This window comes from Lampetra planeri, chromosome 31, assembly GCF_965212315.1.
Source record: "Lampetra planeri chromosome 31, kcLamPlan1.2.h2, whole genome shotgun sequence".
Classification (NCBI taxonomy): Eukaryota; Metazoa; Chordata; class Hyperoartia; order Petromyzontiformes; family Petromyzontidae; genus Lampetra; species Lampetra planeri.
This window is the reverse complement of record NC_136137.1, coordinates 4,264,478-4,328,379: the sequence shown is the minus strand read 5'-3', so window position 1 is coordinate 4,328,379 and position 63,902 is coordinate 4,264,478. Positions and strand designations below refer to the sequence as shown.

General features: G+C 46.1%; 3 protein-coding genes across 10 annotated transcripts; 1 reads left to right on the top strand and 2 right to left on the bottom strand.

The window, feature by feature from the left end:
- Positions 1–3,683: 3,683 nt before the first annotated feature.
- LOC144729109 (chromobox protein homolog 1-like) lies at positions 3,684–13,837 on the bottom strand. 6 transcript variants are annotated; one of them, XM_078609053.1, is made up of 6 exons: positions 13,763–13,837; positions 9,247–9,449; positions 7,985–8,177; positions 6,884–6,981; positions 6,475–6,535; positions 3,684–5,897 (listed from the first exon to the last, which is right to left on the bottom strand). In XM_078609053.1, exons 2-6 carry the CDS (start codon positions 9,444–9,446, stop codon positions 5,796–5,798), a joined length of 654 nt encoding a protein of 217 aa, XP_078465179.1. In that variant the 5' UTR covers positions 9,447–9,449; positions 13,763–13,837; the 3' UTR covers positions 3,684–5,795. The 6 variants fall into 6 exon arrangements, with proteins under 6 accessions (XP_078465179.1, XP_078465175.1, XP_078465177.1 ...); XM_078609049.1 differs by having other exon boundaries at positions 7,985–8,321; positions 13,763–13,836; XM_078609051.1 differs by having other exon boundaries at positions 7,985–8,300; positions 13,763–13,836.
- Positions 13,838–18,220: 4,383 nt separating this feature from the next.
- LOC144729114 (heterogeneous nuclear ribonucleoproteins A2/B1-like) lies at positions 18,221–30,350 on the top strand. 3 transcript variants are annotated; one of them, XM_078609071.1, is made up of 11 exons: positions 18,221–18,349; positions 20,582–20,689; positions 21,435–21,581; positions 22,082–22,289; positions 22,945–23,049; positions 23,570–23,662; positions 24,695–24,757; positions 25,028–25,144; positions 25,717–25,839; positions 26,490–26,579; positions 30,203–30,350. In XM_078609071.1, the coding sequence occupies exons 1-10, from the start codon at positions 18,344–18,346 to the stop codon at positions 26,552–26,554; spliced, it is 1,035 nt and encodes a 344-aa protein (XP_078465197.1). In that variant the 5' UTR covers positions 18,221–18,343; the 3' UTR covers positions 26,555–26,579; positions 30,203–30,350. The 3 variants fall into 3 exon arrangements, with proteins under 3 accessions (XP_078465197.1, XP_078465196.1, XP_078465198.1); XM_078609070.1 differs by lacking the exon at positions 30,203–30,350 and adding an exon at positions 26,793–27,317; XM_078609072.1 differs by lacking the exon at positions 30,203–30,350 and adding an exon at positions 26,793–27,317 and having other exon boundaries at positions 18,259–18,346.
- A 2,689-nt stretch (positions 30,351–33,039) lies between these two features.
- LOC144729113 (endoplasmic reticulum membrane sensor NFE2L1-like) lies at positions 33,040–55,529 on the bottom strand. The gene is given in 6 exon segments (XM_078609069.1): positions 33,040–35,628; positions 35,630–37,342; positions 37,740–37,898; positions 40,770–40,856; positions 43,347–43,556; positions 53,945–55,529. Coding segments are annotated over 6 exon segments (2,961 nt in total). The 5' UTR covers positions 54,593–55,529; the 3' UTR covers positions 33,040–35,484.
- Positions 55,530–63,902: the final 8,373 nt, after the last annotated feature.

Sequence of the window (63,902 nt, the reverse complement as noted above, 5' to 3'; positions counted from 1 at the left end):
AGTGTGAGTAGTACTTTTTTATTTCTAACGTACTGTTTTGTTTCCAGTGTTGTCATCACACACGACAAAGTTTCCCTATAGCCTGGTGAAAGTGTTATATGGCGACAATCTGTTATGGCGGTATCGCACACAAGGGGTGATGTGGCCAGACCACACGTGCGTACATGCACATACACGGAAGTTACACTTATGGGTTTTATTTCCCATTTCATCGGAATTTCGAATTTCATGTGGGCTATTACAGATGTAAAGGTAAATAGTGATAACACAAAAACACTTTCAAAAGGTCAGATTCGACGTGAACATTTGCACAGTATCTTGGAAGTCACATAACTAGTGAGGTACAACACTCCTCTACACATCAACTCATGAACTTTGAAGACCTGAAGGTCTTTACACAATCAAACTCGACCATCTTCTTTACAATTTGTTTAAACACCCATAAATGCTAATTTTGGAATCAACAATTGGTGTACTAGTTGACTGCGGCTGACCTGGTCTGAGCGGTGAAGTTGTCGGGGGTGTTTTTTGGAAAAGATTTGGGAAATAGGATGGAGCTGAGGGAGTGGTGATGGAGACAGAAGATAAGTGCTGGAAAGGCGGCGAGGACCGCCGAGTGCCGTTTCCAACGTCACGGATGGTGGCACGTAGTGACAGCTTGCCCCTTCCCTTTTCGAGTGGAGCAGCGGCCTCTAGCCGGAGTCTGGCCCAGGGACAAAGCCAGCCATCGGACCGCCAAGCGGCCAGCCGCTGGCATCGTCGACAACAGAGTAACGTCGACCAACGCCCATGGCTGCCCTGGCATGGGAGTTGCCAGCCTGCGGTCTATATCACTGACAGCAGAGCAGCACCGGTCAATGCTCCCAGCTGCCCTGCTGAAGCCGCCAGCCACGTGTTTCGCCACGCCAGCCTGGGACCTACAGCATTGACAGTGGAGCAGCGCTGGAAAACATCCATGGCTGTGGAGTCGTCAGCCATGCAGGCCGGCAGCCTGCGGCCTACATGAGAGAGGGCAGCTATGGGCTCCGTTGCTCATCGTTGCCCAGCTGATGCCTCGGCCAGTCAGATCTCGACCAGTTCACATGCCAGCTGACGAGCCGCTAAGCGGGCGACCATCAGCAGCACCGACAGATTAGTTGTTTTTGGGGCCATGTACGCAGCCCGCCATACACCCGATGGCAAACCGCTGGCGTGAATTGAAGCTCATATTTTAAAGGGATTCTGGGTCTGGAACCCACATGGGGGAGGAGCTGATGTAGTGGCCGAGGTATGGGGGGGGGGAAGATCTAGAAGAGGGGTTGGATCTGAGGGAGTGGTCATGGAGACAGGTGATGTTAGGTGCTGGAAAGCAGATGGGTTAATGATCTAAAACGATGGGTCGATGGGGTTGTGGGGTTCTGGTGGGAACGGGGCGAGGTTACAGAGCCTAAAACCATAATCACACTCGGTCCCATCTGCAAGTTTCACAGATTTTTCTGAATGGCCTCAACATTTGTGCCTCGTAATAGAGGTTAATGTTCCCTATGTTCTGCCGAAAGGACTGAAGCTGTATGTCTTGTAGCGCAAAGTACCCAAAACGTACAAGTTCTGCCCATGAGGTCCCATGATGGGAAAGAATATGGTGATTTCATTGTGCGATTATAGCATCGACATCTCCTTTTGCAGAGCATTCAAAAAGTTTACATCACGTCCTAGTTTTGTACAACAATAACAAAACACTGACAACTACGACATATCGACATATATAAACAAATTTCCATTGTTGAAATAGAGCACATTTCTAAAGGGCTACGTTCATATTTAGATTTTTATGCCAAATCGCAGATATCAATTTCGTCACGTATGCCACGATTGCAGCCTATCATCAAAGACGGTCACTACATCACATGCTTTCAGATGCGCTTCTGCGACCATCTGGAACGCTCTTCCCTTACGATATTACAAAGCCACTGGAGCTATGCACTTCTAAATCTAAATTTAAAACTAATTACTTTAGAACTGCTTGTTTAGTTTGTCCTTCCCCCGCACTGTATGTCTACATACGGTGCGAAAGAAGTTAACCATACATACGGTGCAGATATTACCTTTAATGTCCAAAAAATAGTTACTTTTTATACTGAAACGGTGAGACAAAGCCACATATCCACGTAAGGCGTAGGCTCTCACACGACCATAATCTTCTAGCTACACGAGTTCCTAATCACTGCGAGCGTAATTATGCCCCATTAATGTGTTAGCTTTCCCTGTATGCATGAGCAAACACACATGTAGTGAGCATATATAGGTAAAATACGTTCATCATTAAGCCAATTGGAACACTATCCTGAGCTGACAATTTTGTGCACAAGTCTTGCATGCCAATTCTTTATAAGTTTTTCCAATAGGAGGGGTGGCCAAACTTTCCGATCCCGAGCTGCATCTAAAATCTTCATATGGCCGAGAACCACAAGACACACGTCACAGGGAATGGTCACACGGCAAGTTCACTCGCCCCGTTTGGCTGTGGCGTTTTAAACTCAGAAAATCTGTGGCAGCATCGCAACGCAGGATTCGTGTCTGGCTCTGCTACCAGATGTGTCCTGTTTGAAATGAACAAAAAAATCAAAATTGTCCGCGAATCTATTGTGATGGGACTTGAATTGCCCAGGAGCCACGTCGCTTGCAAGCCGCAGTTTGGCCGTGCCTATCCTCTACATTATACATGCATTGGACACATTGTCAATAGCATTAAATCACTTTGTATGCATAACTAAATCACCCATACATATAAGTTGTTGTAATTGGTATGGTTTAAGAGGGCAAAAGGAAATTACATGCAATTAAACAGCATCTGAAAGTTTAAATTTTTCATTAAATATAATAACGTATCAGCCTTTGTCAATTCACTGTTGATGAAGGCCTCCCCCGTGCTGTTAGTCATAGGACTCGTTCAGATATAACTTGCGAACGATGTTAGCTATGGGCGAGAATCACTCAGGTCGTCAAGTCCACAGCAGTGCGCCAACCACTGTGCCACCATTTCACTCTTAAGAAAATAATTATTATTACGCGGTGAAGATATTGGTGGCATGTATATTACCAGAAAACATTTTCATGGTAAACACGTATGTGCACAGGGATGGTAATGCCTTCACAATTTAGGCATAACCTGGGCAGAATTCTTTAGCCACCAAATTTGGCTATTATAGATTTAAACATCCAAAATGTGTTGCAAGGACATGCGCTTTACATGATCACCAAAGGCGAAAAGGAATGTTTTAAATGTACAAATGACTGCCATCAATAGCATAACTTTATCAAGAGCTTTAGGTAACAAATTGCCCAGATAAGATAAGAACAAAAACAGTCTTCCCCCATATACAAACCCACTAAGTGCTTATAAAACATAGCTTCTTTTAAATTGCCATTCCTTGACCTTCCCGTGTCAAGGAATGGTAAACGAACATTGCATGGGGGACTCTCCCGTCATGGGATCAACACAAAGGGGATATTTCTAAATTTACAGTCAGTTACATCCAAATGCTCGGAGATTTGCAATAAATTCGTGCTCAAAAGGAACGTGTCGTCAAATTATATAATTGTGTAGGGCGAACAGAAAACGGACCCTAATAATAATATTAAACGTACTCGCAGGAATCTGCGGAACTATGTACGTTCATCGTTTAGCAGTTACGTTTTCGACATTTGAATATTTTAGGATCTTTATTCTTTCAAAAGAAATTCTATTCATGCTTAATTGTATATTGTTTTAGCCATTTAAAAAAGAAAATTACTATTCCTTTGTGACAAGTTTAAGCCTACCTCCAAGAGCTTGCAGCACACAACAAGAGACAAAGCTGAAGTGACTTGGCCAAGGCAAGCAGGCCCATTATTTGTCACCCCGACTTTGAACTGCACGTCTCGACATTGGCTTCCTCTCCGTTCAAATCCAACAGCCCTTTCTCACTCGGTGGCACCATTCTCTCCATCCCCCCCCCCCTCTTTCTTTTCAGCTCTCGTGCGGCGTCAAGCCATTTCATCGGCTTACTTTCGCTCGGTGGTGCCGGTGCCTCTCTCCGTTGCCCGCTCTCACGGCGTCAAGCTTTTCCTCCAAAATGAATTTCGGCGCTGCTGATGCCGTTGTCTGTCCTCCGTTCTTCTTGCCTGCCGCTGTTCCCGGCTGAGGCGCGCGTGCGGTACCACTGCACGTGCTGCCTAGTCGCTGCGAGGACAGCCTCGGGTTCTTCGTCTGTCCCGACACGCTGCCCACGCTGACGTTGTTCTCGCAGGTCTGACTGCGCTTTGTTGTGGTTGGGTGTTACCCTCTGCGCTTATGTTGCGGGTATTCCACTGTTAAAACAATGGCGGTAAATTAGTCCAACAGGAGTAAAAGCAGTGAGGAAATGTGTTTTCAAGCTACGTCTCAGAGCCAAAGAAAATTGTCATAAAACCGCAAATGTGCGATGCTAGACTGTAAAGATGGTATCTACTAAGTTGTTTGCAGGAAACACCAGGAAAAAGCACGATACAGACACACGAACAAGACGTGTACAGCTGGATGAAACTAAACTTCAGGAAACAAAGGCTGCACATTAAATCCATTGCGATTGTGACTGAGCTGAATGGATGCACTTCCTTTCTTTCTGTTTGGCGGAACAGGAGAAATCCTGTTAAAATAGTTTTCGGTTTTCTGCAGTGGTCCCACGGCACGACGCACGAGTTTTGTTTTGTTGCAAAGAATAGGACAGAACCTGTCCAAACTTGTTTTTCTTTCCTTTCCACCCGCGAATGAGTGAAGCACAAGCGCAGAAGCTTTTTCTTCCTCTCCGCTAAAAAAGATAGGACTCCCTCCCTCCCTCTCACCCTTGCGTGTGTGAGAGGAAAGGAGTGAAGCACGTCTAGTTTTGTATGTCCCATTGCATAAGATGGAAACACACAAGCGTATTTTCGAGATAAAAATATTCCGTAGACAATGGTATATCACTGCTAGGATAAAAAATGTCTCAAAGCTGTGGATTCTGCAGTGCTCACCACACATTCAACACCTATCGATTGCAATGTTTCCATCGAAATTCCTAAGAGACATAACTATTATGCCCACATAGAATGCAACAAAATATATGTGGGTGCTTGAATGCAATCGCCAAGTTCAAAAACAATTGTGCACATGGAGACTAAATTAATTACAATGTGTCGCAAGATCTAGTGCGTTTTGGAGATTGGCATGATTGAAAAATGGATTCGAATTATAAATTATTTCTTTGTGCATGTCAAACCTTTTAGTTTATCGGATAAAAGAGATGGTTAAAAAAATAACTCATGTTCTGGTAAAATTGTAGTCAAAATAACGTGATTCAGGCCACATTTTTTCCACTACTGCAAAAAACCGTAACATATGCAAGACACCCCCAACACCTTCTCTGTAGCCAAATTGCTGCCAAATGTGTACAGTGCAACACCTGGCAGGCTTTATAACCACACCGCACGGTATGCGTCGCTTCTCTAGGGAAACAGACTGGACATATGCTAATTTATCGCACGACATTGGCGGCTTCGTGCGCTGCAGATTCCAGAGAACTGAAAAAGCGGATTTTTTTTGGTGCAGCTAGAGCAATCGTAGCATCAATTTCCTTTTTTTTTGTGTGTAGAGAACAAGAGCGTCGCTTAAAACAAGAAAACGGCCTTGGGGTCGTCGACTCGGGACAAACGCAGCTGAAATGAATCCCTGGCAATGGCGGTGTGGAAGAGACGGGGGGGCTGTGATCAGGACGGGGTTGGAGGGGTGGTCTCTGGCTTTTCAGGAGTGACCACTTGGCTCACAAAGCCACCTCGGCGGTCTCTTCCCTGCGATCCCTGTCCTCCTCGTCGCCGGGGTAGGAGTGCCACGTGAGGCGCTCCTCGTAAAATGAAATCACCACCTGAGGGGGGAGGGGTGCACAGTTCAAGCAGGTAATTGCAGGGCAGCACCTTTACCTTTTTATATCCTACCATTAACGACGAAGTCAAGTTGAACCTGGAACTAGGTTTGCTTCATTCGTCAAGTAAATAAATACCTTTCAGCTTTTGCAGATTAACTGGTTATGATCACATTCAAATCAGATAAGCATATGACACGATGGAGAGATGGTAACTCCCTTGCCAAGTAGACAGGAGGTCATGGGTTTGAAATTGACCCTGACGCTTGTATATTTGTAATTTGCATGGTCTCCCCGGTATTGCATGGATTTTCCTCCGGATCCTCCAGTTTTTCCCTCCAAATTCATAAACATGCATTTAGAGTATTTGGCTGCTATAAATTTCCACATGATAATCCACTTCGTTGAGCTATTATTTGTGGGCAGGTCGCTTCTGAAAAAGAGCTATATAACTTAGTGGGCCTTACCTGTTAAAATATAAATAGTTTACGTTAAACCAAGTACAAATATTGTTGACGTTCTGCGAGTTAAGAAGTCCAGTAAATGTGTGAAAGTCGTGAATTTGAAAATCCATGTATACCTGAGGGCATTTAAGGTTGGCCTCCTTCGCTGGTACCAGATCCGCCTCGTCAGAATCTCTCCTGTCGATAAAAAAAGCATTCAGGAAAATTTACCAAACTTCCCCACAATGCACTATATGGTCATATTCGCTCGGTATTGCAGATGGAATTCTCCTGCAAGAATATAGGATGGATTCAGCCTTCACATCGCACCCATCGTTAGTACCAAACTGTAAGTGAAGTGCATGTACAAAATACATATGCAGAGGACCAAAATGCCCTGTTTCAGGAAAGTTTTTTTAATATTTGAAGAATGTAAAAATTCCGTGTGTGAACAAATACTAAATAGTATGACAAACTACCTTTTAAAAAAGGCGATTTTAAGAGTTCAATAACATTGGGTCAAACGAATACAATCTCAGCTCTTACCACTTCATGAGAAACATGAGCTCTCCACTGGAATCTGTAGCGCCGATGATTCTCTCCGGCTCCAGGCCCCGAGTGAAGCCTCGGATTCTGTCGTCAGCCTTGGAGATACAGAAGTGAATCACACACATCTTTTAGAAAAAAACACCAGGAACCAATGCAATGGTTTCAATGGGACTACTACAGTGCTCACTTCCTCACCTAAAAAGCAATACAAATCATGCGTATCCATGGATTCTATCACACTTTCCAACCTGTTTGTCCTCAGAAATATTAACATTCAATTTATATTTCTCTTAGTTATTTTGGTTATACACCCTCTAAATATTCCCCACTACAATTACCAGAAATGAAACTATCGCCCACCTGCAAACTGGCACATTATTGACTGCCCCTTGTTGCTCAGCAACTACATTACTAACAACAGCCAAGTAGAATGCCTTCACACCTCTAGCATCACACTCCCGAGTGTGAACTTTTAGTGAGGCCCATGACAATATGTTGACTGCAGTTGGCATTTGGCAGCAACCCCCACCCTAGCCTTCTCGGGTCTAATGCAATCACTGGACATGGCTGCATAATAACAATTATAAATACTAAGCTGCAGAACCCTGACAATTGCAGGCGATTCCTTAATTACCCACTTATAGGGATGTATATTTTTACGAAGCGCACTGGTTGCAAATTGCATCTCGAAAATTTGTAATGCACAGTTTTCGCATGGTCAGGAAATCAATGTGGAAATGTAGCCATAACCCGTGCCAACAATTTCCTGAGTTCTGTGATTATATATTGGAGTATTTGGCTATCAATAAGTGTTTATACATGTGGGATGAACTCAAAGCACCCAGAGAACACCCATTGGTGCAAAGGGGTTAACACTCCATACGCCATACAGATCAAAATGAATCTACTTGCTATACTGCCATCATACCCTGGCAAACAGCCCCACATATGGAGACGCATGCCCAACAGGTAGGGAAGGAGTTTCAGGAATTTGTGATCCACCAAACTCTTGTTTTCAAAGCGATTGATTAAAGGTGTGCAGCACAGCCAACACGCGCCTTGTGTAGTCAACGTTCTGTTACACAGAATATAACTCACCTTCCTTTCCTCTTTCTTCTTCTTGGAACGGCCGTCATCTGAACCATTGAGGGATGAGGCCTTGCGCTTCTGCCCTTCCCCCCGTTCCTCGCTGGCCCCGCTATGTTTTGGCGTCGACTTCTGAGACTCCAGGTATTGGCTGATGAGCTCTGGGCAGTCCAGGTTCTCCTCTGGCTCCCAAGTGTTGTCGTCACTGGTGGCAACACGGACGTCCAGGCTGGCGTCAGCGATTTTTGAATCCCCCCTCCTCCCACCCCTTGGCTGTACAGCAAGTAGGTCAGAAGCTTTATCGGTGGGGTTGCTCCTACAATCAGATCTGGAATTCGGAGTCGCATTGCTGAAAACTTAATAACAAATGTGGCATGTGACTACTCGGTCCCCCATCAACAATTTGCAAATCCATTCAAAAGTGTTACCATTTCTTCTGTATTGATATATTTGGATCTTGTTTGCACGCTTTAGTCCACTCAATTAGCCTAATCATAACATTACCATAGGATGTGTAGGAGAATTAGATTGTAATCAACGATTTGATACATTATAACATACCTGCTGACTACTAAACACTCATTCGTGAAATCACATGATACAAGTCTTACATCAAATTTATATTTTAAGAAATTAAGGGACTGTGTTAGAAGTGGTGCACAAGCACAAACAAAATAAATCCATTGCAAATTATTAATGTTGAACTTTTTTCAGCTTTTAAAGTAAAATAATGTGGAGATATCTCTTGCCAAACATCACTCCACGATGAAGAATGCAATTGTTCAATCATCATCATCAGTCACGATTAATTTGCTGATGGATGTGCGGCCTCCCACAAGTCACCCTCACTCACGGTCCTGCATGCACGAGTTGATTACACTTAATTTCAACAGCGAAATATCTCTCGAGCGTGTTCTCTCTTATTTGGCTGCCACTCCACTCCGAGTCTCGATGACCGGGTCATGCCATCATCTCTGCTAGCAATATGTCCTGCCCCAGCACACTTATGTTCCTTAACAACCTATATGCCTATAACTTGCCTATATTTTATAATGCATGTGTTCCTAATCTCTCAGTGCAATTCCAAGCACGTTTCAGATAATATACACAATTAAAATATGAATGTCAGGTACATGCACATGCTAGTTTGCATACGTAAATGTTACCCTATTATGTTTCGCTACGAGTAGTGAGATTCTGAATCCTCAATTCCCAGCTGGGTGGATTATCAACTAATTGTCTTTTGGCCATGCAAGACAGTATGCCACTCTTACTGTGAGAAGCCCTTCCACTTGAGCAGGTATTCAACTTTGCCCTTGACCACTCGCCGGTCAAGCACCTTCTCCACCACATACTCCTCCTCCTCCAGCTCTCCTTCCGGTACCCCTCCACCCACCACCTCTTCCTCTGCCGCCTCCTCTTCCTCCGCCTCCTCTTCCTCAAGGTGCTTCTTGTTTTGCTTGCTCTTCCCCATCTTCTGAAAATTACGTTCACGAATTAGTCGGGCTGATGATCGATAGTTTGGTAATGGTTTTGGATGATCAATTAAAGGTTACAAGTCACAGAATTACATGTCAAATCAAGTTCCGTTTTATTAATGATCGAACCTAATGGCACGTGCAAACTTTCTACCACATGGCACATTTCAGTGTAGTTGGTCACGTGACAATCCATTACATACCATATGAGAAAATAACCTAAGAGCCCTTTGTCAGTCCACTGCTGGATGATGGCCTCACCAGACCATGTCGGTCATCGGGTTTGTTTTACCATACTTCACTACCCTGGTCAGTGTGAGTGGTGTAAGGCGGAGTGCATAGAAGCACAGCACAACAGACTTTGCTGCACTGCAACGTAGACCCACAGCTACCTATGACAACATGGCGTGCATGGTGGTCATCCATCGAAAGACAATCCATCCAGACTTACCCACTGCTTTACTTCCTAGATCTGACGAGATTACGATTTATGCATGGGCATTATTACATAAGAGGAATTCATCATTAGCCATGGTCAATCCACTGCTGGATGAAGGCTTCCCCAAGCTGTCGACATTTATAGGCATTATTGCTATATACTGTACCACATTAACTCATGCCATCAATATTCCTGTCAAATTTGAATTACTCGATCGCTATTACTTTATTAACCTGTACCACTCCTTAACAATGGACATTATAAAATAATAAACATTCATTGCCCCTTCAGAACGTCCTGAGATTCAGTCTGGATTTCCTGGACAAAAAACGATATACTATACTGTACTGTTATTACTGCACCGTATTACTTACACATATAGCACAATGTCAAGAGAGTAATTCCCTGGGTTGCAGAAGACCTGACGTACAGATATTCGACTTTACAGAAATGCTCCCATAAATCATGTAAAAAATGTAAATATACGGAAATGTTTGCGTTAGTTACATAAGCGCAAACAGTGCAGCGCGGAGAAGTTGCAGATGAATACCACGAAGTGAAGCGTAAGGCAAGTCACCTTCGCTCCACCAAAACACTGCCTTCACCGAGCCCGAGTTTCACTAGGATTAAGTCAATGGAATTTTTCGAAGCATTACCTAATTCTTTTCCTTTTGTAGCATTATTTAATTGTTTTCTACGCTTAGGACTATCATTTTTTCCCCCATGTTTCTATTACTAGCTTTCATTTTACATTAATTTAATGAGTTATTTACTGTATGTACTTTAGAACAATTACACTTCGATTGCTTATGGTCTCAGCCAACAGCAATCGTAGAAGTCTAGGCCTTGCCTAACACACGGTAAACGAACAGTCGGAAGTGACTGCTATTAAATTATTTCGTGGTATTCATAAACAGTTGGACACAGTATCTGTTCTATTAGTTTAATAATGGGTAGTGTTAACGTAAATATTCGATCAATTAAAGAATCATAGGAAGTGCAGAGCCTATACACAGCGATACAATGCAGGTAGTGATATAAAAGGGACAACAGCGTGAAAACGAACAATGTCTAGATTTGAAGTTTTAGTAATGCTTGAACAAGGGTCCTGCAAAGATAGGCTTTAAAATGTGCATTGACCCCCTGGGTCCATCGGTTGGAGGACTGAATGTGTTTGGTGGGAGAAACACTACTTTCATGTTTGGGTGAATAGCATCTAAATGTGGGACGTGGCCAGGAGCATTAATTATCAACCACAAGCAAAATCTTGAATGGGATGCCCTCGTCTCTGCAGCATTTTTAAGCATCGGGAGTAAAACAATTGATGAAGCAATCCTCCAATATTGCTTTTGTGACCCAAGCCTTTGGACTTGAATGGAAATAAACTGGGTCACCTTACTGATGCCCTTAAAGGCACTGGGATTTTCCAAATGATACACGATCAGTGGTTTCAGTCTGTGATCTCCGCTGCATTAGCCCCAAGCAGGAGCATAAAGGCGATCTTTCGCAGCCTTAAAATCTGGCTTTGTCTTTTCCTCATTTGAAATGTATGTTTTTTTCTGGCATTTTTTCCCAAAAAGTCCCATCTCACGAGGTTAAATATTTGCCCTGCCATATAACCACCTTCATTATTATTTTTTTTCAACACTGCAGGATATAATTCCGTTGCTTACATATCAGCACTGGCAGTTTCACATTATGAAACGAGGCTTAAATCTATTAAACCAACCATGACTGGCCACAAATTTAGCGTCAGGATCACCGTGCTTCCATTTCACGTCCTCGAAAAGACTTTAAGCCTTAACTTTAATCACCATAAGGCTAAGCGCGCTTGAATTGTATCTTCCATCCACAACGTAAGCAACTTATCCATCTCAGACGGCACCTGATCGATCGCTGCTTATCACAGTTTATTTTAAAGGTGCCCAACATTTCACATGTTTTAATTCTAGATTTGGAAATATTGCAATTGGGGATCTTCCTCTATACAAGCACTGTCCTTCAAATTTGTAGTCACTGTTGAGGTAGTGAGACCGAGCTCATGTGAGATGAAATAGTTTTGTCGCTGCTTAGTTATTGTCATTTTCTGCTCTAAATAAATCACTTTACGCCTATGAGCAAGCCCTGCACTCTTGCTAGCACTTTGTCGCTTTCCAGTCATTATTGCAATGCATTGAAGGGTGATGTTACATTGAAAGTTACGAGACGATGTAGCGGGTATACGCACGGTAACAATGTAACAGTGTGACTGAGAGTGCAGAGCGGCTTCTATCAACGCCTTGGGGAAGATGCTGCCTGCCTTACACCTCGCTCCGCGGCATTCATTCGCAACCTCACTGCTCCGCACGACTTGCGCACAAAAACTTCCTCATATTGATTTTTTTACATGATTTATGGGAGCATTTCCGTAAGGGGGCATTTCCGTAAGGGGGCATTTCCGTAAGGGGGCATTTCCGTAAGGGGGCATTTCCGTAAGGGGGCATTTCCGTAAGGGGGCATTTCCGTAAGGGGGCATTTCCGTAAGGGGGCATTTCCGTAAGGGGGCATTTCCGTAAGGGGGCATTTCCGTAAGGGAGCATTTCCGTAAGGGAGCATTTCCGTAAGGTCGGGTCTTCCACAACCTGGAGACTGTCTGTACACACACACATTCTTCTTTATTGATATTGATTGATGTATTGAAATAATTGCCCCATATCGGCAGAATAATACCCTCAGGTAAATCTTGCAAATAAAAGAGTTTCCTGGTTTCTCGAGTCTTTACCTGGTTCAACAAAATAAACTTGAAACTTAAAGCATATACTGTATGTGAAAGCAATTATGTTACAATTGGGGATTAGTGAGGCCATCATCCATCCAGCAGCGGACTGACAACGTGCTGTACATGTACAATATGTTACTTACATCAGTATATTGATTAACCAATGTCATGTAATTGCACTACAAGTACGGTGCTTGTACACTGCATTGTACAAGCACCGAGATGGTTATCTCCCCCACCCCCCGACTTATTGGCTCCTCCCTGCCCAGCCCCCTATATAAAGACACGTGTCTTGAATAGCTATACTGTACTTCACACGCTACAGTGATTTGACTGCGCAGTTACACCTGATGACGGATGCTTGTGTTGCTTCCGAAACGTCGTGATTCAATTTAGTTATTTTAATTTATTAATATTTTCTTTTACCTACGTGACTTTAGCGAAAAAACCTAAGAGTATCATTCAACCATAATTATCAATGCACAAAGTCACAAATCGCCCCATCCACTACTGGATCTGAGATGAGCTCCCCTCCAACGCAAGCCGCGGTTTCACCTCTTAACGATGCTACAAATCTAATAATCCACTTAGCATCTGTGCACACAAACTCGATAACTTTCTCGCGGTGGTCACCCCGGACTATTTAACACTGCAGCAATGTATCATTGTTATTATTATTACGGCCGATTATATTTTTTAATGCACGGGTTTCCTAATGAGTTGTTTACATGCAGAGCCCCCCATTGTTTAAAGTCCTGCGTAAGCACATTCACGTCAAAATGTACAAAAATATTACACGCTTCACCTTACGATTGATAACAGCGCATATTAACAACAAACAAACATATACAGCTCCGGACAAGTTAAACAACATAACCACCTCGTACATTTAATTAATTAGCGAGATTATAAACAGCCGCGGCCTAAACGCAGCCTCAGGAGCAAGGCCCGAACAGCTTCGAAACCGTAAAAGACACCATCGACGGCATTCGCACAAACTGTTACGTGCTTGCAGCGTTGCGAGGTTATAAGAGGTTGTGATTGACCGAGTGAAGACGTGCGAGCTTTGTGTAAGTTGTTGTCTTTTGTGTGTGTTCTGCTTTGTTGTGGTTTACCGCTCGCTCGGTGGCCTTCTCGAAGTTTCCCTCGCGTCGTGCGTTCGGAACCGGATCCAGAACGAACACAAACCCCTCCCCCCTCTCCCCCCCCCCCGGAGATCCGGTTCCTCAAATCGTAATTACAATAAAAAACATAGAAATAGTTTTTTCGGTAAAGTCACGTAGATAAAATACATTTTAAAAAATTATAAAAAAAAATAGAAATTATAATAGAAATAATAAATCACGACGTTTCGGAAAAATCCTCACTTGATGCAGTAAATTTAGCTGTGACGGTCCCACCTGATGACGGAGACTTGTGTTGCCTCCGAAACGTCGTGATTTATTATTTTATTTCTACTATTATTTATATAATTTTTTATTTTTACCTACGTGACTTTACCGAAAAAAACTATTTCTAATATTTTTTAAATTGTAATTACGACTTGAGGAACCGGATCCAGAACGAACACACCCCCTCCCCCCCGGAGATCCGGTTCCTCAAATCGTAATTACAATTAAAACATATTATAAATAGTTTTTTCGGTAAAGTAACGTAGGTAAAAATAAAAATAAATAATGAAAATATTATAAATCAAATAATAAATCACGAAGTCTCCGTCATCAGGTGGGACCATCACAGCTAAATTTACTGCATCAAGTGAGGATTTTTCCGAAACGTCGTGATTTATTTTTTTATTTCTATTATTATTTCTATTATTATTTTTATTTTTACCTACGTGACTTTACCGAAAAAACCTAAGAGTATGAATCCTTGCAATCACGAAAGCTTCAAATCTAGAATTTCTAAAAAATATTATAAATAATACCATTTTAACACCTAAGTAGGCTTTCGCGACCAACATTGTCCATGCATGATAGAGGGCGTTTTTTTGTTTGGGTTAGATAGTCTAAATACATAAACGTGTTGTTAAACCCGACAACACCGGACACGGCCAATTGGTAAGGTTTTAGTGTCACTTTAACGGAACGTGGCAATTCGTTGCTAGCATGGAGAATTTTGAGACAGATGCCATCCAGACAAGGCTGTAATTATAATATATATTGGGGGGCACACATCCCCACCCCCCCCCCCCATATTAAAATATGCTCAAAATGTCCCCCCCAATATATTGCTGTAAAAAAATTGCTATGCTATGTAAATAAAAACATCAATTTGCTAAACCTTGGCCACAATATCTGGACTTATCTTCATATAAATCAATGCATAGATGTATGTTTATATGATTGTGGTTATGGTTGTACTTTATTAATCCCTAATCTCTGCAATTACATACAATGAAACAAGAAATGGTAAAAAAGTAAAAACAGCAATGTAATACAATCCACTATTATACATTATTGTAAATAAAATACCAAAATCTATCCCATGTGTCGTTGAATTTTTAAATACTTTAGGCAGGAAATGAGTTTTCAAATTTAGATTTTTTTTTTTTCTGGGGTGGGACCCCCATGCACCCTGGAAGATTTGGTCCCCCCCAATTTTGACTACATGGCTACGGCCTTGCATCCAGACATCCACCCTACGTCCTTGTGGAAGAGATACGTAGATGACACGTTCGTCATCTGGCCACATGGCCTGCCAGCACTGAACCAATTTTTCAACCACATTAATTCCATACACCCATCTTTAAAATTCACCATGGAAGTGGAAAAGGATGGCAATTAATGGGCCCTATGGTGTAGGGTTTTGATGAGGGGAGACAGCCATCTGATGATCCAACCAATACCATCACTTTGCCATACATAGCAGGGGTTACCAAAAAGATTTCCAAAATCTTAAACAAACACAAGATCCAGGTTCGTTTCAACACAGTACACAAAATCCGTGATTTGATCCCATCTGTAAAGGATGTGATTCCTGATATGCAATATCCGAGTGTCTACAAACTGAATTGTGGCTGCGGCAGCAGTTACATTTGGGAAACAAAATGACATGTCTCGGCCCGCTTTCGCTAACACAAGGCAGATCTGAAACACGGTAGGACCAATACCTTTGCCGTTGCTGATCATTGTTTTAACCCAGTGGTCTCACACGAAACTGACTTTTCCAAGACACTGCAAACCCACCGGCTATTAGAGATTTGTTCATGAAGCCATCCAGATATATAAACACAGACACAACTTCAACCAAGAAGATGGGTACTAACTGAGCAATCATTGGAAGGACGTTATTAACCAGGTAAAGTCTTAACTGACTGTGATGTCTCTATCTTACCTGCCTATGCCAGTTGTTATTTCCGACTCTCTGTGTGTCTTTCTCTCTTTCTCTCTGTGCTGCCCCCCCCCCCCTTCTCTCTGCCCCCCTGCAGCTGACCTCTCCAGTGCTGCTGCGGTGGCCCACTTTACTCCAGTGACCCGGGTGCTACTATGGGGTCCACTTTCTGCCCCGCCTCCTTCCCCCCCTTCTCTCTCCCCCCCCTACTGCCGAGGCCTATATAACCTCGTGCCACGGCAGATCTGTCGCCTACTTCAGCAGTTTTTTCTTGCTGTGGTTGTCCCACCTGATGACGATTGCTTGTGTTGCGGTCGAAACGTCGTGATCTATTATTTTTATACCTACGTGACTTTACCAAAAGAACCAAAGAGTATTATTTAATAATTTAAGACAAGCCACAGTGGCTCGACTGTGGCCATGCAACCCAAACTATGGACCTTACCGTAAACCACCTTAAGTTTGCGCTCCTTCAACTGAGGAGGAACAGCAAAGCTTCACGAACTCTAAACGTAGCCTTTCACGGCCACATTATGATGCATGATTTATTTCGGTGAGGTGTATAAATGCATTGGTAACCCTCCTCCACCCGACACAACTAAACACATTCCTGCGGAGGGAGCTGGTAGGAACGTTGGGTTGCTCGGTCAATGGCCAGGGTCAACGGCGGCATGGTGTATTCCGCAAATATGCCCGACTGTGAGGGCGGGCACAAGCCGGCGTGAGTAAGTTAAACGTTGAGCTTTATAAGGGCACCATGGGGTGACCAGCCCCTCCCCACCCAGCCCCTCCATACCCTCCCCACCCAGCCCCACCCAGCCCCTCTCCTCCCCACCCAGCCCCTCCCTCCCCACCCAGCCCCTCCCTGCACAACGGACACAATAATCCCCTGTGGGCTGGTGTAACCAGGAGATTCCTACCAATATTAATACATGTCATGTGAATCAAATGTGCCAAATGTATTGCTGTTTCACGTTGGAACAGTAATAAATAATTGAATTAATAAAGTACCCCATAAATAATTGACATTTATAAAGTACCCCATTTACCCCCAGACAAAAATACCTTTAAAAGAACCTGCTTAGATTACATACCCTACGTTGTTCCCTGTATCTTCCTCCTTGATGATAAAAACACACCGTGAAGATCATGTGACTTGTGGAATAATTTATTATTCCGTTTAAAACTGTGTTTACAGTAACTGGGATTCGGTGACAACACTGATTGTTTCAATAACATGAATACAGTATTTAGAAATGTTTCTTGTACAGACCTGCAGGATAATCTAAAAACAACGTACAGCACAATAATGCCTCGGTTAACGAAGTAGATGATTTCTGTGGTGTCACTTCGCGTATCGCACGCTTTCAGATGCGCTTCTGCGGCCGTCTGGAACGCTCTTCCTTCCGATGTTAGGAAGCCACTGAAGCTGTAGCACTTTTGCACCTAAATTGAAAACGAATTTCCTTCCCCTGCACCTCCGATTAGCACGCATGCATGTCAACCCCTTATCAGTGCCCTACCTTATTACAAACCAATTCAGACCTTATTGGTCACCCAGTGATCCTTATAAATCTCAACGTTCATCCTACAAAGTCCAATCACAAAGGATGAAACACAAAATAATATCTTGTTTTTTTTATAACCTAATAGTTTTGTGTGTATTCATACCTGTCAACCCCTTATCAGTGCCCTACCTTATTACAGACCAATTTAGACCTTATTGGTCACCCAGTGATCCTTATAAATCTCAACGTTAATCCTACAAAGTCCCATCACAAGGGAGAAACACAACAAATAGACAATACATTTTTAGGTTTTTTCGGTAAAGTCACGTAGGTAAAAAGATTATTTCTATTATTACATTTTTATTATTTATTTTATTAGCATAGATTTTTTTTTCTTATTCATTTTTATTATTTTTACCTACGTGACTTCACCGAAAAAACCTAAGAGTATGACAGGTATGAGTTTAATCTTGATGTGAGTTTATATCCCTTCATACAGCAGTGGATTGACAAATGGAGGCCATTGCGTGCAAGGCGTGAACTGAACAAAGAGAGCCGGGGGTGGTTAGGGGGGCGGGGTGGACGGGCGGGGGGCGTGTATGGGATAAAAACAATTCTAAAAACAAAACAAAATAACAACCTCATCAGTAACTTACAATTTATTAGGTCACAGCTTTGTATAAACACATTCACTGTAATTTATGACTGCGCTAATAAAAAAAATTAGATGAACGTACCTCATTAGCATGTCATTATAAGCGTGACGACAGCGCCCACCACGTGACCGCGCCTTCTTGAAAGTTCGACCGCCGGTCCGCCCGCTTCGCTCGCCGCTCTTCCCTTCAATCACCGAAGATGGTGGTGAGGTTTTGTGTGTGAGAGGACACAAAATATCGCGCGGGTATCGCCGAGTACACCCTAAGCCATCGTAACGCGGTCGATTCGTCGCGATGCGTGCGCCGATACGGCCGGATGATCGCGGATTCTAATCGGGGTCCCAGGCTGCAAGGTTGCGTCGCGTTAATGGCTTCAAAGCGGGCCGGCCATTGTGCTCGGCGGCAACCTCGCTCGTTTTAATTGCGGTGGGTTCGGGTTGTTCCCTTCTAACCGATGGATTTTAAAACAACAACAATGTGTCTGCTCTTGCCGTCGGTGTAATAAACGACCACTGTTAGGGAGAAATGTGTGCGGGTGAGTTGTTTGTAACGGCGAGGTTTAAAATGGCCGCGCGCGGTGGGGGTACTGCGGAAGGCCGTGACGCCCATCTTAGGTGAGCACATGGCGGTTAATCGATTACGGAGTATCGATTATTATTAAGCTTTGTATTATATCGGTGCATCCGTGTGTGTGTTGAATGTCCGAATTTTTTTTATCAATGGGTTAAGGGTACAAATTATCTGGATACTTTGGTCTAAAAAAAAATTCGCCCAACATGGCCTAGCAAATGGTGGTATACGTGGTTTTACAAGCGTTTAACGTGGCGATTGTTATTTCGCAACCGATGGTATCAATTCGACCTATCCATTCAAACTGCGCCAAGCATTTTGAAGGGCAGGAAGGAAGTCGCTGTGGCCCAGCCTCTAACGGTTGTAGAATCTTAGGCTGTGAACGCCTAATTTGTGCTTAATTAAAACCTCGCCGTGCGACGAAATATCGAACTGGGAAAAATCGAATTGTGTGGTTGTATTAAGATATTACAGCTACGTGTATTTTTTTTGTGGTAGGTTCATTGAAGCCACACGGATGCTTTGGGAGTTGCATTGATGTGAAAAAATATAAAGTAATCGAATCGTGATACGACTTAATACCTATCGAGAGGTTGATTTTTTTTATTTAATCGTGACCCGAGTTGTAATAGATACAATTAAGAAAGTTTGAATACTTTTACAAGCCTGATGTTTAATTGAATAAAACATTTGACCTAATTGAAACGCTTTTTTAATTGTAGAGTATTACCTACCTTAACTCGTATTCATTTAAAACAAGTTAAAAAAAAAACACCCTTACACTTCATTTTTTCCTCCAATGTAATGTGGCCAATATAAGTGCTTCCTGGAATAATATGATTTGTCTGCAAAACCGCATGCGCAAGGTGGGTGTGTGATATTTAGTGTTATGTAACGACTCGCTCCGGCCATACAATTGTGGAATTTCCACAACTGGCTTTTTAAGGCTTATCAATAGCCGAGCACCTATCCACGTGTTTTACTTTATAATTCAGCTTTTTTTTAATGACTTAAATACGACATGTGGGCTGTTTTTGAATGAAGCGGCACATTGTTTCGTACCAATCCGATTTTTACAGAGGTGGTAATAGCGTAGTCCATCAGTGTATATTAGCATAGTGTGTGCGATGGTTTGGAAGTTGGGTAATCGTAGGTGAACAGACGTGATATAAAATCAGTACTCCACGATCCAGCACTGTCTATCGTTGCGAAGTATGGTCAAACAACCCCCGTCACCGATATGGAGTGAGAAGGGGGTTCTTCATCCAGTAGGAGATTGACAAAGGGGCTGAACATTACAGGAGACGACACGTGTTTTACGCGTCGTCCACTTAAATCTTGGGCTTCCTAAACTGCCATTTTTTTACTATTGAGGTTTTAGAGCAGGAATAAATGTTTGTGGTTGCACCTTACGTTTTTAGTTAATGGGAAACCACAAATTGTATCTAAACTCTAACCACATTAGTTTTGAGTTGTGGTTTAATGTTTGACTTATGGGTTGAGGCAAGTTCAGAATGAGTTGTTGTCTTTATTACGGTAAGCATTAGCTTTCCTGCAAATATACCCTCATCCCGTGGTGCTGAGATTGTTAAGCTTGCCTATTGTGGAAGCTTGGCTGTATTCATTGCAAAATAGTACCCGTGCCGTATTCGACGAGATGGAATGTGTACTTGGTTTTGATAGGCTAAAAAAAAAGTCAAGAATGGAAAGCATTTGTCCCCATGTCTCTCTTGACACGAGGTGAAATCAAGTGGTTGGATCGTCATTGCTTAATACATTTGTATAACAGAAGTGGCATGCCAAACTACACCATTTTCATTCGATAGCATTAACTGTTTTCTCTCCCCATCTTTACATTGTATAACAGGAGCCGGAGCAAATGCGGAAGCTGTTTATCGGCGGACTGAGCTTTGAAACCACTGAAGAAAGCTTACGAGAATACTACGAGCAATGGGGCACCATTGTGGACTGTGTGGTACGTACACCGTATATGTTGTGCAAGTGTGAACACTGCAAAGCACAACACTAATTTCAGTGCAGCTTATGACATGACCATATTTGCAGCCAAGCAAATTTGCTTAGTTTTGTTTATCACTTGGGTTAAGTTAAAGGTGGTTGCATAATTTAGGGAAATTGTTAACCACTAGCATTAATGATTAAGTAAAGTGATAATTGCATACACCCAAATAGTGTTTACATTTCCTAGTGGATTCTAAATGTCATCTTATGGTGACGTGCATAACGATCTGACTCGGCAAATCCAGAGTCTTCAAATCACTAAATATACGAACTAATATCCAGAGTTAACATTTTAACAAACTTCATTAAAAGCCAATTATATTAGGTGGGGGCTTCACTCCAATCATGGCAAACTTTTAACTCTCCCTGGCTCATAGCCTGACCTACCCCATTTTGTGCAATCTTCCTTGGTCAAGCCCACATTTGCCCTAGGCATCCTCTGTGGGCCATGTCCAATCGCTACGTCCATATAAGAGGATGTTAGGGAATCTCCCAAAAATTAACGTGTTGAAATTCATAGCCTTGTGGTGGTTGTACGCTGGTCACCGTGTATTCTTGTATATCTTCTCCCACACCTTGTCCGTCCCCACACAGATGAGCACGGTTAGCTATGTACGGTGTGAAAAGTTCAGCATATGTACATACATTGCTGGAGAACCACTGTGGCAGACTACTTGATGCGCGTCTCCCCCCCCCACCAGGTGATGAAGGACCCCAGCTCGAAGCGTTCGCGCGGCTTCGGCTTCATCACCTACTCGGTGATGGAGGAGGTGAACTCGGCCATGCAGGCGCGGCCACACACGGTGGATGGGCGAGTCGTCGAGGCCAAGAGGGCCGTGCCGCGAGACGTGAGTATCCTGGGCGGCAGGGGAGGGGGAACGCACGCTCTGAATAAACAAATGTTACAGTATTTCCAGCTGCTGTTGGCTCATTTACAGCACGATTGTTAAATAAACGGCTTGTCCTCTGTTACCGGCACTGCCTTGGGACCACACATTGTCAGTGCTTGTGTTGCTATTCACACCATGGTGTAACATTTTTACCCCAATGGATACTTTGTTTCGGAACATGATACCAATAGCACAATTGGGATACAACTGGGAAAGGATACAATATCTGACGTTGGTCATAAACCATGTTAAGTACAATGAAATGCGTAACATGTTTCTGCTATACAACATTATTGATGATGGAGGTAGTTGGTTTTAATAGGTGATTAATTAACTGGATCGATTTTTTAAATGAATCTCGCTTATAAAAATACCTCAACTCTCTAATGCTTTGGGAAAACTCCGAAGGGTAGGTGGGGAATGATCATTGGCCTTCGGTCTGTGGCTATGTTCATCAGGATTCACGACCGGGAATCCAAGTGACGGTGAAGAAGCTGTTTGTGGGTGGAATCAAGGACAACACCGATGAATCGCACCTTCGCGACTACTTCTCGAAGTTCGGGCGCGTGGAAAGTGTTGACATGGTCACCGACAAGCAGACGGGCAAGAAGAGGGGCTTCGCCTTCGTCACTTTCGACGACTACGACCCCGTCGACCAGATAGTCTGTAAGTTTGCGGGGAAAGGTACCGTAAGTCACCAGATAATTATTTGGGGGATGGCAGAATAGGCCGATAGGAGGGGATAGCCTGTAATCATGCAAGTTAATGGGAGGTTTTTTGGGGTTGCATTATGTAAACATAAATGTGTTTAAGCCATCTAATCAAAAAACCTTAACATTGCTTGTGAAAGCCTATGTTAAATGCAGGATAATAAATTTACAGGAATCTCAGACTATAAGTCACCTCATTACGCCGTGTTTGCCATGTATGTTGCTTATGAATTGGGGAACGTTTCCTGATTATAAGCGTAATGTTTCTTATATGCGTTCTTAAACGAAATGCGCAAAACCAAATTTTGCGCAATTTGTAAAGTAGGAACGCTGTAAGATGGTGGGCAGGGTCGTCTCAAGGGCAGGGTAGTAAGAGCCATGGGGGCTGCAGTACAAAGTTGACTTGTCTGATTTTGTGCATGAAAGCTCACAAGACAATTACGTTCTGAACTGTAAGTTGCAGTTGTAGGGTGGCTAAATGTATCACAATGCCCTTTATAGAACTCAAAGTCTTAACAGGGCAAAAACTCAATTGATGTTTTCTATTTTAAATAACTGCTGCATAAGTATGTTGTGACCCCCTTCTCATTGTTTTTGTATCCATCCGACAGTTCAAAAGTTCCACACCATCAACTGTCACAAGTTGGAAGTCAGAAAAGCACTCTCTCGCCATGAAATGGAGACCATGCAGATGAACCAGAGAGGTGGCGGTGGAGGTGAGCAAACCCAAACGCAGAGGACACGACCACCACTTTGTCACATCTGCATTTTTGTAAAGCCGAAATCAAGTGAGTTTTTAATTAACTTTTTAGTTTTATCTGGCCCACCCTTACCTTAAATAGTTTACTGTGCATGCACATCAGTGAGTGGCAGGGTGGCGCAATGGTGACACTAGTGCCACGCAGTAAAGAAGGGCCTGGGTTTGATTCTTGACTTGTTTGCTGTCTGTCGAGTTTGTATGTTATGCCTCTGTTCTGCATTGGTTTCCTTCCATATAAAAAACAATGTAGCTGTTATTGGCCAAATACCTGTACTGTACTCCATTGGGATTACACGCAGCGGCAATCATTGCCCCCTACTTGCATAACTTGGCAGGTCCTTCCTGAAAAAGTCTTTGAGACTTGGTGATGATGTCCTGGCTACCTAAGCATAATACAATAAGTGGTATGAAGTGACATTGCTTTAGTGGGGGAAGGGTTTGCGATATCTGCGACTCATTTGTGCCAATGTTTACAGGCCGTGGTGGGTTTGGACGGGGTGGTGGTGGTGGCGGCGGTGGCGGTGGAAACTTTGGCCGTGGCGGCGGCGGTGGAAACTACGGAGGTGGAGGTGAGTTAAGCGGTTCAAGCACCATTACAAATGCAATGGAAATAATTTTTAGGTGGCAACCCTTTTGTGCAAGGGTGTCTCATCACTTTATACCACGGTATCCCAAACTCCAGTCCTCGTAACTAGGCCTCGGCAAGGTAAGGTAATTGTACCCTTTTTACAGGGTTAAAGGGTAAAGGTGTCGACATGCCAAGGGGTAAGGGTAATGGGTAGGGTAAAAGGTAGGCTCGTTGCTTTTTACCTTACCTGCTAAAGGGTAAAAGGTAGGGTAAAGGTAGGCTCGTTGTTTTTACACTTTTACCTTACCTTGCCCGAGGCCTACTCGTGACCCACCACGCTACGTCTTCTTGCATTTACCATTTTACTCCCCAATCAAATACAAAATCATTACACGCTGCACGTGGCCGATGATTGCTAGCGTCCCACGTGACGCACTAAACAATTGTGTGCGTTAATGGGAGCCGATACCAGATTGAAATCTCGGTATGCGTGTGTGTACACGTGTTTAATGATCATTGTGCAACGTGGAATGAGTTCATTTGTATTTTAATGGGGAATAAATTGGTAAACGCGGAAGTGCATAGCGTGGTGGGTTTCAATTTCAGAATTTTGGGAAACCCTGCTTTCCATGCTATATGGGACTTAAATCGCATCTAAAACATTTTGAAACGGCACCCCCAGTGGTAGCTGTCCTCATCTGCTAGATGGGGTGTGGAGGGAGGGCAATGATTGCTATGACTAATCCCAATTGAGTAATGTTATTTATGTTGAGACATCAGTTTCTTTGTTCAACAACTGAATTTACTTGATTCTGTGCAGCTGCCGAGCAGACCTGGAAATAATACATGTTATCAGAGTTAACCACACTCTCAATGTGGTGCCTTTCTTAGAAGTCTTCCAAGGTTGTGGGTTTCTTAAAAAAATTAAAGGGAACTGTTGGAAATGGGAATTCAAACATTACAAGTATAACATATCTGCAAGTATGTTGAATGTGCAGTTTGAAAATATATATAACATTCCGTGTGATTTCAGGTGGCTATGGTGGTGGCAGGGGTGGTGGCTATGGAAATGATGGCTACAATGGCTATGGCAATGGTGAGTTTGCTTATTTTCCACATTGTGTCAGAAGTCCTGGAGTGGGGCACAGTCTCTTTCATTCAATCCAATTTGAGCAGTATGTAAGCATTGTTTATAAGCAAAAGCCCATTGCGGTATTAGCAATGATATGACAGTAATTTTAGCATATGTACTTGGCATAATCTGTAAATGTGCACAATTAAGACGCAATGTGTCATGGACGTAACAATTAATTCTCATTGATGAAACGATGCTTTACATGTCTAACCCTTTCTCGTGCTTGCACAGGGAACTTTGGTGGTGGTGGTGGCGGCGGCGGAGGCTATGGGAATCATGGTGGCGGCTACAATGGAGGGGGGGGAGGAGGGGGTGGCTATGGTGGCGGCGGTGGTGGTTATGGAGGTGGTGAGTGTCCATCAGTCTCTTCTCAATTGTAACTTTTACTTGCAGGTGTATGGTGGTAGGTTGCTTGTAGTAGCTTGGTGACATTGGAAGGCTTGAGTGCTAATCCCTTGGTACGTACGTCTAAAGAGTGTGCAGTCTTGTGGTTGCGTGTGTTTCTCAACCAATGTGGAGCCCCCTGAAGTCGTGTTCTCTTGCATGTGCGGGTTTTCCTCCAGGCACTCCAGTTTGTTCCCACATGCAAAACAACCCACGAAAGGCATTGGCTCAGCAACTCGAGTAGTGTGTACCCTCCTTTGACAGTGGCGTAGCTATCGAGGGCGCAGACGGTGCAGCTGCACAAGGGCTCAGATGCCAGGTTTTGAAAAGGGGCTGAAGTTTGGGCGGTGGGGGGGGCCCCCCATTTCATTCCTTGCTCCAGGGCCCATGCCAACGACGCTACGCCACTGCCTCCTTGAAAGTCTTGAGACTCCCCCCCGTAAAGATTTCCTGCGTGTACACTTTAACTCGCAATTATGAATGGTTTTTCATAATTCACCTTAGTTTGACGATAACGTTGCAATTCCTCACCCCAGGCAATTATGGAGGCGGCGGCCAGTACAATGACTTTGGCAACTACAACCAACAGCAGTCGAGCTACGGTCCCATGAAGGGCGGCGGAAACTTCAACCAGAGGAGTGGGGGCCCCTACGGAGGAGGTAAAGCAGCCCCACTATGCTGAAAATAGAGGCCACGTGTGGCACGAACAAGCGACAGGCATGAATGTAGACGCGTGACGATGCATCGATCCATCAAGGCCTACGCTCGCAGAACACGCGTCATTGTGCATGTGAGAATTGAATTCAACTCTTATATGTATGTAATTGGGTTGTGTAATTTTGGCAGCCAACTACTTGCGCTACATTTACTACAATAGCTTTTATTGAATTGGATCGTGACTCTGCATCTGTCAGCGATTCAATTTTAAAATGAAATCCTTCATTTTTTATTTTTACCATCTTGTTTGGTTGTATTTCTGCTTTTTTTCACTTGTGCCTATCGTATAAATCCTTAAGTTCAATTCACTGCATGCATCGGTGGGCGTACGAATCTATTTTTGATCAAAGCGATGCATCGTTAAATGACCAAGTGTTAGGGTAGCGCACATACCTTGTTGTCGAATTCACAATGGCGGTGTTAGCCAACAGGTAGTGGATCGTCGGGTAACGTTTTCCATCCGGTGTCTTAGAAAAACCTTGCTAATTGCGATGCTTGCCAATGGGTATCTTTAGTGAAGAATCCTTCCAATCGCAACTGCCGCGTCGTACTTCATCGTGAATCCATTACAAATGGCGATGCTTGCCAACAGGTGGCTATAACTCTGGCGGCGGTGGCGGCGGCGGAAACTACGGAGTTCGTGGTGGCAGATACTGATCATTGTGGGCAGGATTTCTCAAAGGTAATGCCCCCCCCAACCCCATGCACTCTAAAATGCCACACACACGCACATCTGCCGCATTTCAACCAAACAGAACAGATCACGGCATGTGCCACTTTTAAGACCACACCCCACTTAATTTGAATTGAGTGCGTTGAGAAATGCATTGAGACGTTTTGACGTACACCTAGACGAGTCGTTAACAAGGAATGCCGTCTTGTTCGTGTTTGACAGGCATCAATGTATTAAAAAGGAGGAACTGAACGGGACAGGTGGTGGGGCAGGACAGCGGCAGGTTATGCTCTTCCTCATCCCGTGTTGGCGGCAGCCTTCTTACCTTGTCGAGGCAGTGAGGAGAGAGGCTTTTAACAGAGGAGCCCACAGACGCCTGCGGTAGACGCGAGATTGTTAGTGCGTTCATCCTTTGGGAATGGTTTTTTCGATAGGTGAAAATGAATAATAAAATAGTTGTTAAGGCTGTTACCTATTTGTTTTTTTCCCTTGTATTAACGACAAGCAAAACACTTTGTTTTAAGTTCTACCATTCCAGAGCTTGCTGGATGATGAACGGCCGTTTTTAGTTAACTTCAATACCTTTTTATCTTTTGTATGAAAGCGTAGTATTTTTGTCTAGCATATGATACTGTAACTGTGACTTATTTGGTTGTTTGGAAACAGAAAAAAATGTAGTTATTTTTTTTCTCTCCTGTGCACATGTTGGTTTGTATTGTAGTGTCGAATAAAAGACAATTTAAGATACTTTAATGTTAGATTGAGGTCTTTATTTAGGGGGGACATGGGAGGTGGGAGTCAGAAGGCATTACACTTGCTTCTTAAACTGCTTCAGCAGTTGTGTAGTGCAAAGCAACATGATATAGGTTGCTCACCTTTATTCTGGTGAACTGCTAACCTAATGAACAATTGCACCCCTGAATGTGCAATAGATGCGTTCTCGCAAGGTACTGTGAATAAAATGGGTTTGTTGACCATACCATCAGACATTACACTTCCATGATGCCCATTTGCTAAATATAAACACTGTTGAGGGAACACATGTTTAGCATATATTGTTATAAAAATGCTCTTATTATTTGGCCTCCGCCACAACACATACTTGAGGTATTTTTACCTTGCATTGCTTCATGAGGACAGATTTCACCACGGCACAAATCTCAAGACACACGTTCATACTTTTAACATAAAAAAAATGGCAAATGTGCCTCCCATACTGTAAAACAATATGTACTTTCACAAATGCTCACTAGGTGATGCCAAACAATTTGCTGTCTGCTAAAAATAAGCCTTTGCCTGGCACACCCATGATTTTGGTAACGGTAGAGCCCGACAGTTGTGTATGCCACTGCTGGTCGAAAGGCCACCACTGTTGTAGAGGTTATTTGGCCTACTTTCATGTGAGGATTTGGTATAAATAATCACTGGTTAATGGAATTGGATAAAAAGTAACCTATTTCAGGCTAAATGAGGTCATGGAGGTGATTGGCAATATGAACATCTGAACATATTTACCACACGGTAGTAGGAGCTCAGCGAGTTGAAGACTCCACCTTTAGGATGAGAAGATTATGCTAGCTGCTTACAGAGGGCGAGGAGAGAGACACACGCCCAAATGCATCTCGACCACGGCGCAATGGAGAGCTACGCATGGAGCCCAGAAGGCAATCGCTGGCTGCAGGATGTGGAGGGCATAATCCAGTGCTGAAGGTTAATGGAATAGAGATGGTGTTTTTTGAAGGGAGGCTGCCATCAACTTTGGCCTGTGCCTGAAGTAGTTGAGGCCTTGTCCGGTGCATTTGCTGCCGGTGAAGCGTAATCAGAAGGGGTTTTATTCGCCATGAAAGTTCGCACAGACAAGGAATTTACTTTGGCCGGAAGGTGCATACATTCAACATGTAGGAATCTTAAATAAAATCCTCTTGTGGCATCTAAGCACTGCTAGTAGAGCCATGCAAGTCTATGGTGCCTCGGGCCCCTTCCAGCAGTGGCTTGAAAAAGGCTGTACACGTACAAGAGAAGGAACCTACCTTTGCTTTCATATGCTGCCTCATGCATTGGCTGCAAATGCCCTTCCGCAAAAAACATATGGGGAGAGACAAAATATGCCAAGTAGAAAAATGTAAGGTGTGTTTTAGCATGATGGGAAGCACTGCCAATGCTGTCCAGGCCTAGAGTATACTCAAAGCAGCCAGATGCAAGGTGCATGTGGGTGGCAGTACAGCCAACAGGCTGCTGGACATACTTCCTTGGCATGTGTTGGTTTTAAAGCACACCCTTTGGCCTTCCCAACATCAGTAAAATGTGGCCGTACACCACAACTTAGGCTTTTCAATTAGTTGCCTTCATTTGGCTGAAGCGTAATATTAAAAATGGTCCAATTGTGTCTTGAACGACTCAGGTGTTGTGAAGGTATTTATATTCTCATAGATTTAATTATTTACTTATTCACATGATACTTCAGCAACTGAGCATTTGGCACTGCGATGAAGCCAGCAATCGGCAGCTCGAATCCTCGGCCACAACACAAATGGTAGCGATGCCATTCGTGCACCCCCTTCACCAACCCGGCAATGAATTCCGGTCAAAACAACCATTCCACAGATGGTGTGAGAAGGCCTCCATCTAACAGTGGGTTGGCAAAGGGACCAAGTTATTTTTACCGGAGCAACTGCAGTAATATATAAATGTACTGCAGTACGTGTTTTACTTAGAGTTGACAGTCTCGGCTCCACTGTAATTGCATGAAGAAAAGTAACTACGAATTGTATGAGGAGTTGGGCAAGGAGATGCACTCTCACTAAGGATATTCACAGCAATGACATTTTCTGGGCCTTGCTTTTGAGAAATAAGTCGTAGACGAGGATTCATCAGTTGACCATCTCAGGTTTTCTGCGTTGGTAGCCACCAATGGAAATTGTTGAAGAACTTAAGAAGACTTGATATTTCGGCTTAAGATGTATCATGAAAACGATTACAAGCTCGCTGAACAATAACGTATGCGATGGAGGGACACCGGGAAAATAACAGTAAGTATTATTAGAGGAATTATTGAAGGTGGCTTGAGATAATGATCAGAGGCAGGTGATTTTGATTAAATTTCATTATGAAAAGCAACATACCATCACTGCCTATAGAGTAAAGTTTTTCTCATTGGTACTGTGATGTGGGTTTAAAAATGTGGATACCTCAAAGAAAATAGAAACGCAAACGGTGCACAGATTAATGGAAGCATGCTTGGAATTTCATGAGAGAATTGAATCTGAACGTAATTCAGAGATTAAGAAACGTACATGGATTTGGGGAGGGATACTTTTATGGAAGGGAAGATGGGTGATGGATGAGACTTGGTGACGGAATGGCAGCCTACATCCAACACCAGATTGACGAACGGCTGTGAATTGTCAAAGCAATATCGTGCAGAAGACGTCTTTGGGCCCCGGCTGTTTGTGTTGAAACATTGCTCTCTTTGTAGGATCGGATTGAATCTTGCACAATCCGCTTAGAATTGGAACCAGGTATTTCTTCCATTCAGGTAACTGGGGCTAGAATCGCTTACACGCAACAAGGTGCTTTGTAGCACCGCATGCTGTTTCATAATGGCCGTGTTTCTTGTGTTTTTTCTTCCGCAGGTAAGATGTGAATAGTGACTCGGCACGTCCATCTAAATGTTAAATATGGTCTTGTGGGACACTATGCCTAATATATAGCGTAAGCACATTTTATAAGCTGAAATGTTTTTCCTACTATTTTTGTAATAAAGGATACAGAAAAAACTGATTTGTGTCTCTGGAGATACGAGTCAAAAACGGTACTATATCCTTAAGCCTACACTGCTTGCCCAAGGGTAAAATTGGACTAAGTGTCTCGTCAAGACCCTGAGCACCAGAAATGACAACGAAACGAACAATGCACACTTGTCGATTTGCAGAAGACTACAACAGCCCAGCACTCTGGCCTCCATGCTCTGCCCTGTATCAAGAAAACTGCATATTAATCTCATGGCTTGAGACCACTACCAGCCAGCCCAGCTTTTCTCATGGAACTAAAGTGATGTGTGATTGTGGGCTGTTAGTGCCGCACGAGCTCGCCACACCGAGCAGAGGCTGCGGTAGGCCTCCCCGTTTCTGGATGTGAGATGTAGGTTGTGGGAGTGGACCGGTCTGGTGAGTGTGCCTGCTGCTTTGAGCAGCAGGTTCATAGCCAGGGTCTGGGGAGGTCTGCTATGTACCCAAATCAGCTGCATGAGTCAGTCCTGAACCTCGCCCATTTCCCCTCCATTGCACGTAACTTGCATCAACTCGACCAGGCTGTTGCGGATATGAATGGGGTCCTTGTCTGAACGCTGACGCCTGCAGGAGAAGAATGGCGGGTGAATTTTACAGACGCTAAGCTGGTCGTGGGCAGATCAACTTCACATTGGCCCGCATTTGCTGTTTGTCTCTGGTCCAGGAGATGTACGCTCTTGCATCCATAATGTGGATGCGTTGATGAATTACAAGGCGCCCCAAGCTGCACAAGTCCAGCAGCCTCCCGTTGTTGAGTGGATCTGGCCCATGCCTTCCAACTACAGTCCAAGTGCCTGCTTGACGACTGGCATTAAATTCACCCAACAAGATGACGAGCCCGAAGAGGCATTTTAGCCAGTACCAGGGACGGGTAATAGAAGTCATCTTGTCTCTTCAGCCTTACGTGCGTCACCTCGTGGGGGCTGGGAGGGGTGGGGCTGGTCACCCCGTGGTGCCCTTATAAAACTCTACGTTTAACCTACTCACGCCGGCTTGTGCCCACCCTCAGTCGGCCATATTTGCAGAATACACCACGCCGCCATTGACCCTGGCCATTGACCAAGCAACCCAACGTTCCTACCAGCTCCCTCCGCAGGAATGTGTTACCTTCAAGAAATGAAGATATTGATATTACTCGAGGCGAGATGGCGTTACTATTGTATTTTCCAGAATGACATGCCATGCCACCTCTATATCTATGGAAAGAGCAAATTGGACGCAGACGTTGGGTGCTCTCGCCTGCCGAACCGACACAAATTGCAAGTTCGTGAGAAGCCGATAAAAGCTGAGTCACTTGTGTAAAAAAAGTGCTTTGTAAAACACAACTCACAATCTACCGCATCCATCATGAACACTGCCGAGCAAATTCAAACCTTTCACGACACCAGGTGTGCACTCGATGTGGTTGGTTGGCCTCCGCTAACTTGACATAGAAAATGGAACAAAAAAAGTCGATTTGTGCACCGAGAAATGAACATGGATTTGAGAAAGTTGACAAATTAGAGGTCCTATTCTTTGGGTCTTTCGGTAAAGTCACGTAGATAGGTTCAAAGTAATAACAAAAAACTACGTTTCGATCGCAACACAAGCGTTCAGGAAGAGGGGGGGGTTAGAAGCTACCCCCCCCTCTTCCTGATGTTATTTTGTTATTTTCTTTGAACCTATTTACGTGACTTTACCGAAAGACGCAGAGTATATGAATTCCTGCAGTCACGAAAGCTTTAAGTCAAGATTTACGTTAGAGAGGTCGTGATAAGCGAAGTGGGTTTAGGCAGGAGGCATCTCGAGCAGGGATGATGGCTGCTTGGTCGAGACTAAGAACGGAGCGGCAGCTAACGGCCACTGCTAAACACGCGAGCCTCACGGACGGTATTCCCTTCGTCATTGGCGAGGGCCACGTTCCGAAGATGCTCGCAAGTAGCTAATTTCGCGCACGTTATTAGCCTACGAAAACCTAATTTTTTTTTACGAATTACTTTAAATACATAAATGAAAATTATAACACAAACATCGCTTATAATGATGAAAATAAATGTTGAAGCATTAAATAATAAATTTTGATTTAAAGCTTTCGTGACTGCAGGGATTCATATTATTGGTTCTTTTGGGAAAGTCACGTAGAAGGGAAATAATAAAATATAAATATAAAAAAAAATTCTCACGTTTAGACTGCAACACAAGCAATCATCAGGTGTGAAATCCACAGCAAGAAATTTAAGAAAAATTCTTGCTGTGGATTTCACACCTGATGATGATTGCTTGTGTTGCAGTCGAAACGTGAAAATTTTTATTGTTTTATATTTATGTTATTTTATTATTTCCCTTCGACGTGACTTTACCGAAAGAACCAATAATACATTAAATAATAGTTTGTAAATTAAGTTCCCGTTATTTCACTTCATCTCATCACTTTTCTTCTCTTTTGACGCAGTCGTGGTGCAGAGATCCAGATGCGACAGCCAGAAGTCGCAGATAACAAATTTGTTAATAACGAGGGGAAAATATCGTATCATGACAAGGCAGCGTTAATGACACGTGCTGCTTGCAGTTCTATTGTGCGATTTTCCTGAATAGTTTCGTAAGCCCAATGAGCTTCAGAGACTCCACGCCAAACCTAACTTGGCTGTGCAAATTCAACGACTTCAAACATGCTCAAGAAACCTAGCACACGGACGCACAAGAACATCGTATTATTTTATGTACAGTATACGGATTTACAGTGAATTTTTACGAAATGAGACAATGTATTTTTTTAAATAACGTTTTATTCCCCTTGGTTTATTTCCAAAATGCCACATAGCAAGGAATACTCGTGTACTGCGGTTGTAATTGTATTCAGAAAAGTATCAGTAGCATAAATCATGGCCAACAGTGCAATAATATACCTAACTAAAAGTAAAGAGTATTTACATTTAAACAAGCAGTGGACTTTCACCACGCAGACACGCACGCACTCGCGCAGGCACAAACCCAAATACAAAAAACACTCAAAACAAAACTGCATCCCTGATGACAGTATAATTTACTCTCGAATGACCTAAGAAATTAGCAAAAAAATATTTACAAAAAATTAAAACGCATACATTTGAAGCATTATGCATCATCGCACAACACGAGGGAACTTAACCGCACTGCACAAACTCATCATTTGTCAAGTGGGAAGCCACAACGAATTGAAAATAACGGAACATTAAATTAAAAAAATCGGCCAGGGAGAAAAAAGAACCGCAAGTTTTTTTTTTTGCAAGAGCAGTAACAAAAGTCCAGAGTTAGGCGATGTCGACTGAATTAACGAGATCCCAAACTGGAGGGACAAGCAAAGATAATTCTTTACGGAGAGAATTGTTTTTCATCCTTCAAAAAGAAAACCCAACACAAACTGCATCGATACTAAAGAACAATAAACAGAATTAACGTTTTCTTGTACTTGGTGCTGTTTTTGCATACTTGCCAAGCCCCTGGCTTCAAGCCTTATCAGGCAGTTTCTGTGGTACGCACGCGCACGCATTCGTGCGGACCCCTCATTCAAATTCGTGCACGTGCGCACGTACACACACACGAAGTGTGTGTGTACGTGCGTCAATGTGAAACACAGACTTTACATGTTACACAACGCTCGCTCTCACACACACACAAGGACAAAGATCTTCCTCCCTGTTGTAACCTTACATAGGCCGTTGGGGAAAGCGCTGTCAAGCGAGCACATATCAAGGCCGGCATGGCGTACGAAGGGGGTGGGTGGGTGGCCAGCACCACGCCTGGACTGCCGTTTGTTTTCAACATCGGCACCGATGACTGCTGTGGCCTGGAATCTAACTCGGGTGGCCTAGGTTGGTTAGCACCGTGTACTAACCACTACGCCACCGCTCCCCATACGAAGACAAACTCACGCATGCTCGTTGTCAGACAAGACAAAAATCCTCCGTGTATCCTTAACAGACTTTTGGGACAAGTGCTGTTTAGCGAGCACCTATGAAGGCTGGCACGTTACACGAGGTGGTTGGTGGCCAGCACCACGCCCGGCCACCTTTGTCTCCCCAGTGGCAATGTTTACACCGCATCAGGTACTCACTTGAGGCTGAGTCGACCTAGGGGAGGCCCCAGGACCGGTTCAGATAATCGTCACTGGTGTTGGCCGTGAGTGGAACTCTGGTCGCCGGGTTTTTAGCGCTAACCGTTGCACTACCGCACAGGCACAACACACACTTACACACAGGTGCGCACTCACGCAGGCGCGCACACACGCTCACAATGAAAGACACTCGCACGTTCAACGACACGGACACGCATCCCCATTCTCGCACAGCCAAGACGTCCTCACAGCCGGGTCGCTCTTTCTCCCCACTCGCTCATCAATGTGCCAAAGCGGAGCGCCGCGACGGCATGACGCCGGCCTTCTCTGCGCTTGCCCCAACGTAGGACGAAGCCAGACAGTTCCCTTCCCGCCCGTCAGGGAACTCCCCCCCCCCGCCCCCCCCCCCCGCGTCAGAGCTGCAAGCGACACGTGCAACGGGGCGGGCGCAACGGGGCCGTCGCAACGCGTCTCTCCTCGCCCGCTCTCTCGCATTTTTGGTGTTTCCGCCTTCGCATGCATCCCACTCAATGGGAGGGGGGGGGGATTCCCAGAGCCATGTTCACCAAGCCCACCCCTCCTCCCGCACTGCGCCAGTCCCTTATTGTACACAGCCCCCCCCCCTCCACACCCCCGCAGTTTGTCAGGATAAGGGCCCCCCCCCTTCTCTATGACGATGGCCCCTAGGCACAATCGTGGCAGCAGGGTAAAAGCAGGGCTACGCTGTACTGATGATCCCTAACGAGGGCAAAACCGGGAGTAACCGCACAGTTGCCGTGGCGCAGATACAGCTGCGATATCTCGTATAGCAGTCGCACTTCCGCCCGAAGCGGGACCGCCGTGCATATATGAAGCGTCATCGCCGTGAGCCGTGATCAATCCGCTGCTGGATGAAGGCATATATGTATGTACATACACGCGCACGAGCCCTGTCGCGGCACGCGCGGGGAGGAGGGGTGGGGTATTGCGGCTCTACACACCCACAATGCCGTTCAGCTTATTGTATGAAATCGGCCTCTCTCTGCCACCCGACCGCTCTCACTCCCTCCCCAGCCTACTCCTTCTTCTCCTGTTTCTTGCCCTTCTTGCCGCCGCCTGCGCGCCTCTGCGCCGACGCGGCCCGGTCACGCGACGCCACCGCCGTCGCGCCCGCGGCCTCCGCCGCGCCGCCGTCATCGCCGGCGGCCGCCCCGACCGCCCCCCGCCTCGCTCACGCGCTGAAGCAGCAGCAGCTCCGCCTGCCTCAGCGGCCTCCGGCCGGCGCCTCGGCCGTCGCGCAGCGAAGCCAGCACCTCGGCGTGCAGCTCCCCGAGCTTGAGGCGCAGCCCCCGCAGCGCCCGCCCGCTCTCCAGCTTCTCGCGCAGCAGCTCGTCCTTGCGCCGCCTCAGCGCGGCCAGCTCGCCCTCCAGCGTCAGCAGGGTGTCCAGCTTGCGCTTGCGGCAGTTCTGCGCCGCCACCTTGTTCTTGCCGCGCCGGCGGATGTCGCGCACGAGCGCCAGCTGCGGCTCGGAGAGCCGGTGGCCGCTGAGCAGCGCGTTGAAGTCCTCCACGGGCAGGTTGATGATCTTCTCCGTGGAGAAGGGGATCTTCATGGCGCGCGCGCGGCGCTCGTCGCGGGACAGGCGCGTCGACGGACGGTCCTTGCTCGACGCGGAAGCCGGCGACGGTGCGGACGACAGCTTGCCCTGCTGCTGCTGCTTGTGCTGCGCCGGCGTGACGCCGGCCTGCAGGTTGTACGTGTGGTTGTGCTGCACGTGGTCGAGCGAGGGCATCGAGCGGAAGCTGTCCGGGTTGCGGAAGTCCATGCGGCAGAACTTGCGGTACTCGGGCTGGTAGCCCCCGACGGCGCCCTCCTCTTCTTCCTCCTCGTCGTCGTCGTCGTCGTCTTCGTCGTCCGAGGACGAGTCCACATCCATCGTCTCCCCGTCGCTGTAGCCCACCGCCCCCTCCTCCTCCTCGTCCTCCTCCTCGTCACCGGCCGTGATGGACGAGCTGGGCGACGAGGCGCGGGGACTCGAGCCGAGAGAGAGGCCCGAGTCAGAGTCAAGCTCAGCACAGAGGCTTGTGCGCCGAGTCGCTCCGAGCATCTCCCCCGCTTCGCCCTGCTGCTGCCGCAGCTGCTGCAGCTGCTGCCCAGCATCGGCACCACTCTGCTCTCTGCTCATCGTGGGGATGCCGAAGAAGCCGGAGATTCCGTCGCACGCGGAGAGCAGAGAGTCGGAACGGGGCGGCGTCAGGACGGCGACGACCTCTCCGGTCGGGGAGGAAGAGGTGGAAGAGAAGGCGGAAGAGGAGGATGACGATGACGATGGGGAAGAGGAGGAAAAAGAGGAGCAACCGCCGGCCGCGGGGGGGGCGGCGGGGCCGACGATGTCCATGCCCTCCTCGTCCGTGAGATCCATGAGGCTGAGCTCGTCGAGGAAGGCCGGGTCCAGGAGCCCCGTGAGCGCCTCGTCCGACAGGTCGGAGGAGAGGCGCGGGGCGAGCGGCGCTCCCAGCGGCGCTCCCAGCTCCATGTCCATGACGTCGGCGCCGTCGGACGAGTCGAGCCGGAAGAAGTTGCGCGAGTGGCACGGGTCGAGCGCCTCGAAGCCACTGCTGAAGAAGAACGACGACGACGGCGGCGACGACGGCGGCGACGAGAAGGGCCCGCGGGCCACGGGGGCCGCTCGCGACGACGCGGCCCTCCTCGCCGCGGCGGCGGCGGCCGCGGCGAGGAGGGCCGCTTCATCGCGAGCGGCCGCCCCCGCGGTGGCGGCGGCGTCGTGCAGGCTGACGTCGCGGGTGATGGGGCACGAGGAGGCGTTGAGCGACGAGAGGAGCAGCGAGCCCCGCCCAGCGTCGCCGGCGAGCTCCGGCAGCAGCGCCGAGTCGTAGGCGTCGGGGAAGCTGTCGTTGGTGGCCGCCAGCGCCTGCGCGCGGACGCAAAGATCCACGCGTTACACAGACTGCTGGGGAAAGTGCGGTCGGTGAGCGCCTATTTAGGCCGGAACACAGAGAAAGGCACACCCAGTTTGGAGCTCGGAACCACACGGAGGGTTTCCCGGATGATAATTAAACCTTTCCCATTCTGATGACGTACACGTACGTACGTACTTTCAATAAAATATGCTTATCTGTACGTCTTCCGATCTAAAGACGTACCAAGGATCCCGCAAGGCCATGCGGGAGGGCGTGTGCCACAGTACAAAATTCACGCGAACCCCCTGCACATTCCGAGATTCAGCGGGGAACGGCGAAGGGTATAAGATGACATTTAAGACATAAAGGACGCTCGCCATCACGTCCCGAAGAGCTGCCCGTCCTCACCTCAAACTCGGGCAGGGAGAGCAGCTCCTGCAAGTGCCGGTCCAGCGCGGTCGAGCGAGGAGGGGCGGCCCGATCGGCCACCCCAGCCGCTGTCATTGTCGGCAGGGCCAGGCCAACACGCGGCGGCGGCTGCTGCTGCTGCGGTGGCACGGCAACCTGCTTCACACAACCACCACCACCACCGCCGCCACTGTCAGTAATTTTCGAGTCACTGCTACTGGATTTGTTTGTTGGGCAGTTCATTGGTGATCAGGCTGAGACCGTTGGCTCGTTAAGACTTGAGTTGCTGGTCTAATCGCAACGTGTTCAGATGGAAGCCCTATGGATCTCTATATCATCTCAGCCTATGGGTCCCCGTAAGCCTACGAGTATCTACATGAACAAGTGCATCGAAGTCTGTGTAAGTCTATGAGTTTCCTGTTTAAGTTTGTGGGTATAGGGGTAAGTGTAAGTCTATGGGTCTATCTAAGCCTATGAATATGCAAGTCTAAAGGTTTGTATGTCAGTCTATGGGTCTCAATAATGTCATATTAGAAAGGGGCCTTGAGTTTGGATGACACCATCAGCTCACTCCCGGTTTAATCACGGAGATCACAAACATGGAATTGAACTGGGAATCTCATCGACGCCGGCTCAACATTTCCGAGCCCAGGGCCCCCTGGCCACGTCGATCAACTCACGAATGACGCGGATGGCCTCGGCAGAGCACAGTCAAGAAACCAACCCCACGTAAAATTATCATCATTAATCTTTCAAGCCCATCGGTCAGAATTGTATTCCTTCAAACGATGGTCCCTTGAGAACACCTACCTGCCAAGACTCAAGGCCCCTTTCTTATATTGTAACGGCGATACAATTTGAACACGACTCGTTGCAATTTAATGTCCGTTTTTAAATTCTTCATTAGAAGGTGGGGGGGGGGGCGGGCGGAACCAGCGGGTGGGGGGAAAGAAAATCAAGATCTCCCATGTAGCCAACCGTACGTACTCCATCCATTAGGGCAAGTGCCGTTGTAGCAAGCACCAATTAAAGGCTGGCGGGCCGGATGAAGGGGTGACCACCAGCACCACCAGTGCTGGTGTTTACACACTGCACCAGGTATTTACTTAAGGCCGAGTTGACCTGGGTTTGGGGTGGCCCTTGCACTCATTCAAATATTCGCCATCATGGCCTGTAATCCTTCTGATGTAATAGGAGGCTACGGGGAGCTATGCACCTTTAAATGTAAATTGACAACTCATTACTTCTAGATTTGAAGCTTTCGTGAAGGCAAGGATTCGTAGGTTTTTTCGGTAAAGTCACGTAGGAAAAAATAATAATAATAGAAATAAAATTATAAATCACGACGTTTCGGAGGCAACACAAGTCTCTGTCATCAGGTGGGACCGTCACAGCTAAAATTTACTGTATCAAAGTCATTCGAATTTTAGCTGTGACGGTCCCACCTGATGACGGAGACTTGTGTTGCCTCCGAAACGTCGCAATTTATTATTTTATTTCTATTATTCTTTTTATTATTTAGTTGTATTATTTATTTTTACCTACGTGACTTTACCGAACAAACCTAAGAGTATGAACTCATTCCTTTACAACTGCTTTGTGAGTTTGGTTTGTTACCCCCCCTCCCCCAACACCTCTAATTAGCACAGTTGCCTACATACGATGAGAAATACATTCTCTGTGGGTCTCTTCCGTCTGATATTAGGAAGCCACTGGAGCTATGGACTATTAAATCATCAAAGATTGATAAAACTCTTATCTTTAGCACTGCTTTTCGTGTTTAGTTTGTTGTCTTCCCTCCCCGCACCTCCGATTAGCAGTTCGCTAGGTACATTGCGAAAGAAGTTCAACATACACACACGCACAGAGTAGACTTGTGGCGCAGTGCGCCGACCGCAACGCCGCCGTTAACCACGTTGCCCCCAGCAGGTGGTTTCAAGAAAACACGCACAGGACCAATGTCGAGCCAAATCCTCAAAATCAACAATCGGCCGCCCAATGAGACTTACACCTCCCCCTCCTACGGCACGCGGAGTGTGGTCAAGGACCGGCAATTTGGCGACGCCGTTGAGAGGCGCTAAATAGAGAAATGCCTTCAAAATTCTGGGTGGTGCAAAGGGCTCCCAGCACACCTGGTTACAAATCAGAGGCGTTATCGACCGCCGGGGGGGAGGGGGGGAGAAGATTGATGGATTCTTGCGTGCAATCAGGGGGAGTCACGCGAACACCTCGCACACTAAAACACTTGGTGGTGAACCGCAATATCCTCCCCTCATGTGATTGCAGGTCACATGTAGTGCGTCACCTAAAATAGCGTGTCGCGCTTTTTTATTTTTAGGGGGCCCCCTAAAATTAATATCTATTTTAATAAATCACGCTCCTAGAGCTCAATTGGCTTGTAATATTCGGTTTCGGTGGCAGGTTTTTTTTAAAGCTTTATACTGCATTGCTATCTCTACATATATTTCTATGAATAGCAATATAATATATTAATCGAGTAAATATGACATTCTTGCAGTTCTGATAGTGCAAGGCTACCACAAAGGTGCTAGGTTTCACACACAAATATGGGGGGGGGGGGGGGGACACGTTGCTTTGCGGCTTTTACCCAGTCGAGCAACGTGCGTGATAATTTTCCAAATTGGTCAATTTGGAGCGCGTCGCTGCTCAACGGTCGACACATCTCGTTGACGAACGTCGCAGGATCTTTGACGGCCACTGCGAATCGGCCTGCGCGCATTTCTTCAGTTTAATACACCCGCGGTAATAATTCACCAGGGCGGCCCCCGCTGGGCTCAAACCACTAACCTCTTCAATGAGCGGCAAACGCACTAATCGCTCGACCATGCCACAGGCTTTCTTGCAAATAACAGGGTTTAGTTAAAAACCCGGTTATACCGGGCTCAGTGGGACATACCTGCTAAAATAAAAATAGTAAACTTTTGTAGGTTTAAAACAGCAGCCGCCGCATCAGCCTCAGGAAGGTGAAGAACGTGAAGCCCGTATCTGGCATCGCACGCAGCGTCTCACCTCGCTCCCCTCGCCGAAGGGAAAGTTCGCTTCCAGCAACTGCAGGCACTCGTCCAGACTAAACGTTTCGCTCGGCAAAGTCGCGGGCTGTGGGAGTGACACAAGACAAAGACCCCGCCATATACCATTAACAGACTGTTGGGGGCTTGGGGCTGTTATAGCGAGCACCTATGAAGGCCGGTACACGAGGTGGGGGTCGGTGGCCAGCACCACGCCCGGTCTCCCAAGTGGCGATAGTACTTATTTGAAACCGAGTCAACCTAGGGGAGACCCGGGACCGGTTCAGATAAAGGCCAAAATTACTGGTCGTGAGCAGGAATCAAACTCTGGTCACCGGGTTTGTTAGTGGAGCGCAGTAACCACTGCGCGACCGCTCCCTATGTGGGAGTGGCACCAACACACCGACACATTGTGACGTCGCCACACAGGATGCCATTTCTTTGGAGACACTTTGTGTGCAGGCACAACACACACACACACACCGGGGCTTAATTTCCCACCCAAATATTTTCCCGGTGTCTCTAAATAGCCACAGCCACACAGAGTTATACTGGATGGAGTGTACCAGGTGAGGAAACATTTTCAGGGTCGCCAAACTCGATCGACAAGACCCAGCTAAAATAAAATCTTGCGTACAGAACTCGTGCCAGTCCACTGCTGGATGAAAGCCTCCGCACGGCGTGCGGGTCCACGTGGGTTATTAGACCACACCTTGACCACGTTTCTTACCGATGCGGGGTTGGCAAATTAACGAGAAGCACGGACATTGGGAGAAAAGGAAATGGGGTATGACAATTAAATGCTGCAATGGCCTCTGTTGCCCCACATCATAGCAACCCACAGTTGCCTATGAATGTGCGCATGATGAACTTCTGTCGCATGGTACGTAGCCAACCGTGCCATATACAAATCGGGCGTCTACAACTCCTGATACATAGATGGTCTCTCATCCAAGCATCATCGAGGCTCAAGCCCCGATTAGCTTGCAGGATCTGATGAGATCGGCCGTGTTCCCGGCGACTCGGGCAAGACCCTCGTTCATTAGCAACACACGCCCCAGGCTCGGTTTCAAAGCACAAGGGGTGTGGCTCATCTCATGAAGTGTCAACTGTCTTGCTAAACAGAATTGCAATTAAGAGGGACTCTCAACCTCGTTGAGCAGGTCGCATGAGTGGCTCGAGGGTCAGACACTGAACCAGTACAGCCGACTACCTCGTCTGCTGTACAGGAGGTCGTGGGTTCGAGCCCGACTCTGACACATGCTGTATATTTGGAGTTTGCGTCTCTCTCTCCGTGGTCCAGTGGATTTTTCTCTGGGTCCTCCGGTTTTTGTCCCTCTACATTTTTAAACAACACGCGTTCAGTGTGTTTGGCTGCTATGCATTTCCGCATGATGAGCCACTTCGTTGGGCTGTCATTTGTGGCCAGGTCGCTTCTGAAAAAGAGCTATAAAGCTCAGTGGGCCTTACCTGGCAACTTAAAAGTATAGTAGAAGTGTAGTGAATCTAAGTTAATGCCTCCCATGGACACTCGTAGGCATACATAGACCCCGTAGACTTACAAACACTTAGGCAGTGACCCACAGATGCACGTAGGGACCTGTATACTTACTACTAGAGGTCCATAGATGGAGTTATGAATAAACCAAAAACTACTCAAGTGGAGTGAATCGATGGTCCCATCCCACTTAATAATACCTGCATAAAAAACTAATTTTAAACACACTTTTTCAATTTAACTACCTTATGTAAATGTTAACCAATCGTTGTGTCTCGCACACGCGCAATTTACGGCGGGTACATGGCCAAGCTGGAGCGTGTTTGCCGCTTGATGTGGAGGTTTTGCAGTTTGAGGCCCAGCGGCGGCCCTGGTTAATACTGCGGGTGTAAATGTTGTGGGCTTACTCTCCAACACACCTGTGTGCTGACATAGTAACTAATTGGCACGTTTTGTTTAGGTGACAAACTTTACTAATTGGCTGTGTCGGGTGGTGGCGGGTTTTAGCGACACATTTATATTTACGCGATGTAACCCAAAAAACCCTTATTATTGATATTGGTCTTGAAGGCCTACTACTACTACTACGTGTTCAACTGCCCACGGGTGTGTTGACCAAAGAATAAAGCGCAGTCTGACAAATTTGATAAATTGAATCACAAAATTACTTCATTGGGAAAAATCTAATCGCAACATCACCCCCCTACTGGCAGACTCATGCCCACTTCTTACAGGCCAGCAGCGTTCAGAATCAGAAAAATTATTATATATCTACTGGAGGAATCCGATGAGCTATAAAGCTCTTTTTCATAGATGTCCAGTCGTTCACCTTGTGCAGCCCAGGGACAGCTGCCACCTGTGTGTTGGTGTCCCCTTGGTTCGGACTACAGTTGGGGTGCATTGGAATGGGCCGAGATGAGAAGTGACGCAGAGCTGATTTGAGTTTGCCGACGCATTTAAAGAAAAGCAAATTCCTAACCGTGGGCGCAAGACACCAATTTTAAATCGGGGAAAATCAGCCCGCTGTTGTTGCACGACTCCCAAGGGGACCCCCCCGCTCACCCCCCTCACCCCGCTCACCTGCACGAGCCGCTCATCAGACGTTCCCCCCTCCACAGCCTCGCCCGTCTCCCCGTCGACCGCCTCCGCGTTCGTCCCATCAACACCGCCACCGGCTCCTGGGAACCGCTCCTCCTTGGCCTGCCGCTGGCGGTGCAGCGAGTCGAAGGCGACGCGCTCCGCGCCCAAGTCCACGTCCTGACGCCACAGCACCTCGATGAGGTCCAGGTCCTGGGGCGAAACGCGCAAAGCAGCCAATTCATTAGCGAGGTCTTGTGTCACGCACAAAACCAAACCATTTCACTCCTACGCCAGAGAAGATCACATCGCTCTAGGCGTGTTACTTTACCGCAAAGCAGTAAAAAGTTACCAAGTGTATCAGTCTGCTCAAAAAGCACAATGGAGCAGAGCCGATTTCCTAATGGCAAGCTGAAGCCAGCTGCGTAAATTCCACATTTCCCTGGAAGGGACCAGCCTCTCATAAGACACTTTGCCACAGAGCGACACTCATGGCCAGCCGTGACCGCTCCACTGCTAGATGAAGTTCTCCCCCAAGCCAACGCTTGCTCTTCCCGTAGTTGTTGAGCAGACAGGGCATGACAGGATATGATGTCAATTGGGTGTGTAAACAGTCACGCCACCTTCCCCGTGTGTAATTTTACTTTGACCCAGGGCAGGCCACAACTTGTTTACAGGTCATCTGTGGGGTTTGTTTTTAAGTGTCCCTTACAAGCAGAGACACTTAATACTGCCGGGCAAATTCACACGCATGGTTCGCGCAACTACAAGTTGTGATCAAGATCGAGATGACATCATTGACAAAGCTTGTCGATGCCGAAATAGCTCACCATGTGATATCAGACGGCAAATAATGGATATCCAGTTTCAATTCCTGGAAAATCAAAAACGCTGGCAAAGAAAGCTTTTAATACACTTCCATTTAAAACAACTTCCACGGAAGTGCCAACACTGCGTCGAACCTGCCGCCCCGCAGTCGAGCTAAAACAAGAAACAAGGATTCTTACGATCCGACGAAAGTCCGTCCCAACTTAAGATTCATCAAGCCAAACAACAAAAAGCTATTTTGGTTGTTTGGCAGAAACGTCTACGAGGCAGCCCCCTATGGGGGGCCAGGGGTGGGCTGCCGCCTTGTTGTTCTCCTTGGCCAACGGTGTATGACCTGTGTTTTGATTTAGTGTGTTGATCTTAAAGGTGCATTGAAAAATGTTGACACTCCGACTGATGCTCCTGCTGTTGTGGAGTGACTCACGCAGCCAGCTATGGCTGCAAAGTTTGGTAGTACATGTTGTTTACGTCGTTTATTGTGAAAATTCGGTCACAGTTCCTATGATCACCGTTTCATTGCTTTTATGGCTTTATTTTGGTGATTTTTGAAAAGTTTTTCGGGTTGGCCATGTTTGTTTGTTGTAGTACAGAGCTTTTTCTGCAATATTTTGCTGTCTTTTCTTGGATTTTCTGTTTGCACATAGTCACTTTAAGATGTTTTCTTGTTCATGTTTTTCTTTTTTTGTTTGTTGCGGTTGCACCCGATTCAAGAGCCGAATGGCTCACAGGGCTATACCTAGTAAATGAAACTTGAAACTTGACTACAGCTTGCAGGTGGACACCTCGTCCCGTTGACGACGTAGGTGGGATGGGGTTAAGAAACGGCGGGCAGATTGCCGGGTAAAAAAACAACGCAACCGGGGGGGAGGCAGTAGCCCAGAAAACAGCCTCAACGCCCAGCAACAGCAGTTGCAGTGCCCCACCCCTCGACTCGGAGCCACTTCGGTGCCCGCATGCGTGCGAGAGAGTGAGTCGATGCCTTTGTGTGCAGTCTGCACTTTGCAGACGAAGGTAAAGAAAAAGGGGTGTGTGTGTGGACGTTTGTGGGTATGTTGTGTTGCCAAAGCTATGGAGCGGGCAGGGGGGGGGATGACAACACCCATCATGTGTCAAGTCTCGAAATTAAAACAAATCGATCATCGTGGATTTAATAAAAAAATGACGATACTTTACACTTTTTTTCTTCTTGGTTCTTTCGGTAAAGTCACGTAGAAGGGAAATAATAAATAATAAAAATAAAACATAATAAAATAAGAACAGGTCTGTCGGAAAGACAGCGTCTGAACATTCAGACGCTGTCTTTCCGACAGACCTGTTCTTCACCTGAGGACGGCTGCTTGCGTTGTGGCCGAAACGTCGTGAGAATTATTAAATGTTTTATTTGCATTATTTTATTATTTCCCTTCTACGTGACTTTACCGAAAGAACCAAGAAGATGAATCCCTGCAGTCACGAAAGCTTTAAATCGAAATGATACTTTACACTGTTACCGGTCAGTGGTGGAGTATTTAAAGGAGTTAGAAATGTTTAAAAGAGGCGAGGACTGAATTGGGCGCACGAGCACAAATAAACAGGAGGCCGCTCACGGATTCGTAAAACAGCGTTGCCCAATCGAGAGAGAAAAAAATTTATATAATAGGTGACATTTTGGGCAATGTTCATTCTTCGCAGCAGAGATCTTTTTCTGTTTTACGGCAGTGTTATTGTCGAAAGTGCTAAAGTAGGTTTCACACGTAGTAGGCTTTCGCAACTAATATTATCCATAAAGGTTTTTTTTGGGTTAGATTGAGTGAATATAAATGTGTCGTTAAACCCGCCACCACCTGACACAGCAAATTTAGCGAGCTTTGTCACAAACAAAACGTGACATTCGTTACTACTTCAACAAAACCCTTGATTATGCTAAAGTATAGATAAATTACTGGTAAGGGATGGGGATGCCCTCAACAAGCATTCATATTATAGTCATCTCGGTTGTCAGCTATGCCTGGTAACTAAGATGACTTTCTTTGTGAGGGAGTAGAGATGGTAAGTTTTGAACCTATCCATGCAGAGATTTTGATGTACCCATCGCGCTCGATTTTCTCCAGGCACCGTGGAATGTTTTGTTCCAACACGTACAAAAAAACCCGCTCAGAAAATTGTCCAAATATCCCACGTAAAGTTTAAACACTCGGCGTGTCTTCCCTGTGAAAACAAGTTAAATTACAATTATATTATTTCTGTCAACATGTCCAACGGATATAAATAGTACACGTTTCTGAGTAATGATTAAGGCTGAAGCCATCACGAGATCAGTTTTGGGCACATCGACAAATCACGATATGGACAACTTGAATAGGTTTTTTTTCTTCTAGATTTGAAGCTTTCGTGACTGCAAGGATTCATACTCTTAATTCTTTTGGCAAAGTCACGTAGGTAAAAAATTAAATAAAAATTTATAAAAATAAAAATCACGACGTTTGCTGCAGCAAATCTGGCTGTGACGGTCCCACCTGATGACGGAGACTTGTGTTGCCTCCGAAACGTCGTGATTTTTATTTTTATAAATTTTTATTTCATTTTTTACCTACGTGACTTTACCGAAAGAACTAAGAGTATAAGGTTTTTTTTCTACCAGACTTCTGACACCATAGTGCTTTTTACATCAGTTATGGGCAAATGAGAGAGACAGAGGAACACGTTGGATTAGAGAACACAGGCAGGTTCGGCGGCCTTGGGGGTAGGACATGTTGCTGGAAAGGATTGATTCCAGAGGCTTGAAGCTAATGACAGAACGACAGCCAAAGGCGGCGACACAACTGAGCCGACATCGGCTGCTGCTTGGATTGTTCACATCGCATGATCAGAGCCTGGGGAGAGGGCCCTTCATCCAGCAATAGGCTAATCATGGCTATGCGATGGGTTTTTCTACTAAAGCATTTGTTGTTTATGACGAGATGGAGTTCAGATGCGAGACATTTTAGGAGCTACTAATGATGAGAAAGCCTCCTATTTTGATATCGGAGACCATGACGGAAGGTCACTGTGACATCGTGGTGAAAGCCAGCCAAGGTCCGTCAGTCATAAACCAAACAAATATTTCTGGGATGAATGGGACAAGCTCCAACCACACTGGGGCATTTAACTTGTACTCAGAAAATGCCTCGGTTACTTTTACAGCATGTGGATATGGAGCAAGCCAATCGTTCCATGTTGCCTTGCAGCAGTTTGGTTCTTGGAAACCTCTCAGGGCTGAGCCACAGGGGCATTTGGCAGTAAAAAAAAGAAATCTGTTGTACATGCATGATGGTGACAGTGGCAGATGCCTTTTTCTAATGATGTTATTATAGAAAGGCTAAAAGACTGAGATTTGCCACGAATATTAGTCAATCCTATGCTTACAACTAAAACAAATCTGAACAAAAGTTTGCATTTAGGCTGCCAAAAATGACAGCCCAGTGGTCTGAATGAAACTAAAGCTACTATTAACATTTATTTTATTTTACCAGGTAAGGCCCACTGAGCTATACATTTCTTTTTCAGAAGTGACCTGGCCACGATTGATAGGTCAACAAAGTGGCTTATCATGTGGAAATTTATAACAACCAGTCGCCAATTAAACACTTTTTAAAAAAATTCCACGTTGCTCATTATCCGCGAACCAGATAAATATATTCCGCCTCCGGGAGCGTGACAGTAAAGCCGGAAGACGGCAAAGAGCACGGGCCATGCCAAAACCAGAGAGTGCATGGTGCAATACGATGACAACCTGTACCCTTGGCCAGGGGAAGATTATTTATCTGTTTAAACAACCCAACAACCTTCACCTTTTCTCCCAGCAACCCCCCTCCACCACCCTGCGTTTTCGGGTTGTACCGCTGTGTGTTGCTCAGACATGTAGAACTTCTTTCGCACCGTACGTAGCCAACCGTGCTAATTGGGATGTGCGGGGGTGGGGGGTGAAGGACATCCGACGTTTCACTTCCGCGTGCTGGCAGCTTCTGCAGGAGCGGGCTCACGATAACGAGGACGCGAGCCGCTTCCTGAAGCGGCTACCAGCACACGGGAGGAAAACAAAGTCGGATGTCGTGGCGAACCAACACCGCACGGCGCAACACAACCATAATTTAAAAAAAACATCAAACCATAGCACAGCTGTGCACGGCACAACCGCACGGAATCCTACGCAGCAGTACGATTCAACCCGACATGACAACACCGCCCTCCTATCACTGGGTGCTTTTACGAAGCGAGCAACCAATGGAAATCGAGAGCCCTCCCCAGCTAGTTCACGAGAACGTAACCCGATTGGCCGGCTGAATGTTCGCGGTCGGGACGAGACTGGCTGCGATGTCCAGCTGCGTTGAAACGCATCCTGGGGGGGGGGTGAGAGCTAACACTGAATGTGTTTGCAATAGACACATTGCCTTTCCCCAGCAGTCACATGATGGAAATTTGACACTGACCACAGGGACAAGCAACACTAATCCTAACCCACTTCAGACCAGCTGGTTTTTTTACAACCATTGTTCCAGGGAGAATTCGCATTTCAAAGCCTGAAGCTATTAAGGGACATCTGCTTCACGCAGACGGAAGGATCCTTTGTTCCGAGGGCTCGTCCCAAAAATAAAAAATAAATCACAGATTACCTTGTGGTAAATTCCCAATCTGCCCTTGGTTCCTAGGCTTGCCCCAAAAGAAAAACACATCACAGATTACTTTGTGGTAAATTCCCAATCTGTCACCAAGGCTACCACGGCCTGCCAGACGATCTAGAGGTCATCATCGCGCTAGGCAACAAGGGAGCAGACCCCCACCGCCCCCCCCAAGGGATTTGTGGCCAATCCCACTCCACGTGTTCCCGTCGGCGAGAACCACCAAAGCGTACCATCTTCCAGGTTCGAATAAAGCCTGCGACGTTCTTGACCAATAAAGTAATCCCATATCAATATATCATAAAGCTATGTTAGGAAAGTCTTCCTGACAGACGTCGTTGAGTTATCGAGTTCTGCGGCCCTCAGTACAACAAAACTGCCATTCGACATCGTCCTAAGAACTGATCCGCCAACCATTGCACGACCGCTCTACCCTCAGGACTCATCGACTTGATGCCAGTTCCAATCCAGTCGCAAGTAAGAGTTGTTGCCGCCAGCGATGACTGCCGGTGACAAATGCCATAACATTGCCATGGTGCCTCACAGGGTAAAGGAGATATGCGCACAAAGACAAAACTCCCCAAAATAGCCTTAACAGACTGTTGGGTGAAAGTGCTGTTAGCGAGCACCTATGAAGGCCAACACGGCACACGAAGGGGTGGGATGCCAGCACCACGCCCGGAAACCTTGGCCTCCCCAGTGGCGATGTTGACACGCCACACCAGCTAATCATTTGAGGTCGAGTTGACCTAGGGAAGGTCCACGATCCGTTCACATAATCGTCACTGGTGTCGACTGTGAGCGGGAATCAAACTCTCCACTACCCCAGATATGCGCCCACACGCACTGCTGCGCCCACGACTGCGGCAGTGACACCTACGCATAGCCAGGGTGGAGTAACTCGGGATCGACTTCTACTTGGATGAGTTACGTCCGGGCACCCACCAATAGAATCTGGTTGGGGGGGGGCGGATTGCATGAGGGCAGCAGCGAGTCAAGTGATCCACTTTTGGACTCGTAAACACACGCACACAAATGGTGGTGGCAGGGACACGGTGAGTGTTTACCATGCACCCCAACCATTTATTGTAATCCTCTCCGGCTAGCCAAAAGTGAACAGGGTGGCCTGGGGAGGTTAGTGCTGGGTCTATGTGAAGGAGGTCATGGCACTCACCCAGCGTGGCTAAGATCATGTTTTTCAAATCGCCGATTTTCCCATTACAAGATCTGATGTATAGCTCTCCGTCTCTACACTGCTGCATGTTTGTGATGATGTATTAAGAGCTGAATGTTCTTTTTTTTTACGCACCACTAATTGACCTAAAGCCAACGCCTGTTTACGTGCCTGGTTATTAAACATACTATTCATTAATTTCAGTCCCATGCTGGTGTCTAATGATATTCTTTTAAAACGACAGCCCTTTTTAGATCCACTGTTGGATGAAGGCCACCCCCTCCCCCCACCACCTCTCATGCCGTATAAGTCGTGGGAGTTAATCTATCACTCACAGGACCGGTGAGATATCACTCACAGGACCAGTTAAGATATCGCGCAACCACTGATGCTAGCCTTGGCCAGGAATAAAACTCAGGTCGCTGGGTTCATAGTGTAGTGCATTTACGACAAGCCAAAAGCCACCGAGTCTCAGTAAGGCCCCAAGTTTAGTGTGTGGCCAGGTGGTGCTCACTTTCACAACCGTGGAGAGGACTAAAGGGGCTCAAAGTTGACCCTGGCCAGGAATGAAACTCTCACTTTCTTGAATGGGAGGGCCCTATTTCTTCTCCACCAACTAAAGCTGGAGGACGGCCATGAAACTCACCGCACACAATCAGGCGGTGGCTTTTTTTTGACCACCCCCGCTGTAAAAAAAAATATCCCTTGTACTCAAATGATCCCCGCGCATTGTAAACCAGGAAACTACAAAAACACCCCCCCCCCCCCGCTTGATTAAACAAATGCACCGGCGCTTCAGTTGCAGAAGCCTGTGATTGGCCGGTATAGTGGTGGGTGACGGACGGCCAGTGATGCGTGGAGTGTTGTGTGTAAACTATTCACACCACAATGTTTTGCAAGAGGCAGGTAACACCACCACCACTAAAGCGACACGTGCATCTTAGGGTGGGCGGGAGGGAGGGCGCGCGACTTATGCAATGTGATGCAAGCCAACTCTATTCACATCTGTTTTAGACTTTGCAGCCTTCACTTAAATTTCCTCCCCCCCCTCCCGCCCAATAAGAGATGTCCATGTTAATCACCTCGTATATGCGCCGTTTAACTACTAGCGTTTTTCATGGCTTGGTGATCATTTCATTCTAGATTTGAAGTTTTCGTGACTGCAAGGATCCATACTCTTTGGTTCTTTCGGTAAAGTCACGTAGGTGAAAAATAAAAATCACGACGTTTCGTGATAATTTGCAGAAGTCTTGAAGCATTATTCAAGCCGATTATAAAAGAACCAAAAATTAACCTGTAAAAACAAAGTTTTTCACTATAAATCCTTTATATGCGTGGCGGCTAGAGTCCTCTCGTCCTCTGGCTTGAGATGGCTGCCACCTATGGGTCACATGAATGGCTGCCACCATTAAGCAATTGGTAATTAAATATAATTTATTTTTTCCTAAAAAAGTGTAAAATTTTAGAAAAAAAATTTCACGAAAATACATTGTCACGCACAACGAGTCTGTGTGCAAAATGTCAGCTCGATTGGATCACGGGAAGTGGGTTAAAAAACGACCGAAAGATTTGCACGGTCCTAAGCAAGCAAGCAAGTGAACTTAATATAAAGGATTTAAAAAAGGGCCCACGTGATTAAAGTGGAGGCCATTGTTAATTGGCCATAACCTGTGATCCTAATGGCCCACAAATAATAATGTGTTGCCTGCCAAACCACTTCTCAAAGATGAAATGTGACAGCACCTCAAGCATGCGCTCGTGCCAACTTTCTCACGTACCACCACAGAACCCCTGCAAGAACCACCGGGTGTGAGATAAGTTTCAAAAAAAAGACCTACCAGAGTTTTATGCAACCACAGCCCTTCTTTCCTCATTGGTTTTCAGTTGATGAAATATTAAGCAACGCCTCGTCTCTAATTTCCAAGAAAGGTTTATTGTTAAGATTAAGAGGGGGGCGGGGGGGGGGTGTTATGGCTTAAGGGTTAGGTTCACAGCCCAGGGGACATATGACCCAGTGTTTGAGTTTGGGGATTATTATGAGTTAGGGGTTGTGGGATAGGGTTTAGGTTTATGGTTTCGTGGTTATGGATTAGGGGATAGGTGCTAAGGTTTGGATTCGGAGTTATGGTTTAGGGTTATGGTTAGCATTCCGGGTATAAGATTTAGGGTTTGGGGTTGAGGGTCACGTGGTTTAGGATTGTGAGTGAGGGTTTATGGTTTTTAGGAGCCTGGGACAGTAAGTAGTGCATAAATTACCACTTTTCTGCCCCAGTCTACATGATGTGGTTGAAGTGGACACTGTTTCCCTTGCAATTTTCTCTTCTCGACGTTACATAAATAACAATTAAACATAATCCATTCTTGGACATGTTTGTTCAGGCCGGTGTCCTGTATTTAACCGGGTGCGGGGCAGGTCTTTTGATAAAATACCTCTTGAGCAAGGGAGAGCAGAGGGCATGTACACAAGGGGAGCGTAATAGGATTCGTACACACCCACCACCTGGAAGATTGCGAGATTAATCGTTCTGTGATCTCTGTAAGTGAAATGAATCAACGGCTCTGTTATCTACAGGAGCAGATGGACAAGTTCTGTAATACGATACCCCGAGAGAATGTGAAAAAACGTCTCTTGTAATGATAATGTATCTACACAAGCTCACGACCAATTCACCTGCAACGCTTCCTTCAAAATCTCGAAAGCTCAGCAGGTCTTTGAGTCTGGGTGGTGTTCGGATGGGTGACCACCACCAAAGCACAAACCAGGCTGTTGTTATAGGTCGAGGTGGCCGCTTGCTGCTACTGATCAGGCAGCAGACGCCAGGTGCAGCAAAATTAAAATTGCACTGAAATTCTATGGCCAGCAAAGGTGAAGTATTGGCAAAGAACTCCCCACGACCCGCAACTCTGTAAGGGAGGCCCTCATCCAGCAGTGGACCAGCAAAGGGATGCACAGGTCCACTACCCGACACGAAGGCGCCGATGTTCAGACCTGTCAAGAGTGAACGCGGTTCCGTCATACAGTCAAAAACGGTGCTAACAGAGGCCCAGCCGATGCCTAAAGTGACTCCTGCCAGAGGAATGTGGAATGAGCACCACCATCTACTCAAGTGTCACCAACAGAGAGAAAGAGATGGGGGAGTGGTTGCCCTATTGACTCATTCAGAGAGCAAGGGAGCCATTTTGATGGGACTTGTGACATCAATATCGAAAATACCATCATCAACAATAAAATGTTATCCAGCAGCGCCCTTGTTTACTGTACACTTTAATCTTTCATCGTTCCCTTCACGATGGGATTATTGGGACTATGGTTTGTTTTAAGGAGTGTTATAAATCACCGCAACACGTAACCCATTACAACATCGGCCCATCGTTGTTTAAAGCCAAGCATCAAAACAAGCACACAAAGGCAGTTTCGTAACCAATGTTCAAAACGAGTAGGGCCGATTTAAAAAAAAAGTAATACAAGACAGCGCGTGGTTAAAATGGTTCATGTTTCTGTGCGTGCTGTTGTTGATCCTTGCTGCTTTGGGTTACTTTGGTAAGGGTTAAGAGAATCGTGATAATCGATTACGATTCTGCGGGACGATTTTTCTAAAAGAGAGTGCACCGTGCAGACGTTTGTGTTGATTGGACGACGACTTACCATCGTTATTGTGCATGGAGCATCATCGCTCGGAGGGTATAATAGATTTGGACACACACGGCACTGGGGCTGCTCAATGCTGTACACCAAGAGACGCCTATGACACCCTGACATGCATCGGGGGTGGGTGGCCGCCCCATTCAAACACCGACACACAAGGCCCGGATCGCGTTCAGCTTCGAAACAAATCAAAATCCGCGTGTCCGCGAGATTCCGGCTCGACAGCAAACGACGGCAAAATCAACGCAAGGCAATCGAATGAATGAACCGATGATTGAAACCCCTACACGATGTCCGTGCGTGTGTGTGCGAATACCTCTTTAGTCAGTTCGCTGCCTCCCACCGTCATAGCCTCGGCACCAGCAGCCAAGGGCCTCTCCTCCAACGCACGAGCCTCCTCCTGCCCAGCAGCAGTCCGTGTCTCCACCACCACCACACCACCACCTCCACCACCACCACCTCCAGGCTGGCCCTGTCCCACCACCTCCACATCACCACCACCACCACCACCCACGCCACCACCGCCTTCCGTCTCACCGCCCGCCGCAGACGCCGAAGAGGAGGAGGCCGAGGCCCCTCCGCCGTGGCTGTGCACGAGCCACGCGGCTATGTCCGTGGTGCCGGCTCGAATCCGATCGAGGGATCGAACCTCATCGAGGAGACGTCGCATGTCCCAGAAGCCGTCAAGGAAGGCGGCGTCGGGATTCTTGGGGTGGAGCAGCAAGGCCGGACCAGGACCACCCAGACCCAGGCCAGGGCCCTGGAAACCGCCGGGTATCGTGTCCCAGCCGGGCCGGGTGTGAGCCGGGCCCTGCACAAGCAGCAGGTCGTGAAGGTGCTGCTGGTGCTGGTGTTGTTGACCAGGGCCACCCATCAGGTAGGTGTCCGGGTCCATGCGTAACAAGCTGAGCATGATGGTGAGCTGGATGAGGCCCTCTGTGAAGTACTTCTTCAGCGGGTACATGGTGGTGTTGGTGGTGTTGTTGGTGGTTTTTCTTGACGATGGAGACCCACAACTGCTGTTGGCACTTAATGGCCTTCTCGCTCCTTGCTCTGTTAACTACAGCTCTTGATAGTAGGGCTGCTTGGTCGTCGGTTGTTTGTTCTTGTTGCTGCTGCTTCTTCTTCTTATACAGCCGGCCTCTGCCTCCGCCTTTTGCTCATGCAGTTGCCGTGACTTTATATGGCCTTCCTGATTCCACCCACGAAGTCTGGCTCCTTCCCCCCCTCTCTCTCTTGCCGATGATGCTGCTGGTTTCTTGATGCTTCGGTCGAGAGTGTTGTGAAGATGCCCTTCAAGCTGCTCGTTTCTCTCACCACCAGTGCCGATTTTGCTGTTTAATCCTCCTGCTGCTGCTACTCCCGTTCCCCCCCCCCCGGCTTCTTACCACGACTACCAAATGGCTTGTTCCTGTAACAGTTACACGTATTATTGCTTCTTTGTTCGGGCGTATTAGGGCCGGTCTTTCGTTACGAACACGGCTCCCGTGTTGTAAACGTGGAGTGTATACAGCCCAGCGATGTCCGATTCATTAACAAGAGACACGCGGGCGAGAGGATAGGAGGAGGATGGGGGGGGGAGATCCAAAGAAGGCGAGTGGGGACCGTGGGTGCCTTCCCAAAACTTCTGGATCAATCCACGGGCTCGACCCCACTACCTCCCCACACTCGGCCACGCCGAACAGCCGCGAACGCCTCGGTACAACGGAGGTTGGTGGGCAGCGACTTACACTTAACACGATTGACTCTCTTATATGGGTAGTAGTAGTAATAGTAATCAACACGGAAAGGTGGTGGTGGTTGTAACGCTTCGATTAAAGCCTCCAACGCGCATGTCCTGACAAAGGCGGCCTCGCGTTTGCCTTCAACACTGACAGCGGAAGTCGTCGTCGTCCCACCAACCCCCCCACAACCCACATTAATAATTTATTTACTTTATGCCCCCCCCCCACGGCTTATTTCAATATAAAATTCGCCCTGAGGGCACACGCGCGATGCAATGTAAGCGGAGAGAACGCGCAGAGATCTTCCTCCAAGGCGTTTATTATTACGTCAAGTAACTCCTCAATGCGGCGTGCCTTCGCGAACGCCGGGCCCCGGCTTCCTGGACGGGGTCCCATCAAAGGGGTACTCGCGACGTGCCGAAAAGCGACAGAACAATTGAGGGTTTGTTAAAAATGTGTTGTCAGTCATAATTTAATTAAAAAATATATACGTTAATTAACATTAATTTCATAGAATTATGCGCTTAATTTTTTTTAATAATGCGGTTAACCACGTTCTGGTAATTGGAAGACAATTTGGTTGCTTGATCGTTTGCATTGATAGACTGCAGATAGCAGAGCAATACCTTTGTGGTCCCCCTACTGTGACTTGCACATTGTTGGACCACTACACGTGGTTCGGGGCTTCGGGGGTTGGGGGGGGTTAACACAAGGATGCATCGATCCATCGATGCATATCGATTCTTAAGCCCACCGCAGTCCCACAGTAAATAACCTGCGTGGAATCGCGTTGTACCACGAATCTATGTTATTCGATTCGCGTATTGGAAAACATCGTTCGTGAAGGGGTCACGTGATCTCCACAGCCACTGCAAGCCGCTATACACATGGGCAATGAAAGGTCACTTAAAACAAATATAGATATCGTTTTTTAATCCGTTGCTAATTGCATTTTTAGACACTGATATTAAAACAGACTTTTTAAAAACGACCAGCAACCCTTAGAGGAAATAATCGTTGAATTAAATTGTTATTATAAGTGTAAAGCTTTTGTGTGTTTTTTCAATGTATGGCTGAAATATTACAGCACAGTAGTAATACTATTTGCCTATTCTTGGTTCTTTCGGTAAAGTCACGTACATAGAAAAAAAGAATTTAAAAAAATAGCTTTTATTATTTTCAATGTATTATTTTAAGTTTTTTCTTATTTTTATTAGATTTTATTATTTATATTTTCTATTTACGTGACTTTAACGAAAGAACCAATAATATGAATTCCTGCAGTCACGAAAGTTTTAAGTCAAAAATTATATTTGCCTTGCTAATAAATGTTTTATATAACGTATATCAAATAAAATGTATGTTTATGACTTGTGGTTGTGTTTGGTATTTTAATGAGATTGTATACCACACATTTTGACATGCGTTTCAACTGCACCTTCACTTTGCCTCAACTTATTACATCGTATTCTTAGGTTTTTTTCGGTAAAGTCACGTAGATAAAAAATTTAAATTAATAAAAGTTAAATGAAAATAAAATAAAAATCACGACGTTTCGGAGGCAACACAAGCCTCTGTCTTCAGGTGGAACTGTCACAGCACGATAGCTGTATCAAGTAAGTGAAATTCCAAGAAAACGTCGTGATTTTTATTTAATTTTTATTTTACTTTTATTAATTTTAATTTTTTACCTACGTGGCTTTACCGAAAAAACCTAAGAATATGAATCATTGCAGTCACGAAAGCTTCAGATCTAGAATTATTACATCGTGCCCACATACGGCACACACGTGTGACAAGCCGTTTGGGCTATTGTCTCAAAAAAAAAAAATTGGAGATACTCCAAAACCCAAAGGCCCAAACTCAAAACGTCACTTCTTGGGATTCCACAATCGCATTCAATCCCAAGAGACACCTATGCGAACAGCCACAGCTTGGCGAGATGTTAACTCCCTCGCCTGCTATGCAGGAGGTCGTGGGTTCGATCCCCAACCCTGACTGACGCCTGCTGCTGTATATTTGAAGTGTGTTCTCTGGTCTGCCCCGTGGTCGCGTGGAATTTCTCCGGGTCTTCTGGTTTTCCCTCCACAGTTCGAATCAACATCATGCGTTTAGAGTGTTTAGCTGCTATACATTTCCACGCGAGTATTAACCAACTTCGTTGCGCTATCAAGTGTGGCCAGGTTGCTTCTGAAAAGAGCTAAAGAGCTCAGTGAGGCTTACCTGGTAAAATAAAACATGTTATTGTTTAGTTTTAGTTCAGAGGTGTGAGCCCAAGCTGACGGGTATCAGACACAGGCCCAAGCGAGGGCCGCACACAACTCAAACAGGGCTGCACAGTATAGTAATAGGTTTTTATATTCTTAGATTTTTTTCGGTAAAGTCACGTAGGTAAAAAATTTAAATTAATAAAAGTAAAATAAAATAAAAATCACGACGTTTCGGAGGCAACACAAGCCTCCGTCTTCAGGTGGAACCGTCACAGCCACGACAGCTGTATCAAGTTGATACAGCTGTCGTGGTTACTTGATACAGCTGTCATGGCTGTGACGGTTCCACCTGAAGACGGAGGCTTGTGTTGCCTCCGAAACGTCGTGATTTTTATTTTATTTTACTTTTATTAATTTTCATTTTTTACCTACGTGACTTTACCGAAAAAAACCTAAGAATATGAATCCTTGCAGTCACGAAAGCTTCAAATCTAGAATAGGTTTTTACCCTTTCAACTGGTACAAACACTGACACCTTTCTACAAGGCTTCATGTTTGCAATAACCACAACACAAGCAGTCAAAATGCAAAAAAAAGAAACAACTCTGATAATGATATGCACTGTCCTGGAAGTTGATTGGTCCACACCCGAGACAGCTTTTCTTAGAGCCTAGTCTCCATTGGTGTTGGACCAGATGACGCCAAAAGGCTGCACAGGTTTGCGACCTCCCAAACGGTTCGCGACCCAACCTCTTTCAGCATTCCCGATGCAGGCCCAGGTGGGGGCCAAAGACACAGGCCGTGTATGTGTTGAACTTCTGTCGCACCGTAGGTGGCCAACGGTGCTAATCGGAGGTGCAGGGCTAAGGACAACACACTAAACACAAAGTGCAGTTCGAAAGAAATGAGTTTTCAATGGTGATTATTTAATCCTAAATGGCTTCAGTGGTTTCCTAAGATCTGAAGGAATAGAACCATGAAAATAAAATAGTATTCAGGGCCTACCTTGGCTCCTCCCACCCTCAACCAGTATATATACAAATACTGTGTTCTTGGAATTTCTCTTACTTGATACAGCTATCGTGCTGTGACAGTTCCACCTGAAGACGGAAGCTTGTGTTGCCTCCGAAACGTCGTGATTTTTATTTTATTTTTATTTTACTTTTATTAATTTCAATTTTTTTACCTACGTGACTTTACCGAAAAAGCCTAAGAATATGAATCCTTGCAGTCACGAAAGCTTCAAATCTAGAAAGAACCATAGAGACCCAAAGAAACTCACAGAGACCCATACTCAATTGTCTGTTGAATTTGTTTCGCACCGTATACGTATCGAACCGCGCTAATCGGAGCTGCAGGGGAAGGACAGCAAAACTTAACACAACGAGCAGTTCGAAAGAAATGAGTTCATTGTATGTATGCATGTTGAACTTCTTCGGGCAGGGCTACACAGGTAGCGAACTCCCAAACGGTTCGCGACCTCAACCCCTTTCAGGATGCCCACTTTGCGCTCTGACAAGATGGCATTTCTTTCTCTCCTCGTCCTTTCCTGTTGCCTGCCCCTGCTGTGCCCCCTTCCCTCACCACTGAAGGTGTTTAGGGGCCTTGGGGTCGAGGAATCAAAACAGGTAGGGGCGCCAGACTACCAGTATCCACCCTGGATGAAGACCTCCCCAGGATGACTCCATCGAAAACGTTTTTTGGTTTGGCCATGATTCTTTGTTGCAGTACGGAGTTAGAATGATGGCTTTAATCTAAGTTGTCTTGTGGTTTTTGTTGTTGTTTGACTTGCATCCCACTGGGATTTTTGCACAGCGTTGGCGTACGGTGCTTTTTTATGGAAGACTTTGCAGTTTTTTCCTGGATTTTTATGTTTGCGCATAGTCACTTTAAGATGTTTTCTTGTTCATGTTTTTGTTTTTTGTTTGTTGCGGTTGCACCCGATTCCAGAGCCGAATGGCTCACAGGACTATACCAAATAAATGAAACTGAAAACTTAAACTGAATCTCTCAAGGACCTGTGATATAACACATCCCATAATCCACCAAGCCGATTGCAACGTTCCATTTCCTTGGAAAATGTCCTCCCGTGCCTTGCTGCCACTTTGTTATTAGTCTTAACCCTGGGTCATCGTCGTTTCTAGTTATTATCATTCTGGCAAATTGCCCGATGATGCTGGATGTAATTACCAGCGAAACGTCGTACTCAAAAAATGTAAATGTTGTGGATTCACTCTTCAACACACCGGTGGGCTAAAGTAGTAAACTATTTGTCTTTTGTCAACGTGACACTTTTTTATTGATTGGCCGTGTCGGGTGGTGGAGGGTTACGACACATTTATATATAACGCAATCTAACCCAAAAACGTTGATTATGAACCTCAGTGATGAATATCTGATCTGTACCTGGGTATCCCCTATGTCGACTCAGCCTTAAATGATTACCTGGTACGGTGTATAAACATCAGTACTGGTGAGGCAAAGGTGATGCTGGTAACACGACCCCCAAGTGCGCCGTGGTGGTCTTTGATAGGTAGGTCCCAGCTAACAGCACTTGCCCCAACAGTCTGGTAGAAGGCTATACGGGGCATATTTTGCTTTGTATACACAACTTCTGTTAAACAGCAGCCTCCAAGCACATTCCAGCCAGAGGTTCCATCAAGCGAATGTAAACAGAGAAAATGTGTTTACCACGTTCACCCATTTCCCCGCTAGGAGATGGACTACGTCTGCCTTTCAATCATTGAACTTTGCTTATACCAGAGTGATACATGTATAGAGACGCCACTAAGAGCATAGGGATATAGTACAATTTGTTCTCCTATAACGCGTGTTGTTTTCAGAACGCGAATGAGATATAACGCAATGAATGTATTGGGGAACACATTTTTTTCGTATATAACACGATCGAATAACTACGTAGCGCGAAAAGGAATACGCGGTTGTACGGCTGCCTCGGCATAGCGTCACACAAGGCGGTATGCTGCTGGATGAATCGATAAGCTTATACCACGCCTGACGTGTTCTCGTGGACTGTGCTTTACCCTACGTTATGTATTATTGATTATAACTTGATTTTTTCCACAACGCGGTGTTCTCCGGGAACGCAACTACCGCTCATGTAGAACACAAATGTTTTTTTATTTCAAAGGTCTTTCAAAAATGTCAAGAGTACTTCACCACTGTGGTTAATGGTGGTTGGTGAGTGTGGATCGTGCAGTACCGGTTCGGGCATCACTGACCACATAGCTGATGGTTAGCCTTTGCCTGGAATCGAACGCAGGCCAGCAGGTTCGTCGCACAGTGCGCCTACCACTGTGCGATTTCTCTCTCCCTAAACCCACGAAAAGATTTGGAGTAATGTATTTACAGTTGGATGTTAGTTACGCTCATAACTGCGACCAGAGTTTCAATTGATCACTCATTTCTCATTGACGGTGGTAGACTGGGAGTAGGTGGCACGTGACTAGGAGCCAGACGCATAGCGAGATGTATACTGGACGTGGTGTGCTGGGTTCAGAATTATTATTATTCCGGGTTGATAACCTGGAAGGAGCCAGTTAGAATTAAGCCCTGACTGTTGCCGGGGTGAACTGGATCGAGAGTGTCTTAACTGCACACAGCAACAGACTTTATTCCGGTTATATGAACTTAATTCCCCGAAGACTTTATCAGCCGCCAGTGAAAATCGAAACTTCAGAGAAACTCGAGACCTTAGGGGGTTGTGTTCTTTTTTACTGGGCACACCGGTTTTTCACCAATGTAAAGCCATGTCAGTCATGCGGGTTATTTGACCATACTTCCCCGCGATGGTCACTGCCGGTTCGTGAAGTGCATGAGCCTAATTGCAATTGAATTTTACGGCCACGTGTCAATCGACTGATGGATAAATGCCCTCCCTATACACTGGCCTCAGCTATGTGGATTATTTCACCATGCTTTACCGTAGTGGTCAGTGGATATTATTGGGTAATGTGGATTGTGCAGAATCAGTTCAGATATCGCATGCCACCGAGATGAATCTATGGCTGGGAATCGAACCCAGGCCAGCAGGTTCATAGTGCTCGTCCCATTAATAGATTGGCGTTGTCTTCTTCCTCCTCCATACGGCTGATGTAAATGCAAAGCAACAATTACGATTTCAACATCCAGGTGGTTAAGTCAGACAACCGCGGCAGGAGCGTTACCGCTGAGATGTCGTATTTGTGGATCGGGGGGCATTGCGTCGTTATACGGCCTTTGGTTTGTTCTGGATGACCACAAGCGCATATTTGAGAGTTTTAGTTTGGAGTAATTCACTCACACGGAGGGTGTAAGTCGCGGTCATAATTGCACCAGTATGAACTGCTCTGGTCCTGATATCAAAGTACTTAATTCACAGGGCAATGTTCTTCGTCTGGGCAATATGACCCTGTTCAAATCGAAACTCCAGAGCAATTCTACATTTTGGGTATTCACCGGACCCACCGTTTCCTCCCCGTTCCCCCTCACCCCCTCACCCCCATGTAAACACACACACACACTTGTTGAGCAATCGGAAAATCATCCTAAGCCACAGGAACCTTCTGGAAACGGCTTAGAGAGTGTGAGGCTTTCCAGCGTAAAATTACACTTCGCTGGATTTCCAGTTACCGTATGAGAAGTTGGCATGGTATACAGCAAGTCGTGGGTTCCATCCCTCATCCTGACGCCTGCTGTATATTTGGAGTTTGCATGTTCTCTCTCTCCCCGTGGTGTCGTGGATTTTTGTTCAGGTCCTCTGGTTTTTTCTCCACATTTAGAATCAACATGCTTTTAGGTTATTTGGCTGCTACACATTTCCACGTGATAAGCCACTTCGTTGAGCTATCATTTGTAGCCAGGTCGCTTCTAAAGAAGAGCTACATAGCTCAGTGGGCTTTACCTGGTAAAATAAAACTACTTTAATAGTTTTTAAGTTAATAATGACGTGTGCAATACACAGCACCGTATTATGATAGTTCATAATATTATGCTTTCATGGGGGGTTATTTCACCATAGCTTCACCAGGTTAGTCAGCTGTGAGTGTGTCAGGTTGGGAGGCCCAGGACCGATTCAGATATCACACGCTGCTAATGTTTGCCGTGGCCGGAAATCGAACTCACGCTAAGAGGGATCATGGGGGGTTGTATGACCATACTTCACCGCGCTGGTCAGTGCAGCAAGTTGATGAAGTGGTGGGGGAAGGGTGCAGGACCGGTTCTGATATAAGTCGCCGCTGATGTTGTCCGTGGCAAGGAATCGAACTCAGGTCGACGGGTTCATGGCGCAGTGCGCAAACCACCCCGCATTAAACACCGCCCTGAAATATCAAGTTCAAGTTCATTTATTAGGTGTAGCCATGTGAGCCATTCGGCTCTTGAATCGGGTGCAACCGCAACAAACAAAACACATGAACAAAAACATCTTAAAGTGAATATGTGACTAAGTGCAAACAGAAAATCCAAGAAAAGACAGCAAAATATTTCAGAAAAAACACCGTACACCAACGCTGTGTGCAAAAATCCCAGTGGGATGCAAGTCAAACAACAACAACAACAACCACAAGACAACTTAGATTAAGGCCATCAGTCTAACTCTGTACTACAACAACACAAACATGGCTAAACCAATACAATATATATCAAGCGACGGAGACTCATCGACATTTTTTTCCATCCTAAACTTTCCAAAACGTTATTCCCCCACGCCACCGTCACCCACAATCCAAGTTGTTGTGGTGTCCGGCGTCCTGCATCCCAGCTTCTACTGTAACCGAGACCCGATCCGTGCACTCTCACGTGCTCGTATGCGACAACCCAAACAAGCCAGGAATAACGCATAAACAGCGTGTGACTGGGTCTCACGGCAAGGACAAGCCCCCACTCCTCCCGACTGCCTGCCCGCCACACACTCACCACTCTCGCCCAGCCGCCCCGTCTATTTTTGAGCGACTTGTTGCCAAGTGCACGAAGGGAAGAGACACACGCACGCACTCACTCACACACACACTCACTCACACACTCACTCACACACTCACTCACACACTCACTCACTCACACACTCACTCACACACTCACTCACTCACACACTCACACACTCACACACTCACTCACACACTCACTCACGCACTCACTCACTCACACACACACTCACTCACTCACTCACACACACACTCACTCACTCACTCACACACTCACACACTCACTCACTCACTCACACACACACTCACTCACACACTCACACACTCACTCACTCACTCACACACTCACTCACACACTCACTCACACACTCACACACTCACTCACACACTCACACACTCACTCACTCACACACTCACTC

What these genes read in the sequence shown, in the direction of transcription:
- LOC144729114 (XM_078609071.1), top strand. An exon ending in AGAGGGCCGTGCCGCGAGAC is followed by an intron (nt 21,582 to 22,081) that starts GTGAGTATCCTG and finishes TATGTTCATCAG; the next exon opens with GATTCACGACCGGGAATCCA. An exon ending in CTACAATGGCTATGGCAATG is followed by an intron (nt 24,758 to 25,027) that starts GTGAGTTTGCTT and finishes GTGCTTGCACAG; the next exon opens with GGAACTTTGGTGGTGGTGGT.
- LOC144729109 (XM_078609049.1), bottom strand. Translation starts at nt 9,446, where the DNA reads ATGGGGAAGAGCAAGCAAAACAAGAAGCACCTTGAGGAAGAGGAGGCG. An exon ending in AAGTGGAAGGGCTTCTCACA is followed by an intron (nt 8,322 to 9,246) that starts GTAAGAGTGGCA and finishes TTAAGTTTTCAG; the next exon opens with CAATGCGACTCCGAATTCCA. An exon ending in AGAAGAAAGAGGAAAGGAAG is followed by an intron (nt 6,982 to 7,984) that starts GTGAGTTATATT and finishes TGTATCTCCAAG; the next exon opens with GCTGACGACAGAATCCGAGG.